Source organism: Crinia signifera, chromosome 19 (genome assembly GCF_055691185.1).
Source record: "Crinia signifera chromosome 19, ASM5569118v1, whole genome shotgun sequence".
Lineage (NCBI taxonomy): Eukaryota > Metazoa > Chordata > Amphibia > Anura > Myobatrachidae > Crinia > Crinia signifera.
In genome coordinates, this window is record NC_139226.1 from 76,164,443 (window position 1) to 76,236,531 (window position 72,089).

The following is a 72,089-nucleotide window of genomic DNA, read 5'->3' on the forward strand; positions in this document are numbered from 1 at the left end:
TATAAATACCCCCATCCCTGCCTGTTTAAAACCACCTTGAAAAAGCTGCTCTGTGCAGTGAAACGCGTTGGCCCAGGCTCCTAACTGCCCACCACAATACGCTGCCCACCACTGCCATCCATTTGCACTGAAAACCGTTTGGAGTTTTTTCACTTATTTACCATCACTGGCCTCGACCTGGAGTGAGGCACTCACCTCTTGAAGGCAAGCCGCCTGTCTAATACCCACCCAGGATATACCAGCGGACACTCAACTGTTTTTACCTATCCAAGTCGGGAGGATCGCTACCCCCCACTACAATCGGAAGAAAAACCACATTTGAGTACCGCCGCAGCCAGCTTTCTGAACATATCCACTTGCTCCTTATTTCAACGGTTACCCACTGGACTGTGGACTCAAACTAAGGTGATATCACTCCAACAGTGGATGCAGCTATTTTCAATTATTCTTACCCATTTCCCCTCCCTTTCTTTTATATTGTGTACTTTGTACCTTATTTTTATATGTTTATTACAGCATGCTATTTTGTATAATTAAAAATTACAATTTTAATTCCTCAGTCTGTCATCAATGAGCGCAGTCTACCACCCCTTTTTTCTGCATATTTTCCATAGGGATTGACACCCCCTTTTTTTGACAGCCGCTAGCAGAAGCCACTCATACAGGCGCCCCTACAGTTACCTAGGTAACTGACCCCCCAATTTTTCTGCTTTCTAGTCGAGTGTGGGGAAGACAGTATGAGTTGCTTCGCTAACTTTGATGACAGAATGAGCAGGAGACAGACTTATGCTTCCCGTTGGGAACAACCGGTGTTCGAAAAAGAAAACACCAATTATGAACTTAGAGATGATTTTATGAATCTAGAGAAATTATTAAAAACGGAATTGAAACACTGGCTGGACAATACCAACTTACAAAAGTATTTGGATAATAACATCATTCCTAGAGGCTTAAGATTGTTTAAGCCCTCTATTTTCCAGCCAGAGTCTGAATTCCAGAAAGAGTGGGAACAAACTTTGGACACCTGTTCAGTTGAACTGATAAAGATTGTGATTCGATATAGAAAAATACAGGCAGAGAGAACAATAGAGGAAATTAACAAATTGAAACTCAAAATGGATACCTCTAGATTAACCAAAGAGTATAAAGAAAGAGATGAAATAACCAACGATAGAATAACAAAATTTGAACAATCAGTTGTAGAAATGAAGAGTAAAAAATTCAGAAGGGATATTGAGGATTATAAATATGGGACAGTAAGATCCTATAGAGATAAAAACAAAAATAAAAGGGGAGATACGGATCCTAACTATATACCCATTCCAAATGTAAGACACTTCTCTGAAAAAAGACAGTATAGGAAAAAATCCTTTTCAAAATCAAATAACCCAGGGAGAAAAAATTCAGGTGATCATTGGCGAAGACAGGGGGCCCACCCTGGTTCGCAAATACTTGACAAACATCGTCAGATCATTTATGATACTAACTATCCCCCTTTACTAAAGGAGAGGATTAATCCCCCAATTACACAGGATTCGAGATCCCTGGGAGCACGTCCCAAGGACTCACTCCATATAAATAATTCACGGTCTGAACATGAGGAGGTTTTTTTAGACCTGAGATACCCAAGACAAGGGGAATCAAAACCCTACAGGGAACAAAACTCAGGAACCCCAAAAAGGGGAAGAAGTCACGACTCAGAGGGCGAAGGGGGGGAAAAAAGCAGAGACAGAAGAAGCTAAAACTTAAATTTACTACTACTAAAAAACAAACAGTCTTCAACATCTCCTCCAAAACCCTTACACCAGCAGAAATTTCCCTGCTGGAAAAAGGGTTAAAATATTCACCCACAGCACCCCCAAATATGTTCGATCTCTTCGTTGAACTTAATAGGTTCATTCGAGGACTTTGCCGCAAAAGGTATTTTGCTAGACAGGTCCTTTATAAGAATAAAGATGAAGCAGCGGCCATTATATTGGACCAAGGTGATGCACCTGCCCTTGCTGCCCTTACAGAGCTATTGGAGGAAATAAACCAAGAAACTTCTGAACCTGTTAAAATTTATGACATTTGTAAAGACAAATTCAAACTTAGGTCTGACTTTTTTCCTTTAAAATCAAAAGGAACAAATGTTGAATCATTTTACAAAACGACCCTGGATGATTTTAAAAATATGTGTCAAAATATCAACCCCAAAATAGAACTAAAGAAATCTAACTTAAAAAGAAACGAACATCGTGCCCTCAAAAAACTTATGAAGGACAACACACTAATAATAAGAGAGGCTGACAAAGGGGGCGGAATCATCATCCAGGATCGTAAAGATTACATTATGGAGGCCAACAGGCAGCTTAAGGATGTGAATTTCTATGCAGTCCTGGATAAGGACCCCACCAAGGAGTTTAGTGCTGTACTCTTTGAGTTACTTAAAAATGCCTTTAGTGAGGGGGTCATCTCCAGAGACGAACTTCGCTTTCTTTTTTGTGAACATCCCCTCACTCCCATTTATTATCACCTCCCTAAAATTCACAAATCCCTCACCACACCCCCAGGCCGTCCTATTATTTCTGGTATCAATTCACTTTCTTCCAACCTCTCCTTTTACGTTGACTCCTTCCTACAGCCTAGGGTCTCTACCCTCAGGTCCCACATTAAGGACACCATTCACTTCTTACAATTAATCCAAAATATTAAATGGAAAAGTTCATACTCATTCCTTACCCTTGATGTTGCGAGTTTGTACTCGAACATCCCTCACCAACTTGGTAAAGAAGTTATAATTAGAAGACTTATGTCCGATGGGGACCTGGGGGAGAGACACCAACGCTTTATCACTGATTCAATTAGTTATATTTTAGAGCACAATTATTTTTTGTTTCAAGACACTTTCTATTTACAGGTGATGGGGACGGCCATGGGGACCAGGTTCGCTCCAAGCTACGCCAACCTCTACATGGGGGAGGTGGAACAACATCTTATATGGGATAGCCCATTTGGGGCGAACCTGGTCCTTTATGGTCGTTATATTGATGATTTATTTATTATTTGGGACGGGCCCCCCACCTTAGCACTTTCTTTTGTTAATCACCTTAATTCCAACCCATATAATTTAACCTTCACTCACCACCTTGATTCTAAGCGGACTTCGTTTCTGGATGTGACCCTCCTAGCGGATGGTGACAAAATCACCACCACTAACTTCACCAAAGAAGTTGGGGCTAATGCGTATCTGCATTACAGCAGTGCCCATTACCCCCCTTGGAAAAAAGGCATCCCCAAGGGGCAGTTTATCAGGCTGTATAGGAATTGCTCCGACATGGATGCCTTTAGCCTCCAAGCAGAGGACATGAAAATGTCCTTTCTACAAAGGGGCTATCCTAAAGCCCTTATTGATCAAGCCTTTTCTGAAGTGTCATCTATGAAGAGAGAGGACCTCCTAAAATATCAAAACAAAAATATAAATAATAAAGATCTAAAAGACAATAACCCTAATGGTATCCAAAATCAAATCATGTTCATTTCCACCTTTAATACCCATTCCACCCAGATCCGCAAAATCGTTGATAAAAATTACAACATCCTTAAACAAGATCCCCTGTTGATAGACCTACTACCCAAAAATCCTCGCTTTGTGTTCAGAAAGAACCGGTCACTCAAAAACATGTTAGCACCTAGCTTTATAAAACCTTTAAGAGATGACCCCACTGACCTACCAGTCTCTACCTGGTTAGGCCATAAACAAATTGGTTTTTTTAAATGTGGGGCAAATAGATGCATTACATGTAACCATATCCCGAAAAAATCTAATTTTGAAATTAAAAATAGAGAGGGTAAAACATATAAAATCGATACTTTTATAAATTGCAATACCAAATATGTAATTTATCTTTTGCAATGTCCTTGCGGATTAGGGTATGTAGGCCGCACTACCCGTTCCCTAAAAATACGCTTTCTCGAGCATAGGAGAAATGTTAAAAAACAAATAATGACACATAGTGTATCGAGACATTTTTCCGAATATCACTCAGGAGACCCTAAGGGACTCAACATAATGGGCCTGGAAACGATATCCACGACATACCGAGGTGGAGACCGATTTAAAAGGCTCAGTAGACAAGAAGTTTTCTGGATGTTTCAGCTCCATACAATCCACCCTGAGGGCCTGAATGAGGCAGTGGAGCTGAATGCAGTATTATAACATCTCCTTCAATACTCAGCTCTTGTGTTGTAGCCCTTATCCTTCTCCCCACTCGTATATTCATTCTTGCTTACCATTATCATTATCATTATCTTATATGTGAAATACCTCATTATTTTGGTTTATGTTCATAAAATCATCTGCTCTCCCTCCATGTCTGATTAAAACATGCTGAAAGAGAAATGCACTTCTTGCTCTGCACGATTATGTCTCATTTTTACTTATTGGTTTTAGTTATTTTTCATTTTTTGTATTTAATGTTATTATTACTATACAATTTATTTATATTTTTATTTCTATAATGCATACAAAAATGTGAATAATATTGCTCTATGCTTTTTTGCTTGTAAAGGAAACTGTTAGCAATAGTAGAATATCTCTACATTTTTCTATGTACCATGTTTCTGTTGTGGTTGGTCTGCATGTATAAACCTTAAACACATTACTCTCTATACACACCAGTATTATCTGGGCCCTTTATACCCAGCTCCGCTTTTCCCTATAGCGGGGAATCATTTACAAGTTGCACTGCTGGGATTAATAAGTCCCCACATATTAGCGCTTTTTTAGGGTATATGCGCTTATTACTGGCACATTCTTTACATCCCTACTGCCATATGAAACCTCCGCTTTGCATATTTAAGCCCTTTAATGTTTTTTCTATAAGATTCACATAGCGCTGTACTAACAGCGCTATGCGTTCCATATGCGTTCCAGCCACAAGCAGGAAGTGACAAACCGGAAGTATTAGAACTCCGGAGCCCTGTAATCTGTTTAGTGTCTATTTTAGATCAGATAACGCTCGTTTTTTACTCTGTGTACTGCCTTTTTGTTTGGATCTGTCTCCTGCTCATTATGAGGTATGTTACAAACTGTTTTTATATCATGTCTAATTGATTGCTGTGCACACAGGTGCACATGATTCACATGAGTGTTTTAGGTATAAATACCCCCATCCCTGCCTGTTTAAAACCACCTTGAAAAAGCTGCTCTGTGCAGTGAAACGCGTTGGCCCAGGCTCCTAACTGCCCACCACAATACGCTGCCCACCACTGCCATCCATTTGCACTGAAAACCGTTTGGAGTTTTTTCACTTATTTACCATCACTGGCCTCGACCTGGAGTGAGGCACTCACCTCTTGAAGGCAAGCCGCCTGTCTAATACCCACCCAGGATATACCAGCGGACACTCAACTGTTTTTACCTATCCAAGTCGGGAGGATCGCTACCCCCCACTACAATCGGAAGAAAAACCACATTTGAGTACCGCCGCAGCCAGCTTTCTGAACATATCCACTTGCTCCTTATTTCAACGGTTACCCACTGGACTGTGGACTCAAACTAAGGTGATATCACTCCAACAGTGGATGCAGCTATTTTCAATTATTCTTACCCATTTCCCCTCCCTTTCTTTTATATTGTGTACTTTGTACCTTATTTTTATATGTTTATTACAGCATGCTATTTTGTATAATTAAAAATTACAATTTTAATTCCTCAGTCTGTCATCAATGAGCGCAGTCTACCACCCCTTTTTTCTGCACGGCTTCACAAGAAAAGTAAAGGACCAACACTTCGAGAACAGCAGCCAGTAATGGTAGCAGAAAGAGAGCAACAGGGGAACCAACCAAAACATTCCAACTGAAGGCACCACAAATGTGGGTACCCTTTGCATGGGATTGGGTTGCACACATGAAGCTGACACACACAGCAAAATAAAAGATTTGGGATGACATAAGAACAGAGATTAATGTGGATGCCACCTCACTTGCTTGGCCGTTTTGCCATGGTAGGGGCCTGGCCATGTGCAGCAGCTCTTCGACCATGGCCACGTTGTGCTGGTGGGTTGGGTGGAGCAGCTGCTGTGGAAACGGGTGATGGTGTTCCCCTTCCGGCAGCAGGGAGTGCTGGTGTTGGTAAAGCACCAGAAACGGCTGATAATAGGGCCCTATTGCTTGTGATTAGCTCCGCCACAAGCTCATTATGGCGGAGGAGGAGGTCATTTTGGTGCACCAGCAGGTCATTTTGGCGAACGGCTTGCTCAGCCATTACCTGCTGGCTCCCAGCTATTGCCTGCTGGCTCCCAGCTATTGCCTACTGGGTGCCAACAATAGCCTGCATGACCTCCTCAGTCCTACTCAGCCGATCTGCTGCTAACTCTCCCTGCTGCTGAATGGTGTTCAGCAGCTGCATCCACCTGTGCACATCCTGTGTGGCCATTGGCTGCTGCTGCACCTGGCTGCCACTGGTGGCAGGTGGCACTGTCTCCTCCTCCTCCTCCTCCTCAAGAAGATCACTCACGTACAATTACAACACATTCCTTGAAACTTATTACAAACTAGTTATGTCATGCTAGAAGTTCAGCCGCAAATACATCCACTGGGGCCTCACTGTCCATGTTGCTCACCCCCCGGACCTCCTCAATAGCAATACAATCTGTGGCCAACTCCTCCAGGGGGGTGAGCTTAAGTCGGGCTGGCATGGGGCCAGCCCCAATGGTGTGGCTGTGTTCCCAACGTGCGGTCATTTTCTTCTTGAGGTTGCGTTTGAAGTCATGCCACCTGCAACCAAAGTTTAAATATTATTACATCTCACACCTGACCTTTGTTTTGCATGCATTGTTATCGGCTACAGATTATTAAGGCTGCTTCATTCAACAGAACTTACATTAGGTCAAAGTTTAAAAAAATCACCTTTAACATACATTCACAGTCACCGTCTAATATATATATTGAATAAATTACGTGACCTGGCATCTACCAATTACATATACCTTCGTATGGATTCAGTATTAAATCCCGGCGATCGGGATCCCGGCGTTTAGAATCCCGACACTGGAATCCCGACTGACGAAATCCCGACAAGGGGCCCGGTGCCTCGCTACGCTCGGCACACTAATTTATTCTCCCTCCGGGGTGTCGTGGACACACACGGAGGGAGAAAGTGTTGGGATTTCAGCGGTCGGGATTTCAGCGGTCGGGATTCCAGCGTCGGGATTCTGAACGCCGGGATCCCGACCGCCGGGATTTACACTGCATCCCCTTCGTATAAACACATTACTGGTATTGTTTAACTCTAATTTTACACACTTGAACTTGCCTTTTCTTAACACACTCTGCTTCTCGAACTTGTGGAGCAACCGCATTAATCTCCGCAGTGATGTCGTCCCAAATCTTCCATCTCATTGTGGATGTCAACCTCGTCTGTGTCAACTCTATCAAATCCTGTGCACGGGGTACCAGTATTTGAAATTCCTCCGGTTGGAATGCCTTGTTCTTAGTGGTTGATTCCTCTGTTGGCCTCCTCCGGCCACGCCCACGGCTACCAGTTGCTGTACTCGAAGTGCTGGCCTGGCTACTTTCTTGTGAAGCCACCTGCTGTGTCCCCAATGATTCTGCTGAGGTCGAAGGTGGCCCTGCAGAAGATGGCCCTGCAGCCTAGTCACCTCCCAATGGCTGATTTGTGCTCAGGTGCACATTGGAGGTGATGGAGTCCAGCCGAGCCAAGAGGAGCTCATGCTCATGAGCTCTGTCTGATTCTGTCCCAGACATGTTTGCAGCAAAATCTAGTTCTTCTTGCACACCTATATATACCCATTTATCTAAGTGGCGTACTTCAGCCCCACCCTGCGTTCTGTGCTGCTATGTATCGTGCGGCAGCGTACTGTATGGCAGCGTACACCGTGGTGTTTGTGCGGCGCCAACGCCATGCCCATACCAGTGGGAAAAATACTTGTCAAAACCAGGCGTCCATTCCGAGTATGATTTTCTATACATAGCCTGATTTTTTTCATCAATGACCAGCTACAACTTTTCACAGCCATACATGCAATATGTCAATTTGGATTTGTACTGTGCACTTGTATTGTAGGTACAAAAAATGTAACTAACCCATTCCAGATTTAAATCCAGTCCACAACACATTCAATACTAATCACTGATTTGCATTCAAATCACATGTGATAGGCCTATAAATACTGGCTTGATGCTAGGAACATTTTCATACAGATCTCTAGTGTGGCCCGGTATAAGGTAAGGTTTAACATGCCACAATGGGCTATTAATGGAAAATGCTATTGCACTATTTTTTTATGTTTGAAGTGTATTGGTTCTACACCAATATGGGTGTGAAAATTTATACCTTGTAGAGATATGTTAAACTGTATATTTTTTTAAACTATTTCAGCTGATGTTTTCAGCCCTGTTTGGTGAGTATATTGCTTTTCCAACTTCTTTCACCATTTCTGTTTTGTATGTGTTGGTGATGTTGTTATGTGTTCAAATATTAGTTGCATACAGTAAGTAATGCGAAGGGCAGCTCAGCGATGCCAAGCTATAGCAAGCGTTGCCGATTGTTGTGGTGCATACACACTGTTCATGTAAAAATGATCAATTAAGTTAATACCAAATAACACTCTTACCAACCACTGACAGTACATGATTGTTTTTAATGCGCCATTGCTAAGATGGCTACCTATGGCAGAGCAGCCCCATTTTCAAATGCGGAGCTCATTGCCCTGGTCTCCGTCATGGAGAGCAGGCTGGGACGTGCGGGGCCCTTCAAAAGCAATATAGATAAGCGCCGGGCGTATGTTGCTGCCCGGCGCAGAATATTCGCCCGCACCCAGGTGCGGAGGACCGTCACCCAGCTGGAGAGGCGGTGGTCCGACATGCGGAGGCGCCAGCCCGACCTTCTCCAGCGTCTAAGGCGCCGGATTGTCAACCTGATTATTATTATTAATGTTTAACCCCCTTTAACATGCTCACAGATGACCAGAGGGAAGTGAATGAGGGCGTCCGCTGGGCCCTCCGCCGGATGAGGGAGCACCTGCTTCTCGTGGCTGCTGATATGCAGGACCTGACCGACCTTCTTATTTTTTTTGTTCATAAATAAACAGTTAGAAGTTGTCTGTGTTTTTTATTTTTATTTTATAGTATATGTGTAAATAATGTAATATATTTATCACTTGCAAAAGGTAGATACTGTATATAGATGTGTGTTTGCATACAAGTGCTATAAAGTAAAGGGTAATGTAAAAATGGTGTTGCAGGTGTGTTGGTGTGTATGTGTGTGTTTTAGCACAGGTAAAGTACCTTTATTGTAGTGTGCACATCCTTGCAAGACACAAATGTAATCTAATTGTAGTCCCAATAACATTAGGCAAAATACATAATACACACACACACACTGTGATTATAACTGTAGGTACAGTAAGTGAGGTTTAGTATGTGTTACTAATAATTTGCACATTGTAGAATATTGCATGTGACGTGCAATTATTATATAATATGCATACATAAAACATAGGTAAAGGGGCAACAATGAATTAATACCACTTAACATGAGGGTTAATCTAAAGTGGTAGTAATGTGTTTAAGTATCAATTAGGAATTAATTGATTACAAATAAAAACAATCCATTTTTTATGAGGTTGGCTAATTGCATAAGTGTGTCATGTGGCAGATGTATGAGTTCCGAATAGAGTAGTGAGGTTTGCGGAAATACACCGCATCGGTGCATACGGGCAGATTCCAATCCGTTCGGACGCTGTAAGACCGTGCAGAATCTTTGTGTTCCCACCGCACACGCACGTTTTGGATGTAGTCCACTCTTCTTAGAGAGTCCGTCCGACCGAATACGCACGACCTGTGGGCGTTTGTTCTTACAATGTCCGCACAGCGTGGCGTTCGGACAGTTCCGAAAGAATTCGGAATGGACCGCACCAACCAGAATAAGACCCTATATGTGGCTGAATTAAGCTACTGTAATTATCAGAGAACTGGCAGTTTGGAGTGGGAGTAGCAGATGTACGTATGTTGTATTAGTATGTGGCATGAATAATGAAAGCACTCAGAAAATATTGCTGTTTGAACCTGACATGACCATAGACATGGCCCTGTCTTTAGCTACTTGGTGTGGAGTAGGGAAGCCAATCCCGGGGCATTTTTTCAATCCCGGGATTCGGGATTGAAAAATGCTCAATCCCGGGATTCCTGGGATCCCGGGATTGGCTTCCCTAAAAAAAAAAAAAATGCCCCGCATGTTTACTTACTTGGGCATGGTGATGTTGCTGGGTGAGGTCGTCGGGAGGGTGGGCATGGAGCCAGGAGGGGTCGCCGGGAGCAGGGTGGGTAGACGGGGTCTCGGACCGGAGCAAGCGGGGTGGGTAGGCGGGGTCTCCGTGAGCCAGCACATTCTTCAGTATCAGGATGCTTCTTATCTGTCTGTGCGGGGCGGGCTGCGCAGCGTGACCTATGACCTCGTCACGCTGCGCAGGACGTTGCTGGCTGAGGTCATCGGGAGGGTGGGCATGGAGCCAGGAGGGGTCGCCGGGAGCAGGGTGGGTAGACGGGGTCTCGGACCGGAGCAAGCCGGGTGGAGGAAAGTGTTTTCCGTGAGCCGGGTGGGTAGGCGGGGTCTCTGCGCAGCGTGACCTATGACCTCGTCACGCTGCGCAGGGCCGCACTGCTGGGTACAGGGGAAGTCGGGCAGCATCTGAGCGATGCTCAGATGCTGCCCGGCATTAGACTGCGCATGCGCAGTCTAATCCCGAAATCCCGGGATTGGATACACCAATCCCGGGATTGAAATCCCGGTGTTTTGGGGGCCAAATCCCGGGATCCCGCCGATCCCGATCCCGGGATTGGCCACCCTAGTGTGGAGTCTGTCACACAAAGAGCAATTTTTACCAAGAAACACCTGAAATTTTTATTGTGGGAAATCAACCCACATTGGTAGACATTGTTGGTCTGTTTAAGATGTCACAATCTGGGCCATGTAGAAAGAGTCTATCATTCTGATACAGCACTCTGGGTAAGATGTATCAAGCATTAAAGAGAGATAAGTACAGTAGTTGCCCTAAGCATCCAATCAGCTTTTATCTAATGGTGTGTACACATGGTGCAATTTACCATTCGATTTTGACTATATAGTCAAAATTTAATTGATAACGCATAGACATCGAATAGAGATCTAACATGTTTTAAGCTTTTGATCTCTAATCTGTGCTCCTGTTCAACTGAAATCGAAAAGCCAAATAGACAGTGCAGCAATGACTATATAGTGCAAATTGAATGTAGATAGTATGAACTGTATGTAAATAGCACTTGAGTTATCAAAAATTGCATAGCAATCGAATCTTAGTCGAATAGCAAAGGAATATCACTGTATGCACATACACCATTACTGCCATTACAAAGACTGCTAGATAAATGACAGATTCAAAGGCCAGTATTCAATGCTGGTGCGAGCGGCCGGCGAGGGGGTTAAACTGCGAGGATCACAGAAAACCAGTGATCCTCGCAGTTTAACTCCCGCGCCGGCCGCTCGCACTATGCAACGTTCCGGGGGAATCCTCGCAGTCACAGAACGGCGAGGATTCCCCTAAACTGCGAGAGCCGCGGCTAGTGCAGCAAACTCGCTGTAATTAGCCTCGGCTCTCGCAGCTTTTGGAGGCACATTTGCAAATTCCCCCTCGCTCAAAAAACGGAGCGAGGGGAAATTTGCGAATGAGGGGTGTCAGTTGAATACTGACAGGGTGAGCGGTGACTGTGAGCAAAAAGTCCTGCTCGCAGTCACCGCTCGCCCACGGCATTGAATATATGCCATTGTGTTGCTTTGGTCAATTTATTCTTTTTATCCAAGGCTAGAGTTTTATTTACTCAGTTCTTACTGCCAAATTAGGGCAAGTTTGGATATATCCAAACTTATTGGCTATCCAAAACATGTGACAGTCGATAGCCAATAAGATCCCACTTTAAGATCTGAGTAAATCTGGGTAAATCTGAACCTGCAGATTTCTACAGATTTCTGAGACTCAACTGCCAAGCGCAATGAGAACATTGCCACTTACCGGAAACTGAAAATGTCCGGTCGGCTTAGTTCCCCAGTGCCCAGCAGTCAGGTGGTGCCTTCCGCCAACCACATCTCCCTGAATAGACCTCCAGCGGCAATAGTGGCCTACCAACTTACCCAGCATGAGTATCCAGCGGCAGAAGCTGCCGTGCTGGAACAGCACCCGAACAGAGTCCCAATGTTAGTTCCTAAGCAACTACTACAAACAAAAGTTAAAAACCATACATTTTTATGCAAAATAAATATATGTATGTATGTGTATATGTATATATATATATATATATATATTAGGATATTCATCGCGCCCTACGGGCACTCTTCACACCATCGCAAGGGGCTAGCCCCCTTATATGCTGAAACATGAACTGGACACACTCACTTACCCTACCGCTTTATCACACAGGCACACTCCTTTCCCCCACCCGTGGGCTGCGCTCGCTCACCCCACCACCTGGGCTCTATTACTGACGCACTCCCTTACCCTGAGGCCTGCATCCTATCACACTGATGTGCTCCCTCACCCCGCCACCTGGGCTCTATTACTGACGCACTGCCTCACCCTGGGGCCTGCATTCTATCACACTGATGCACAACCTCACCCCACATCTTGCACTGTATCACACTGACGCGCTTCTTGACCCTGCGGCTGGTGCTCCCTTACCCTGTGCTGTAATGCTGACATGCTTCCTAACCCTGCATCCAAACACCCTGCAGTGGAGTTCTCAATGTCCATGCTAGTGCTTCACCCTTGTACCCTGCGGCCTAACTGTTATACCCCCCACCCCCTTACCCGAACCAGCCCACATATACAGTATACACACATACAGCACTTAGTCTTACCTATTTGCCACCCTCAGAGTGGGGCAGCCGGGCTGTTGGCTAGCTATCTGAGGGGAGAGGTGGGGGCTGAGCGGCATAAAGTGCGTGTGGGGCCTATTTTGAGGCCCCTAAGATTGGTGGGGCCCGGGTCAGCTGTGTCCCATGTGTCATTGCCACGGGGTTGTGCTTGGTGCCACACTTACCGCACAGGCTGCACCTCCTGCATTGCAAACACCGGGTGGGAAGTGTCCTCAGGGGGAGAGATGTAAATAGAGTGCTTTGGTCCTGAGAGGTTGCACTTCCTTGCCAGTCCCCTGCCTCCCGCAGAACATGGGCGATCACTGGCGGTGTGTGTCCAGTGTCACATGTACCTTGCATGCCTGTGCCTCCTGCAGCACACACTGTGGGTGGGAAGTGTTCTGGGCTGGGGTGGTCACTGGCCGCAGCACAGCAGCCAGTGCCCCACTCCATATAGCTGGATGCCTGGAGCTTGTGCGTGTGGGGGTGTGGCCCTGCCCTAAAGGCACGCCCCTTGTCCACTGTGTAGCTCTCCAGCATATGGGGATTTGGCCACTACCTGGAGGCACGCCCCTGATCGGGGTAAGGGCACGCCTGCGGTGACATTAGAGAAGCTCTGTGCGGCTTCCCAGGGGAGAATGTATATAAAATTCATGAATATTTAGAACCTTTGTCTTGTAGAACTCAGTCCAGCAAAAAGAACCTATAAATTAGGTCATAAAAGTTCACCAAGTCCCAAAATCCAGACTGCTGCTCCTGGGATCCTCAGGAATAATAAATGTCTGTAGCAAATAGAGAAAAAGAGAGGCGCTCCATAGTGCATAAAATACAGTTTTAATAAGATAAAAGCAGACACCAGGAAACCGGAAGCTTGGTGGTTTTAGGTACTTAGTACTCATGCACTAGGATGCAATGGGGATAACCTGTGGGATGCACAGAGAATTGGCTAGACCCAGAGGCAGATTCGCGGAGTCTAAGCTGACAGTGGTTTTCACCAGTGACCCCCCGACCAGGTCGTTGCCCTCTGCCCGGCTTCCTCTGTGATCGACAGGAGTGGTACTCAGGAGACTGGTAGAGCACTTATGGTATTGGGGTACTTAAACCATCGATGGTGGATCGATGGCACTGAATGCTGAATAGCAACACAGGGCGAAACAGGGGGATGACTGAAGCAAGGAGTCCAGAGTGGGATAAACTGGATACTGATGATGCGGCCTGGAAGCCCGACGATGGTATTCGATGGTGTTCAATGGTGCGGCTTGGGAGCCGAAAAGGTAATCGGTATGGGAACCGGCAGGTATCCGGAGACTGTGCTGATAACACTGGACTGTTGTCAGAGAGCTGGATCATACTAGAGGTGGAATAGTGGAATCTTCTGGGAGAAAAGGGATAACCAGGTAGCAGCAGGTAATAGCAGGTAACTGCAGGACACAGGTAACCCAGTCTCTGGAGCAAGCTGGGAGCCTTGGAGAGCTTGATGCTGGAGAACTTGCAGGGGAAACTGACAACTGGCAGTCTAAGAGCCGGAGATACTTGGAGACGACCTGGGAATCGGTAGAAGTGTTGACGGCCTGGGAGCCGGAGATAATTGGAGACAACCTGGGAGTCGGTAGAGGTGTCGACGGCCTGGGAGCTGGAGAGATACTTGTCAACGGTTTGGGAACCATAGGCAAGTGTTGACGGCCTGGGAACTGTAGGCAAGTGTTGATGGCCTGGGAGCCGGAGGAGTGTCGACAGCCTGGGAGCTGATGACGGTTGTAGGCCTGGGAGCCAGAGGACAGTTGACGGCCTGGGAGCTGACACGGAGAGTTGACGGCCTGGGAGCCGATATTGGTAATTGACGGCCTGGGAGCCGACATGGGCAGCAGGAGATTGTCGGCAACCTGGACACTGGAGGAGAAAGTCACACTATGTTGCCCACAATAGAGCGCTTATCTGGATTGCATTCTTAAATGAGCTGCTGCTTCGATGGGGAGGGTCAATCCCCAAATTTTTTTTTTACAAAAACTAGGAAGAACAACAATGAAGCAGTGCTTGTATTCAATAAAAGGTGAATCAATTAGCTCTTAAAATTGCTTACATTTATTTTAAAATGTATTAGGACACAATTATAAAAAATTGCACAAATAACAAAAAAATTTAAAATAAAATGAATATAACAATAAATCAGCTCATATATCAATTGAACTAATATAAAGCATATTGTTGGTACCCGATCTCACGTGTTGGGAAGGTTCCCAAAATGGGTGGGGATTGAACCTGCACTGTCCACAGAATATATGTCCCTGGTCGAATGGAGTCCCAATAGCGGCGATGTTAATCCTGTGTGCCAGTGGAGGGAGTGGCTTGATGTTGTTGCATCACTACTATCTCACGGCAATTTGTATCCAAGTATAACAGGTATTGAGCCGAGGCCATCCGATGTTTAGGGGTCCAGTGGTCAGACTAATAAGCAGGTGGATCGTCCAAAGTTCTCCCAAAATCTGGAACCAATGTTTGCAGCAACTCCTATGCATTTCACTGGTCTCACGCCAGCAACCTTGCCACATATATTTCTGCCTGTTTGTCAAAGGTTTCCATATTTGTACAATTTCCCTAAGGCACAAAAAATTGTGAAAATGGAATATTGTTTTTCCACGATTCTAGATGACAGCTTGAGTATTCTACGTAACTGTTACTGTCTACTTCTTTGAAATACGTGGAAGTTTCTATTGAAGAAATATCTGAATATTTTATGCTGTGTGCTTTTATCTTATTAAAACTGTATTTTATGCACTATGGAGTTCCCTCAACAATGCCTCAGGCTGATCACTGTGGCCCTTGTTAATAGCTTGGTGTATGGCTGTCCCATGTAGGGCCATGTGCTCCTTAAATTGGTGCTGGGTCTTCCCCACATAGGACAAGCCACAAGCGAAGGTGAGGAGATATATTAAATACTGCAGGTACAGTAGATGTACATGTGAGGAAATAATTCATTTTAAAATATTTCCCTGTATGTGGATGCCTGAATTTGTCACCAGTTGTCATGGTTCTGCATGTAATGCATCCAAGACAGCAGTGACATCCATTTTTCTTCACCAAAAAGTGTGTAGGGATGGTTTTATCCCATTCTGTTATATCTAACTTTACAACGGCGTCCTTGATGTTACGGGGTCTGGTGTAGCTGGGCATAAGTTTGGTATTATGCAATGAGGGTAAGTCCTTGTCAGAGGTTACAATCTATTAACCCATGGTAGTACTGATGTTTTAGATTGAGAACACACTTTGGTTCAAGTGTTTTATCTTTAGGTGTATTTAATACCTTTTGTTAGGAACCATGATTAATGGTTCAGTTCTGTTTTGTGTTCTGTTCAGTTTGTGTTTGGCATTTGACTCTCTGGTGGCCTCCAGTGGTAGGTCTGTGCCATTACAGCTCTATATTCTGTGAACTTAATTCATTCACAAGTCTGCAAGGTGAGGAGATCGTTATTACAGCTTGGGAGCTTTCTGGATCAATCTCAGCTGATTAATCAATTGAGCCCTTCATAGGGGATTCTCTCTAGCTCTGCCCTGCCAGTGATAGCTTCTAGTTTCCCATTTGCATTTTCCTGTTCCTGTTGCAGGGAGCTGCAGTCTTTGGGATTCCTGTTGGTCACCTGTCAGGTCATTGTTCCAAACAGTGTCAGCTGCACTCAGTTGTTCTGGTCCTGCCATGTCCTGGTCCTGTGGAAGTCCTGTCCTGCTGCAGTCTTGGTTCAGTCTTTGTCCAGCTTCTGTCCCCTGTGCTATCCACCTGCCCTATTCTTTCTCTGCACCAGTGCCTGTCAGCACCAGGGAGTGCTTCCCTGTGGTGGTTCCCTGTCTTATCAGCTGGTTCCTGGTCTCGTGAGTACCCCTGCTAGGGGCCTGGTTTATTTCATTATTTCTTGTAGCTCTCCTGAGCATATCTTTATTTACCCACCTTCTGCTTGGTGTGCAAGGGTGTCCTTTCAGCAGTAGGCTGTATCCTCATTTGCTTTTTCTTGGGTGCTAACTTCTGGTGCCTTATTCTGTGTTCAGTGTTCCGTGCATATTGTTCGTGGTGTGCTTTTTGGTGTGGTGTAATTTACTCTTGTGTATGTGACGTGGTCGCCAGTGGTTAGCGACTTGGTCGCTGGCGCAGTCGCGTTAGTTAGTTTGGGCAAGTTGCCTTTCTTTTTTTGGCTGTACCCTTGGGGGGGTCGCTGACTCTTTGTCCCCAAATAACACCTGGTTGCACCGGAGCTGTAGCGGGCCTAACTCGCTACTTCAAAGGTGGCGACTACAGGCGAAGCCTAGCATCCGCTGGAGTCAGACCCGAATCCATAACACCTTTTGTTTGGTCTCCTCAAGTACGGGTCTAGGGTAGTCACGCTCTAGAAATGTATTTACCATTTGATTTAAAGCAATTGGGGCTGCAGCTGCTTCAGAGGTAATACGCCATGCTCACAATAATTTCTAGTACGGCAGTCCCTTGTGTAACGCTAATGGTGCACGCTATTATGTCAAAGAATAGTTTTTTGATCCCTCTTTTTTGTAAACAGTGCTGTTGCAATATGACCATTGGTTAATGCAATATCAACATCCAAAACATGGATGTTTTGAGGACTCAATTATAAATGTAATCACACTCAGGGGCGTAACTATAGCACCGCAGCCCCCGCCACCGCGGGGGGGCGCTGTGCATGTGGGGGCGCCGGGGGCTGCGGTGCTATAGTTACCCCCCTCCCAATCCCCCGCAGACTTACGTATATTGCTGGTCCCGGCGGCTCCGTTCTTCTGATGAGGACCACAACAAAATGGCCGCCCCCATATAGCAAACAGTTCTCTGAAACTGTCTGCTGTACGGGGGCGGCCATTTTGTGGTGGTCCTCAGCAGATGAAAGGACGGAGCCGCCGGGACCAGCGCGATAGGTAAGATGGAGGGGCAGGGGGTTAGCATAGGCGGCGGGGCGGCGGGGCAACCGGGGGGGGGGGGTGCTCGACGGGGCGGCGGCGGGGGGTGGGTATGGGCGCCCCCCCCTAATGGCGGGGGGGCGCCCAAAACGTAGCTACGCCACTGATCACACTATTTGATGTGTTATGACCCTCCAGTAACTCTGACAATGACTTTTGTGTACCTGACAAACAAATTAGTAGGTAGTCAATATAACGATAATAGAGACAAACATCATTCATTAATTGTCCCTGATGGTAAAATAATTTTTGTTCTATATTATACATGTATGTATACCAAAATTAGAAGTTTATAAAGAAATCTATTGGAGGACTCTGATATAGTGAGTTATCAGTTAGCAGACGTCTCTCAGCCTCCACAAAAGCATCATGAGGAATGCCCATGTAGAGGCTGGAAACATCCACTGTGCACATATACTGTAGGTAATGGAATTGAGATCCCTAATCAGTTCCAGATCTCTTAAAATAATTAGTAATGTTGTGGTGTCCCTTAAATAAGATGGTCTTGACTGCACACAAGGGCTTAGAAGACTGTCCAAAAAAATCAAAATAGGCTGGTAAAGTGACCCCTTTTCCGACGTCCGGGGGACGACGATGACTTTTTAAGCTTTTATGGACTTTAGAAATAGAGTAATAAGAAGGCACAACAGGAATATCTACAGTAAATGCTTACTTCAGTTCTGGCGTAATGAGCCAATCATTGGTAGCTTGGCAAAGAATGGTCTCCAATTCATTTTTATAGGACCATGATGGATCTCACATTCCGTTTGATATTAATTTATATTTTGTACCACTACCGCTCCCCCTTTGTCCGCTCCCCGTATGATGATATCCCCCCCCCCCAAAAAAAACATGGATTTTAGGGCCTGTTTTCCTTCCAAGGATAGATCGTATTGTATTGGGTGGTTATGTGGATTTTGTTGCAAAGTTTCATCTGTTGGTCCATTAATCGAGTAAAGGTCCTGATAGATGGATTATTAGAACCTGGTTCGAACCTGGAATGTGGAGCTATCTTCTTGAGTTGTAAAGTAAATTCATTAGGTGGAAATGTGTTTAAAGGCTTCTGTGCGACACATCGGCACAAAGGATAGACCCTTTGATAACACCTCTGTTAGCGGTGCTGAAGACAAATTGAACAATAGGTCCTGGGGTTGGGAGTTTTGGTTACTTTTTTCTTGCCTGATGTTTTGCCCCGAACGCCTCACCCACTCGCGTTTGGGTTTTTTGCCATAGCTCTTGTTTGTGTACCTAAAGTAGCACCTTTATCTCTTGAAGATTCAGTATTCATTTAATTCAAAGATGTACTTAAACCTTTAGAGGTCAATCCAGAAGCACAAAATGCCCTCCTCTTGTAGGGTGTAGAACATCCAGCAGACCAGTTGTTCCTACCCAATCATATATTTTCTGTTCATAGTCCATCTGGACCTTTCGTAATTTTTCTCGCTTGAAAGCAATCAAATTTGACTTAGAAGTATCCATTTGGGACTGTAATTTCTCCATCCATCCTGTATCAGCATCCTGCAAGATAGCTGCTAAATCGATTTTTTCAAAATCCTCTATTTTAGACTGATAGACTTTCTGTTCCCGTGTGGCTATGACACAAGTCCATAGAACACTTGTTTAATATTGATAACCAACACCGGCAAAAGTTCACATGATTTCTGCCAATAGTAGGCGTATTTTTCACTAGGAAACCACGCAGGATCATTTTCCTCCATAAAAATCTGATAGGTCAATAGAATGATATGTAAAATCACACTCCTTTTGTTTAAAGCGGAGCAGATTTTTATATAATGCTTTAGGCACCAAAGTAGTTTGACCGTCATCCATACATTGCCATACATTGCTTAGCTTCTATGGTTGAAAAAGTCAAAGACTCTCTCACATCAACCTGCAACAATTCTATTGCCAAATCCATTTATTGGCTTGCTGATGTCATAATTATGAATTTCACAATAATACAATATACAGATGGGTCAGGTCCCATCTTTGCAGGGGATGGCGCTGGCGTCGCCAGCCGCCATCCCCCGCCAGCGCCATGGCGATGGTGAGAAGGGGACGCGCGCGCACGAGAGGCGCGCGCGTCCCCTTCCGACGGCGCTTCCATCCGTTCCCCGGGTCCCCGCCGGCTTGCCGGCGCTAACCCGGGGTCCCCGCCGCCTGCCCGCACCCCCCCTAACCCCCCTAACCCTGTCCGTCTCCCTGAGGCGGAGACGGACAGGGTTTCCGTCGCGCTAGCGACGGAGACTGAGACGCGCGTGCGCGTGAGACGCACGCGCGTCTCAGTCTCCTCGCTGGCGTGGCTGCTGGCGGGTCGCCAGCGCGTACGTTCTGGCGACCCGCCAGCAAGGATGAGAATAATAACATACTGTATAATATATATAGGTAAACTTGCTGCTGAACCCCTCTGGGGTTTATATATAAAAAATGACAAATATGATTACACAAAGATAATAATACTACACTGCATTGATATCTATATAGTCAAGGTCTAAAGGTGCCCATACACGGTACAATTATTGCAGGCTTTCCCAACCACGGTCCTCAAGGCACACCAACAGTCCGTTGTCGACAAAACAAACCAGACTTCCTTTTAAAGTCAGGCCTGTTTTGCCGAGATGAGATGCCTGAAACACAGCATTGAATAAGCGCCCACCGCTATTTACCACATGGGAAATAGCGGCAGGGGATTGAATACCCCCCTCTATCTTTTGCCATTCGTATTTATTACTTCAACTAATTATATTGTTTAAAAGTCCTGTGTTTGCCCAGCAGTAGTTGGATAATGTGGATTTCACCCTCTTATTAGTTGTGCAATATTTTACATCCATATAATACTGATGAAATTCCTACTCTCTGTACACCTTAAAGCTATGACACTTTGGGCCTGATTATAGGGAAACTGTGCATGCGTTGAACCAGTTTTGTGCATGTGCAGGGCAGAATACCATGATGCCCATTATACATATGTCACACACCGTGATGCTCCATTAAATATGCCGTGTGATGCCCATTATACATATGCCGAACACCGTGATGTTTCATTATACATATGTCGGACACCGTGATGTTCCATTATACATATGCCGGACACAGTGATGTTCCATTATACATATGCCGGACACCGTGATGTTCCATTATATATGCCACACACCATGATGCTCATTAGACATATGCCCCACACCGTAATGCCCCAGTACTCCTGCTTATACATATGATGCCTCCAGTAGTGTGCTTCACACAATGCCCAAAATAGTGCCCCAATTCCATTTACAAATAATGCCACCAAAAGTGCCACTTCCATTATCTCCACTGCTGCTGTGGGGAGCTGATGCTGCTGATGAAGATGGAAGAGCACAGCACAAAGCATGCACCTGCTTTCCTCTTGGCGGACATCTCAAATGTGCTCCCGCCCTCAGCCAATCAGAGCTTGTAGACTGGCAGCCGCAGTTAGCAATTGAGTGCCTGATTGTTCGCTCCGATTGGCTCATGAGCCGGTGCCATAATTGAAATGTCAGATGAGAGGGGAGCATGAGTGCGTTCTGCGCTGCGCTCTCCTCCTCTCCCTGTCTCTCAGCTCATCATCAGTAGTTCAGCTGCTAGCAGCCAGTGGTGGGTGAGCGGTGCTGCCAGATGGTGTGCACACAGTGCAAATGCACTGTGGGCAAGGCACCACTGGCACACTGATAGTTATGTTCCTGTGTGGGACACAGATCAGGCTGCTTCTGCCTCCACCCATACACATTATTTTGTTTTTCACTACTGTTTAATGACGGGGCATGTGTTGGTGTTGGTGCACTGCCCTCCCCCTAAAACAACCACTATCTGCCAAGATAATGATCTTTCTTTTACTTACCATGTACTTGGTCTTCTTTCTTCTCCTTCTGTCTTTCTTCTCTTTTCTTCTCCTTCTGTCTTCTAGGGCTCCCCTCTGTATGCTCCTCACTGAGGGCCTTATTCTATTTCACTCTTTCTGACAAAATCCTTCTTAGGTGGACAAAACCATGTGCACTGCAGGTGGGGTGGATGTAATTTGTGCAGAGAGAATTCGATTTGGGTGGGGTTTTTCTTCAAAGGGAGATCTATATTGCAGTGTAGAAATAAATCAGCCAGTATTTTCTCTGCACAGAAACAAAATAACTCACCCAAATCTAATTCTCTCTGCACATTTTACATCTTCCCCCCTGCAGTGCACATGGTTCTGTCCATCTAAGAAGGATTTTGTCAGAAAGAGTGTACTAGAATAAGGACCTGAATGAAGATGTCATGCCCGTCATTCAATTAGAAAGGAGCAGGCAGGCGCATCTCCTCCTCACACCCCCCTCCCTACCTGGCAGAGGGGAGCGCTTTTCTGGCCTCCCCCTCTCCTGTCCCCGTGCTTACTGCGTCCTGTAAGCTCCTGCCCATGTTTTCCACCTGCTGCGCTGCTCCTGTCCACAGTAATCAGACATAATATCTTATCACTGTCGCCAGGAGCGGGGCGGATGGCGGAATTACAGTCGGTGCAATAACTTCCCTCCCAGTCTGCCCGGCAGTACACTAACTTCCCCTTCTGTCAGCATGCCCCACTTATAGCCAGGCAGCTCTTAATGGCTGGGTGTTTGAGCGGGGATTGAGAGGAGCCGGAAGGGGGATGACGGGAGTGACGGAGGAAGTTCCCATGGGCGGAGACAGACAGCTCCAAGGGCCTGTGTGTGCACAGTATAACTGAGCCGCAGCGCTGAGTAGACAGGGGAGCAGGGGCGGAGTTAGGAGTCAAGCTGCCCCTAGGCACAACATTTTTGTCCGCCCCCCACCACCCCATATTAGGCGTGTGGCGTGCAGCACACACTACCCTCTACTCCCACTCACACAGGAGACACTCTATCACAGCTCAGAGCCCGCTCCCGCCACCCCGCGCACCCTCTTCCGCCACCCCACGCACCCTCTACCCCCAGCGTGCGGCTCTTACCGGCCGGCATGAAAAAGTAATAAAGAAGCAGTGTAAACCTGGCCAGAGCCCCAGCCTGCAGTAGTACAGCCAGCGGCAGTAGCGGGCCCCGGGCTGCCGTCATGTGTAGCGTGGAGAACGTGTACTCCTGTAGCACTGGAAGTGCACAGCTTGTGTACTTCCGGTGCTGCAGGGGTCAGTGTGCTGCACTGCAGACACGGGTCCAATGGGAAATCCGGCTCTGCAGGGGAGCCAAAAAAAATAATAATCAGTGCTCGAAGAAAGTGCCGGTATTCCATACCGGCGTATACCGGCCCACGTCGAGTACTGATACAGACCAAACAGAAACTCACACGCTCTGACAGGCAAGCTCAGATAGATGATACACAGTCCAACTCACCATGACATCGCGTGCAGGTGCAGGTAGAGGCCGCAGAGTAAGGACCAGCCCCGGCTCTGTGCAGATACCTCCGCCATAGTCCCGAACTACTAAATGCTCCCTCCCTGCTAACGACACACTCACTGAGCCCATACAGCTGACTGTGATCCGGGCCCGGCAGGATAGAGCCAAAACGCAGCATCAATGTGTTTCTGTCTCCCAGCAGGAGAACATCTTTCTGTAGACCGCGCCGCTTCTCTGTAACTTGTTTGGTCTTCAGAACAATGACGTTCAGTGCTACGCTAGGGAGACCAGCATGAATGCAAGACTAGGACACTTTAGATAAAGTAATGTCCGTGTTTTTCCTTGCAAACTACCCGCACACGCACACTCATTTCATGAGGTAGCACAGTGGGGAAATAATCGGTACAGTCGGTACAATCAATATTTTCCGGTACAGACTGTTAAAAAACTGTACTGTACCGGCAAATTCCGTACACCCCCATTTCCTGGGTGGGTCGAGGCCAAGGACTGCATCACATTTGCAGTTTCCTTGGCCTCAATACACTGCCTGCGACTGGAAGCATGGCTAAGGTCATGCACCTCCTCCTAATTTTACATTGCTATGGATTGTACAGATGTAGCGCTTCTCAGAGAGAATGCGTGCAGAAAGGCACTGCATCTGACAGGGACACACGAGCGGTGGGAAGCAGCGATGAACGCCATCAGAACGGGGCGTGCATGAGTCTGCTGTGGCACGCCCTAATCTTTAGATTGCAAGACTCATTGAAATAAACAAAGGTATGTCAAGATACAACACCCCCTTCTGGGGGATAACGAGCAGTGACGATTGGCGATAGAATCACCAGAAGCAGCTTAGAGCTGCTCCATCTCTATATGCTAAGCTGCTGTCCCATGCTGGGACAAATAAAAGTAAATTGTAAAAAAAAAAAAAAAGAGCTTTCCCTTTAATACATAAAGGGTGGGCAGTATAACATGATTACTATCTACAATTTCCAATACTCCTTCTACTTATCATCAAATCTTTGTTACATTGGAAAAAATGTTACTGGGTAAATCCATTTATTTTATCAGTTTTAGCAGTTCAGGAAAATATTGCTCATGAGAATTAAATCCCACATATTTCAAACATCATGGACCTAATTTATTTTAATAGCTATTCACTCATTTTAATGTACACCCACTTTGCCCTTTCAATGTTAAAATGCTATTTAAAGTATTCCCATCCTGTAAAAAAGAATGCTAAAGTAAGGGGAAAAAAAACCTTTAGGATGTATTGGAAAATGTACACAGACATGCACTATACAGTATGTAATTGCACTGGTATTCCTTTTATTAACATGGAAAGTTACCCCTACACACCCGCGCACACAGGGGGAGAGGGGGGGTCTGATTATCTAGAAACTGCCTGCCCCTCGATCGGTCGCTGCAGCTGACTGATTTTTATTTTAAACACAGCCCCGTGCAGACTGTTTGGCTGCCGGCAGCTGCCTCTCGTTGCACTGAGTGAGAGGGTACTGCTAGGCTGGCTGGAGGTAGGGGGTGCTGTTTACAGAGGCAGCCTACAGTTCCTACCAGGCAGTGCTCTGTGGCTCTGCGAGTAGGGATGGCTATCGTTGCCATTGCCATCGATGATTGCAATCGATGGCAATTCTGCAACAGGCCATCGATAGTGCTAAACTATGCAATGGATTACTATCGATTTTTTTACTTATCGATGGTCATCCATTGTGTTTGATTGATTGGCCTGTGGGCCAATGAAAACAGCTCCGTGGAACAGCACATCGTTTTGCTGTTCCAGCGATGGAGGGAAACCATCTCGTTATCCCCCATCGATGGCAAAAGTATTCAACATCGGCCATGAACCATCAATGATTCCTAATCATCGATGGTCGATGGCCATCAATATCTGTGAGACAGCAGACTGGGAGGGGGGCAGCTGGCGTGAATGTATTATCTGACCAGATTGTTATGCTGGGGGATCAGGGGCTGTCCGGATGTTTGTTGGGGATGTTGAGGGCTTATGCTACGTGTACATGATGTGTATATGTATTTATTTCTTTATGTATGTATGTGTGTATGAAAATCCTGCATTTGGGCATCTCCCCCTTAGCTCTGATTGAACTGAGACTATTACCCATGATACTGCTGTTCCAGCACCCTATCTGCTTTCAGAGACCAGTCTTTGACTAGTAAGCTGACAGAGCCCCCTCCACTTCATGTCTTAATCGGTGTAACAGTGAATATGGCTGTACCTTCACTTATCAATAAAGCACACTACTGGTTAAACCACTGGATATGTGCTTGGGTCAAAAACACTTTCACTGGTGTGTAAATTATTCTGCCAAACCCCCATTGCACACACATAGGGACTGATTCAAGTTTGTAAGCAAAGCAAAATAACAAGCAACTGGGCAAAACCATGTGCACTGCAGGTGGGGGTAACACAGGCTTGCCTACCCTCCCGGAATGGCTGGGAGCCTCCCGAAAATCAGGTCCGGGAAGGTGGGCAAGTTTCCCAGTTTTTGTTTACAGCCCCTGCTCCCCCATGCACGCTGTATTAATTAGCGCAAATCGCGGAGCCGTGGGGGGGTGGGGCTTAAATGAGGCGATCGTGGCATTTTGTGGCATTTAAGCCCCACCCACTCGTCGCGGCCCGTGAATCACTGAGTTTTTTCGACATGGGGGGGCGGGGAAAAGTGATGTCAGCCTTGCCCCTGCCCCCCTGATGGGTTGTCTCTCCGAGCTTCTCCCGGAGAGGTGAAAGTAAAAGTAGGCAAGTATGGGGAAACATTTAGATAGAATAAGATTTGGGTGGGGTGTGTTCAAACTGAATTATAAATTGGGTACTTGTGTAGTTTCACGGCGCCACGCTATTTAAAATCAACTCCATGCCAACATGGATAGTGGAGGTATGAACTATCCATGTTGGCATGGAGTTAAGTTACTTTATTTTACATAGTTTGTGGCGAGCGTAGAACCTGCTGGCTGGCGCCGTGAAACTACACAAGTATCATAAATTGTAGTGTTAAAATAAAGCTGTCTAACATTTGTGGGCTACATGCAAAAGCCGCCAGGATTTACCCTGCACGAAAAAAAATTAAATGTATTGGAATACTTTACGTGTATTCTGCGTCCCCTCGCGGGGCGCGCTGCGCTCGCCACCCTTCGGGCACGGTGGCTCGCTACACTCGCCACACAATATAAAATCAATGAAAAAGTTGAAAAAGTTGGAGGACGCGTTCCTCCGCCGATCGCCACGCTTCCGGGGTGGTGTGGATAGTGGGGTGGGGGGGTGGGGGGGTTGCGTTAAACCTATTTTGGGGACATACAATCATATTATTGTTTACCTAATGTCATGCCATTGCACACCCTATAAAATCACATGCGATCGCATGCGTTTTTGCGGCAGATGCGATGCGATGGCCCGGGGCAGAGAGAGCAGTGAATAAATTAGATATTAAAATCGCATCGCATCGCACATCGCAAGGCCCTAAAATGGCCCATGCGATGCGATGCTATTTTCCTACGCAGAATAGCCCATTAAGCAAATTGCTTAGTGGGCGCCGTTCTAGGAAGTACCGCTTTTTTTTTTTTTGCTTTTTTATAAACATAAAGTAAAGGCCCATATTTCCAACATCAAGCCAGTTTCCCTTTTTGCATACTTAAAGGTCCAACATGAAGTCTATGGGCAGTATTCAATGCGGGAACAAGCGGCCGGCAAGGGGATTAAACGGCGGGGATTGCAGAAAAACAGTGATCCTCCCTGTTTAACCCCACGCACCGGACACTCACTCTATTCAATGTTCCAGGGGAATACTCGCTGTCATAGGACAGCGAGGATTCCCCCAAACAGCGAGGTTTGTGGCTAATGCAGGGAACCCACTGAATTTACCCGTGAGTCTCGCTGCATCCGCGTTCACCGATTCCCCCCGGGGGGGGGGGGGGTCAGTTCAATACTGACCGAGTGGGTGGTTAGCCCTGCTCGCTATCTATCAATACCTCCGGCATTGAATACACCCTTACTGTATGTGATCTTCTTCAGAGTGCCTCTGGCCCCAGAACATAGTAAACAGCCAATAGACTTTAACTTGCTGAAATTGCTAAATTTGTGTTGCAATCATTGGGCTTTCATCGGGTGACTTTGGATCAGTGCCTCTACTTCTGCAGCATTGCAAGTTTTTCAATGCAAGACATCAAAGTGATGGGCTGCTGAAATAGAACTATTATAAACACTAAAGTAATCTAGCAAGTTCCTGCATTGATTCTACCTTTAAAAAGTAACTCAAGGCACCAGTTGTTTACCACTGTTGACAGTGAGAGCGGTTGGTGGGAATATACCTTTTATTTTTACCTTGAGAACCTGCTTATTATTTGTATGCTGTAGGCAATTTACAGGGTGTGTGTGTGTGGGGGGGGGGGGGGGGGGGATTGCTCCAGCTTAGTTATCTGAGCAGAAAAATAACTTTTTTGGGATTATAGGTAAATGCTTAGACCAGTGGTTCCCGAACTATTTTGAATCACAGTAAAACCTAGAGTAACAGAATTTTCGGTACTTGTTTAGTTTCACAGCGGCACTTCCCTACGGTGAAAATCGTATGCACATCACATGCTACTCACATGCGATATCCCATACGATTTGCCAATCGATATTCTGTTATAAATCATATTCTATTATAAAACATATGTTGCTCTGTTCTTGGAGCACATCCTTCCACGCTGTGGAATGCAGGCCAAAGTATGTAACAACCTCTGTTTTCCACTCGGAGAGCACACATCTATACCCGGCAGTGGGCATGCCTATTTTCATTAAATGTGCACCACCATTCTAACCAGAAAAGGAAGTAGCGTTCCATTGATACAAATGGAACGCAAACAACTATCTGGTGACACGCATGCCTTTGTGCATGATAGTGTTATAACCCTTTTCCACTAGCCTAAATACTGTATCCCGGGTTTTTGGACGGGAGTGCACAAAACCCTGGATTTTAGGCAGGTGGAAACACTACCTGTAGAAATAACCCAGGTTGTGAGACCCGGCATTTCTACCCAGGTAGGGACCAGGGTTGAACACATGTTCAACCTGGGTCACTGTTTAGTGTAAACGGGTAACCAGGGTTGGTGCGACCCGGGTACCGTTCACTACAGTGCAAAAGCCGGCGCTAGGAGATGCTCTCATCTCCCAGCGCCTTCCCGACCCCACCTCCCGGTGACGTCACCCGCCCGGCATCCAGGTTGTAGCCGGGTACAAAATCCTGGGTGCGACCCGGCTTGCAGATGGAAAAGGGCTATTAGTAACAAAACTAACATCATAGAAGATGGTCTGCTGGGTTTAATAATCCTCACTCTAGAAATGCCCCGCGGCTAATGCCATGCTCTGCGCATGCGCAGACCAGGGGCGGATTTTGGGATGGCGGCGCCCCTAGGCACAAAAATAACGCCACCCCCCCACCCCGTCTATTATTTTTATTGTTTACTTAAAAGCCCTCATTTGATAATAGCCAATATAATGGATTTATAAAAAGAGCCACTAACTGTGACATGTTCTTTTATTATGAATACATATTTACTAAGTAGGACAGGCTACAGGGGCAGTATCTGCATGTCCTATCCATTTACACTATATTTAAGATGGAATAAAGTACAGTACAGAGGATATTTTGCAGTTATTGGTACATTTTGGGCTGACAGTACTATCACAGGCATCCAAGTGCCGCCCTCCAAACATGTGCCGCCCATAGGACCGTGCCTCACGTGCCTAATGGGAAATTCGGCTCTGGCGCAGACGGACTCCCGGGTCTCAGATTCGGAAGTCCAGTGCCATAGCCGCATCGCAAGGGACAGCTCTTATCGCTAAAGCTGTCCCTTGCATTAATAAGCATATAGAGCATATACAGGGAAGCGGATGTTAGAACCTCCCACCCCAAATCTGTAGATGTATGGCCAGCTTAAACCTCTTACCTTAATAGAACTCTTTTTTTTTTCCCTCGGTTATTCTAATTATACCAATGCTATTTAGTAATAACACTAACAATGTATTCATTCAGTATATATGTCTAATATTTTTTCCAGATATTTGCTTTAAAATTAAATAAAAACATAATTATGGTATGTTTCTTATTTTTCTCCAAGGTCACAAACTGTGCTTAGAAATGCCCATATCATATATGAAATATAGCTCCCCTCTTAGGAAAATGGACCCTCTTGTCTGCCTTTCTGTATTTGTGTAATTTGTCTGCTTTTCTTACTTGTGATGGTCAAGGCATAACTTTGTATGACTGCACACATTCCTGATGACTTGCTATACTACATATGTGTTTTCTTAATCGCTAGCATATGTGAAATTCTATATAAAAATTCACTTCTTGGCCTTGACTAAGTTTTAGCGTGGGTTTTAGTTTTTACCTTGCACTGTGTGTGCCCTTAATAGAAAAGTTCATTTATTTAATACGTACATACTGTATATACATATACTGTATTTGTTGCCACCAATAATTTCACTCTAATTGATACTGTACATACAGTATGAGATATACTGTGCATTTTGCTAGATCAGATTTGATGTGTATTTTATTGCAATGACGAGGTATTGATATGGTTACCCCAGTAGGGTCACTTTTTTTGTAATTCATTAATGCTATTAAAAAATGTAATTGAGATAATCACTAGAAAATTGGGCTTGAAAAGGATTTAGACCAATGCTGGTTCTGTGACACTACAAGGGTTTTAATATCCTTAGTGCATGTTTAGTTACGCTAATGCATGTATGTTAAATGAGGTCCAATTAAGCAGATAAGTGTATTGGCTAGAGCTGGATTAAGACTCTGGTGGTCCTGGGGTTTTACAAACAAGGGGGCCCTAAGGTGTGTGTGTATATATATGTATATATATATATATATATATATATATATATATAGCAGTACGCTGTTTATCGTTTCCAAGGGAACCGTGCTCTCGCGAGAGCGGAACCCGGAAGTCACGAGCGACAGACACTGTGGAGCCGGGTGCCGGCGCACGGCTGTGCATCCACCCGCGCCATCGACAACAGCTCCCTAGAGGCGGCAGAACTTCTCCTACAAGGATCCGGTAAGAGTACAAAGCGGGACGCCGCTCACTGTCCTCCACCCCGGTCATTTTTCCTGGCACACAGTTTTGGACAACATTCTTATTTGTTCCTATCCTGCAGTAACACCGCTAATACGAGACTTTGACACAGTACCACAGGACAATTGCACCCTGCAATACTATGCACTTGGACATTGTATCCACTTTATCCCCCATCCCCTTGCCCATACAGACCGCTGTGGTCACCCACATAGGTACATAGTTTCCTATTAAGGGACCTATGGTTAAAGAGTCCTACCTAGGTCACTCTTACACCTAAACAATAGGCCTAGTGGAGTGATACCCCGCTGGCCTATTCCTGCATCACCAGGACTCCACACATTCTCCCACTGCGACTTCATTTTTATTTAATAAATTCATTAATTTTTACCCACTTACCATCTTACTCTCTTCTTTTGCTTACATCTCCACACTATATTTGTATATTCATCATAAGCGCATCACAGGTGAGCGCAGTCTATCCATTTCTTTCTCATAGTACCTCACAGGGTGTCCAGGACACACCTGATAGACTGCAGCCCCTTTAAGACCATACACATACCTCTCCATACCTATAGGACCTACGCTAATGATAAACTTGAGCGCATATTAAATAATATTCACTACAATCAGTCATTGAGCTGCACACTGTCACTCAGCACAGTGGGGAGCCGGGACTGGAACAGAGCTACAGCGCTGCAGATCGGATCCATAAGAGAGATCCAATGTGTGGCAGCGCGGGGGCCTTTCATAAAGGGGAGACCAGGGCTACTGACTCCCAGTCCTCCCCCTTAATCCAGCTCTGGTGCTGACCACGTAACAATTCCCACATCCTATTTAATTCCCGATATTGATTCAAGGAGAGATTTTCTGTAATACTGAAGTACTACAGAAAATGTTAGTTATAATAAATAGACTGTAAAAATAAAACAATGTTGTAACTCCAGTTTGACTCTACAAATTCCAAAAGACAAGCAGTTTATCATAAGTCGGGCTCATTATCATGTAGCCCCCAAAATGTACTTTCTATAAAGCATATCAACATCTACAAAACATATTAGTTGAATTAATGACACCTACAATAGTTACTCCAAAAAATAACAGCAGTAAACTGATATTGTAAGGGACATCAAATGTGCTCAAAAGTTTCCTAAAAAAAAAACCATTGCCCTCATTGCTCCCTTAATTTTCCGACCTAATTTGAATACGCCCTTCTAATGTCATTATTACATAATACATTGTCAATATTAATTTAAATATGTGCACCACATTGACATAAAGACTAACTAAATAATTAGCATTTTTTTATATATTTAATAGCTCTAAACAACTATAGATTTCAATGTGTCACTTTGGCCCTTATTCTGGTCGGTGCGTACTTTCCCGCACTCTTTCGGATGGCGTTTTTTAGCCGTCTGCGCATGCGTGGGCTATGCGCATGTGCTACGCAAGGTCTCCGTACTTGTTCTCACCAATACCGTACAGAAATGTGCACCGCATTCACCCGGGAAATATGGGCGTATTATGGGCGTCATTCGGAACTACACAGGGGCGTAGTTTCAAAGTGGGCTAAACTGGGCGTAAACATGGGCGTGCACGAGGGAGTGCACTAATTCTGGTACGCGTACATTCGGACAGCACACCGAATGCACGCGAACAAAAAGGCAGGAAATATGCGGTCTTCATAAGCAAGTATTGCTTTGCAGACACCACTCGGTCATGCGCTAGGCATTCGGAACGCCCAATCACTACGGGCGCACCTCAATCAATTTCAGCTGAACACAATACAATTCACTCCTTTGCTCATTTCTCATTAATTACACTCTTCTCATTGCTTCAATTGGAAACCTTGTAGCTTAAATGGACTAACACACAAATATATGCTCAAAGCACGGCAGCATTTTAGACACACATTTACACTGCAAGCAATGGACAGAACTTACTATCACTAATAGAAATATACATGTCACTTGTACATTTACCAATAAAACAACACATTTGGGGATCAAAATATAAATTTATTACAATAACGTCAAACACAAAAAGGAAAAAACATGTTTTAGGACACATGCAACAAATTAAAGGTACCATACCAGGAATGTTGGAAAAAAAAAAAATCTAACAAGGTATTAATTACATACATAGCCACAGCAGAATCATTAGGAACACATCAGGTGGCTTCACAACAAAAGTATAGCACCAACACTTCAAGTACAGCAGACAGTAATGGCAGCCAAAAGAGGCCAACAGAGGAACCAAACACAGCATTCGAACCGAGGGCAAATCTGGGTACCCTGTGCACGGGATTGGTTTGCACACAGGAGGATGACACACACACACAGCAAAATGAAAGATTTGGGAAGACATTAGGGTGGAGATTAATGTGGACACAAGTTCATGTGCGGGGCTTTTTCGCCTTGGAAGGGCCCTTGCCACGTGCAGCAGCAGCTCCTCGCCCACGGCCACATTGGGATGGTGGGGCAGGTGGGGCAGATGATGGCGAAGGGGATTATGCTCTTCCCCTTCTGCCAGCAGGGAGTGTTGGTGGTGGGAAAGCACCAGAGACGGCTGCTAATAGGGCCTGATTGGTGGTAGCTAGGTCTTTGAGGAGGTCATTCATCCGGCAGGATTGATCTGCCAGCACCCGCAGGCTAGCAGCTATGGACTGCTGGGTGCTGACAAGACCCATCATGACCTCCTCCATCCTACGCATCCGCTCTGATGCTATCTCTCCCTGCTGGTGAATCTGCCCAAGCAGCTCCTCCCACCTGTCCACATCCTGTGTGGCCGGTGGCTGCTGCTGCACATGTCTGGCAGTGGTGGCAGGTGGCACAGACTCCTCCACCTCCTGAAGACTTGCCTGACCAAACGGCGGGGATGCTGGTGAAAGAGAAAATTACAATTACAACACATTCCAACAAAATTAGTAACAACTACTTATGCCATGCCAAATAATTACCTTCAACAAAAGCAGCAAAGACTTCCGCTGGGGCCTCGCTATCCATGTTGCTCACCCCCGCATCTCCTCTATGGCTATGCAGCCAACTGCCATCTCTTCCAGGGGGGTGAGCTTCAATTTTGCTGGCATGGGGCCAGCCCCAGAGGTTTGGCTGTGTTCCCGCCGTTTGGTCAGCTTCTTCTTCAGGTTGGTTTTGAAGTCGTGCCACCTGCATGCAAAGTTCTCATATTAATACATGTCACCCCTGACGTTTGATGTAGCATGCATTGGAATCTGCTACCGATGTCAACGTGTGCTTCATTCTACATAACTTACATTATCTAAAACTATCAACACAACACTTAGAACAAACATTCCCACTCAGCCTCCAATAAATATAGAAGAGACATGCCAATCATGTCAGTTGCTCCTAGCAACATCACCGACCATTCACCAACTCCATCTAACATATAATACAAACATTACTGGTCTTCTTCTGCACAAATGTAGCACACTTTAACTTGCCTCTTCTTCACATGCTCCCTCTCACGAACTTGTGGAGCTACCACATTAATCTCCGCGGTTATGTCCTCCCAAATCTTCCATTTCCTGGTGTGTGTCAGCTTCTCCTGTGGACACTCTATCCAATCCCTTGCACGGGGTACCAGAATGGCAAGCTCCTGCGGTTCGAATGCCATGTTCCTGGTGTCTGGATCCTCTGTTGGGCTCTTTTGACCACGGCCACGCCCACGGCCACCTGTCGCTGTACCTGAAGTGCTGGCCATGCTACTATCTTGGGAAGACACCTGCTGTGTTCCCAATGATTCTGCTGAGGCAGAAGATGGGCCAGCTGCCTGCTCTCCTCCAAATGCCTGTTGGTGGAGGGGCACATAGGAAGTGCTGGAGTCCAGCCGTTCCATGAGGCTATGCATCTCTTGCTCTCCCTCAGAATGAGAGCCAGCCATGTTTGCAACACCATTTTGTGGTTCTAGCTCACCTTTATTTGTGTCAGTGGCGTACTTCAGCCCCACCCTGTTTTTTTTTTTTTTTTGCGGCAGCGTTCCGTACGGCAGCGTATGCCGTGCTGTTTGTGCGGCGCATAGGCCACGCCCATAGTAGCGGCAATTCCATTTAACAAAACCTGGTGTACCTTCAAAGTCTAATTTAGGTGAAATGTTGTAAGATTTACTATAATGGGCACCTCCAACGTTATGAAATCATAAATGCTATCTGTGAATGTTCATTAGTACTGTGCTATTGTTGTGAATGTCCAAAAAATGTAAGTAGCCCAATCCATTTTGAAATCCACCCCACAAGTCATGCAATAGTCATCACTGATGTCATGCACAACACATGTGATAGGCCTATAAATAGTGGTTTGCTGCTAGATTCATTTGTCTTCAGATCTGTATTGTGGCCGGGTCTAAGGTAAGCTCTCCCATGGTCATTGTAGAGATGATATACATTAACAATGTAAGGGTAATAATGTAAGCACCATTGGTTCACATATTACCGAATTTTTGTTCAGCAAAGGCTTGTTAGCATTAATGAATCATGTTACCTGGCCACCATTTAACACACAGGTGTTAAACCTGTGGGCCACCATATATTGTTGAACAACATGTCCCATCAATAGTTGAAATGTGTCATACTTCAATGTGAAATACTGTTACAGTTCACAATGGAGGTTATTCATGTTACAACATTCCCTTTCACACCATCAGAATGCACACACTTTGCTGTCCCATGCATTTTCACCCAACATATTCTTTCAATTTGTCATACATGTGTCAGACTACATGATTTCATGATCAATTGTTCTTACATATAATACTTAATTAGTGTTTAGGTGTTAAATGTATTCGAGATATTTGTGTTTACAAAGTTGTGTGGTGGAGTTGTGTGGATGAGGTACTAACTAGGTACCGGTTACCCCCACATGTCATTCTAGATATACTCTCTTTAATTGAGAGTGATCTAGAACCTCTTCATGGGCTCACGACGGCAAATCCACCTCACACTCAGCTGCTGGCGGTATTGCATTTCTGCGCCTCAGGATCATTCCAACAAGTAGTGGCAGTACTTGCTGGAATATCTCAGCCGGCTTTCAGCAGAATCCTGAGGCGTGTGACGTCAGCCATGTTTAGGCACAAGGGGCACTTCATGGCCATGTCTTTTGCCCAAGAGACCCTTCACAGAAGCCAGCAGGCATTCCATCAAATTGCTGGCTTCCCTAATGTGATAGGGGCTGTGGATGGCACCCATGTACCATTTGTGCCTCCATCACGAAGTGAGAAGATCTATAGGAACCGAAAATTGTTCCACTCACTCAACGTGATGGTGGTATGTGGCCCATCCATGGAAATTCTCGCCTTCAACTCGAAGTTTCCCGGAAGTGCCCATGGCTCTCATGTTATCCAACAAACCGGGATTTGGCAGAGACTCCAAGAGCTTGAAGGCCGTGATGCGTGGGTTCTGGGTGACTCCGGTTACCCATGTACGCCCTGGCTACTTACGCCGTACAGCTCCCCAGCACCAGGCCCACAGGAAGCATGTGGTGGAGCGCTCAATTGGCCTATTAAAGGGTCGATTTAGAGTGCTCCACCGCACTGGAGGTGACTTACAGTATGCGCCTGAAATGGTGTCGAGGATTGTGGGCTTGTGTGCATTCTTTCACAACATAGCTGTGCAGCATGAGATACCCTTTGATGAGTGGGAGGTTCCATCTGAGCCGCAAGATCCTCCCCTGCGCCCATCCAGCTCCCCGGAAATCCGTCGTGGACACCAGCTGCGGGACTCTGTTGCCCAAAGATTCTTCAGGTACATTTTTGAATGTTGCACAGACCAACCCAATTTCTGATCAATTACACCCATCAAGGTGGAAAATGATGTTAATTTTGTGTCCTCCAAATTTAAAATTAGCCAGCATGGCCTCTTATTCCCAATATCAATAGCACTACGTATTATGTTTGAGGTGTATTGGTTTAAGACCAATATTGCAGGTCACACTTATACCTTGTACATAGATTTGAAAATGTTTTTTTATGTTTCCAATATTGTAGCTGAGCTTATCATCCATGTCTGGTGAGTAGATTGATTTTCATACTTTTTTCACCATGTATGTGTGGTATGTGGTGGTGATTATTTTATTTGTAGATGTAATATTTATTATCACATATATAAATATATATATATATATATATATATATATATGTATATGTATATATATATATATATATATATATATATATATATATATATATATATATATATATATATATATATATATATATATATATATATATATATATGACAAGGGGGTCCCGGCAGACTAGTCCAAACAATTGGATAACAACAGACACACTTTGGGGTTATAGGGCCATGCTGCAAACTTTGAATCTGGAGGCTCATGTAGGTGATGAGTGTTTATTTATGGAGGGTCTTTGTATAGAAGCACCAATAAAACATAAATGGAGTATGGCCAGGCCTGATTTATAATGGAGTCACAAGTGGGCAGTTCCCCTGGGCCCCCCTCTAGCCAGTGATCCCGTGTTGTTGCCATGTATTTTGGAAAGCTATTATGTAGGATGGATTGACCTTAGAAAATGTTTGGTGTATGGAAGCGGATTAGTGCTGCACTTTCACCTATCTGGCAATGTGACTCAGGAATCATGAAGTAAGGGGTAGAGGGACTAGCCTAGCCTTTTAATGTGGTATCTATCTATCTATCTATCTATCTACCATGCAGTTTAGCTATTAAGCAGTGACATGCAGGTATATATGTATGGCAAAATGTGGCATGTTCTAGTGGATGTAGCTTTCTAGTAGATTGGTGAGTGTTAAGGCAGGAGAAGTGTGAGTGAGGCTCAAGTGTTGTTGTGATTTTGATAGATACATTGGCAATTTTATCAGTCACATATTCTGTATTGTAAGCCACTGTGTGTGTGTGTGTGTGTGTGTGTGGCACCATCATATTTTTTTTTTCCATTAGAAACAGTATTGCCTATGTAATTGTTTGTATGTATGATTTATCATGCTGCTAGATTGTAAGCTACTAGATTGTAAGCTCCTCCGAGTAGGGCCCTCTTCCCTCCTGTTGTCAAAGCCCTCTTCTCTTCACATTTCACTCACAGCTCTCCTATACTCAAACACACAGTGACCATCTTAGTCTGCATACTCATCTCCATCATTGGCATCAAGCCTCTAGTTGTATGTTGATTGAGTCCTTACTACTTATATCCAAGCTGTAATGTGTATTGAACTGTGGCGCTCTTTATTTGTACTGTTTATTCAATTTATTTTTGTTATTTATTCAATGTTATGCCAAGCTTTGTCTCCCTGTATTGTTCCTTTGTACGGTGCTGCGAAACACTTGTGGCGACTTATAAATAAAATTATAATAATAATAATAATAATAATGCTGTAGGTACTTAGGATTGACTGTACAAGGTCTACCTGAATAGCATAATTAATGTTGAACCCCCTTTAACATGCCCACAGATGACCAGAGGGAAGAAGGCGAGCTTGTGAGAGGGGCCCTCCTAAGGCTACGGCAGCACCTACTAATAATGGCTGCAGATGTGCAGACCTCTGCGACCTCCTGCTCGGAATAATGTTTTTTTTTTTTTTTGTTATTTCTATGTAAATAAATTTTTCCCTGAAAGTTAGAAGTGGTCTGTGTGTTATTGTATTATTTTACAGTATAAGTATAAATATAAGTATATAAGTATAAATAGTGCTGTTTATTTATGTAAGGTGCAAAAGGTATATACAGTATATGGATGGGTTTATTGCATACAAGTGGTTGGTAATGTAAAGATGTACATAGTGTGTTGATGTGTATGTGTGTGTTTGCATGTGAAGATAATTGATGATGTAATATGCATACATAGCACATGGGCTTAAAGGGGCGAGAAAGAATGTGGTGAACTTAGCATGATGTAAGGGTTAATCTAAAGTGGTAGTAAAGTGTTTAATTATCAATTAGATAAATAATAGATGACCATTAAAAACAATCCCTTTTTAATGAGGTTGCCTAATTGCATAAGTGGGTCATGTTACAGATTTCGGTATTCAGATAATAGTGTTGAATTGTGCGTAAATACACCGCATCGGTGCGTATGGGCAGGTTCCCGTCCGTTCTGACGCGGTTAGACCGTGCATACGCTGTAAGACCGTGCAAAATATGTGTGTGTCCACCGCACACGCAAAGATTTGGATGTCGTCCGTAAACACGCCCTCTTCTTAAAGAGTGAGTCCGTCCGAATGCGGAGGACCGGTGGGCATTTTTTCGTACGATGTCCGCACAGCGTGGCGTGCGGACCTCTCCGAAATAAAGCGGAAATATACGCACCGACCAGAATAAGGCCCTTTATAACAAAAAGGTGTTCATTATGAATTGAAATCCCTGAATTCAGTATACTGCATTACTTACAATAGTATTCTTATTATAACACGTATTATCTACTAAAAAATAGCACAAATCTAAAAGTTTTTTAACAAATTATAATAAATGTTATTTTCAACAAAATTGTCCATGAACTTATTTTGTCCTGCCGATTTTGCAAGCACTCCACGGAGACCTCTCTTTATTCATGTAATGTAACACACACTTTTGAGAAGATAATGATTTACTTGCAATGTGACCATTTACCATAACTAGTTTGTGGTACCAATCAGTACACTGTCTCTATCCCTCTCTAATTTTTCCAAGAAATACAGTAAAAGTTAAGTTTCTCAGTAGTGGGCTGGCATTGTCGTGACCCACCTTGGGAATAGATTGACATTTTTGCTACCTTAATCACTTAATTTTGTGTTGTTTGCACTCTGTGTGGTCTCGTGTCAGACAGTGGTACTTCTGATTGATTGCATTCCCATTACTGCATGTCTAGCATCAGTTCAATGTGGTTGTTACAGTTTAGATTGCAAGGAGGTGCCAGAGAAATAGATTAATCATGTAAAAACCACAAAATAAATTTGTGCCCTAAGACTACAGGAATCTCCTTATGAAACATCTCTGATATACTAGATACACCCTGAGTCTCATCTCTCTATGTTAAGGAAGGAGCTTATAATTTCCTATGGGAATTTGATAATGCTGATTTCCATACACAGATATGAGCTTGTGCAGGTTAGCACCAGTAGTCTATACATCTAACTTATGACAGGCAGATGTTACATACAGTACTTTTAACTCCCATGTTTTACTTTTAACCATTTGTTTAACTTGCAAAATATCTATTATTTAAAAAAAAAAATAATTAAATCTCTAAAACATCAGATACATTTCTTATGTATGAAAAAAACACATATAACACATGATCTATGTATGAATAATTATTTATTTACAGTTTCTTATATAGCGCAGCAGATTCCGTTGCGCTTTACAATAGTAGACAGTGATAAAACAAACTGGGTAACAACAGACAGACTTGGAGGTAGGAGGACCCTGCTGCAAGCTTACAATCTATAGGGATATACTGTAGGAGGGAAACACAAGGACAGGCACCGATGAAAGTCCTGTAATAGTGAATGGGAGCTCGTGATCCGTGCAGAAGACAGACGCAGATCTTGTGCAGAGTGAAGTGGTCGAGATGGGAGATATTTTGTGATAAGTAAAGAGATATATGCTGGTGCAGTATGGTTAATAGCTTTATATGGGAGTAGAAGTGTTTTATACGGTAAGATACAGGCAACCAATGGAGGGACTGGCAGAGCGGATCAGCAGACGATGAGCGTCTTGCAAGGAAGATCAGCCTAGCAGCAGCATTTAAAATGGATTGCAGTGGTGAGAGTCTGTTCTTGGAAAGACCAGTTAGGAGACTATTGCAATAATCAACACGGGATATAATGAGTGCATGGATAAGAGATTTAGTAGTGTCTTGTGTGAGATACGGTCGTATTTTGAATATGTTTTTTAGATGCATGTAACATGATTTGGAGCCAGATTGAATGTGGGGAAGAATGGATAGTTCAGAGTCGAGGATGACCCCTAGGCAACGAGCATGTGGGGTAGGGTAGATTGTCGATAATGAAGATAAACTTATCAGCTTCAGCAGTACATTACAAGAGGCTATCACGTCCTAGTAAATATTATTATCATCATTGTGTATTTGCAACATACAGTAACCTGTCTACCCAAAAATGTTTGCAAATTATACTGTATTTGGCTTACAATCTAATGCCATTCCTTCCCAATACCATCTTTCCAGCATCACCCAAACTTGTATAGACCTACATGCATGTGACCACTTATAGGAATGGCAGGGCCTATTTAAAGCTATGAAGCAATGTTCTGGACAGGAGATGGGTAAACAAAAGTTCTTTCATGAATGCCTGCATGGAAGTGAAAAAGCCATCTTTTGAGCAACAAAAACAGCAGGAGTATTCAATCAGCAGTGTGAATGTGTGCTTAAACGTCAAGCAGTAACAAAAAACAAATGTTATCTGACTTGATGTTAAAAGTTATATTTCTACCATAGTTTCGAGGTTTAGACATCATAAAAATTACCTGACCTTTGTGTGATAGTAAGATGCTATTTGGGGCAATTGGGACATATGGTTTAAGGAATAAAAGAGGTACAGAGTCAATCACACATCCCAATGATGTCATTTTATAGCTTAAATAATAGAGATTCATGTGAATTACCATATTTCATATGGCTACTACACAGGGAAAATGATGGTCAGATATTTTTACTTAGGTTAAATTGACATGGTTAGCCCAAGCATCCAAACTGTGTTATTATCTTACCAACCAGTCATCAAGGACATATGTAAGTGTGGCCTAGACCACTGGTACATATGAGCGAAGAAATTCAGGAAATTGGACGAGCTAACATCCCGTTATGTCCGCACCCTGCATGTGTGTCACGACCGCATTAGCATATGTACGCCCAGCATTTTTATGGGAATGCCCATGAAACAAAGGGTGTACACTTATGCTAATGCCTCAGCCCAGCACCCCATGCCCCTCTCCACCCCCTGCTCGCAAGGCTGGGATTGTGCACTCGGTGACCAGTTTTCTCATCAAGTTCACATGCACCCAGCATATACACATGCACAGAAACATCAATCCCTGTAAGAATTTGCATCCAAACGAATGAACCAGAATAAGGGCCTCTGTGTCAGGCTTTGGCAGATCAATTCTCGCGCAATGCATTCCTGGGACCGCTGGAGACCCAGAGAAGATGCCGGAGGCCTGCTGTGGACGCCCGTGGATTGTGTGGACGCCGAGGGACCACCGGACACCATCAGGGGACAGGTAAATATGCCTAAAAAAAATATTCTAAAAACCGAAAAAAAATTCCCCTATCCGGAATGCTCGTGGTCCCGAGCATTTCGGATAGGGGATACTCAACCTGTATTATTCTAACTAAGCATTGAACACCTTTTGTAAATAAAGTGTTCTGTTATTAGTCTATTTTTTATAAATTTTCTATAACTTAGTCTTTGAAAAACTTTTAGATCAATAAGGTTATGCTAACATTCTTATTTATTTCTAGATGCAGAGAGAGATTAACTAACTGAGTGCTAGTTTATGGTGCAAAACTGCACAATTGTCATATTGTTTAGGGACTTTGGGCCCTTTTATTTCCACACATGATAGCAAGCAAGAAGAGTGTATGATAGAACAGGCAGCATAATACAATATTAACAGGAGTATGCGGTTGGACCAATTAATTGGCAATTAGCCTCAGATAAAACCCTGCAGATAATTGAATAAGCCCATAATTTTAATTATTGTATTAGATTATGGACTTGCTACGTCAGGAATCTCAGTCCAGTGGCTAGTGTAGGACCAGTAAGGGTTCTGACCTAGGGGGTTATTCTGGTTGGTTTGCAAAAGCAAATTCCTTCTTTAATTGACAAAACAATGTGCACTGCAGGTGGGGCTGATGTAACATGTGCAAAGAGAGTTACATTTGGCTGAGGTGCGTTCAAACAGAAATGTAAAGCAGCCAGAATTTACTCTGCACAGAAATAAAATAACTTACCCAAATGTAACTCTCTCTGCACATGTTACATCAGCCCCACCTGCAGTTCATGTGTTTATTTCAATTAAAGAAGGCATTTGCTTTTGCAAACCAACCAGAATAACCCCCCTAGTCCAAGCCAAATAAGGATCCTTATAGGGTTCCTAACAATATGTGTGTATTGTCTTTGACTACTCTGACGGGAGGGTCAAGAGACTCACTGATCTCTTCCACTTCCCAGTGAAGTGGACATTCTGGGGTCTTGATGATGCTATTCACAATGCCACAAACTAAGGTATTATAAAACTGGTGTGATGGCAATAATGGCAACATACCCCTTGCCCATGCCACCTCGATGTCACTTCCCTTCCAGGATCCCTCAGAGTAAACATTGAAGACATCAGTAAGTATTCCTCCACATCCCGTATTTTGATAATATTGTCAGATACTGCATTATATTGATATATGCATAAAAATGAGACAAAGTAGATCTCTTTAACACATACAATAAGGGTATACTGGATATTAATGTGAGATACTGTAGTCACTGTATAAAACAGTATAAAATGTAAAAATCAACAGAACAACTAATACAATTACAAATGATCTCTTAACACAATAATACAATGTAAAAAAAAAACCTTGATAAACTGATTATTAAATAGTTATACTGTATGTTTATAGTATTGTTTTACTCTAACCACACCTTATGATGTTCTGTTCATAAGGTTTCACCCCTTTGCCCCTGTAGATAAGAAACACATTCTACTTCTTGTAAAAAGATGATGGCTGTTGTCTATCTGGCTTGAATTATATGGCAAGCATTCTGAAAAACATTTTTCTCATTAACGATTTCATAGTCTGCACTGGCGCCTGCAAAGGGTAACATTTTATTGTTTCTTTTTTTTATTTTAAATCTGCAGCAGACGCCACAAAAATGTTAAAGCTGTGTACTCTTTTGTATGCACGCATTGATACTGGCAGGCTGCATCCTCGCTTCCTAGCACATGGAAAACCTAAATGGACAGGCACAGTGTGGGAACCTGGTATCTAGAAAGTAAAGTACAGTTATTTATCATGTTAAGCACACTTTGGTAATGTTCTGCACAATCTCCAAACATTGTTAGTCATTAGAATATTTTTATTGTTTATAGCTAGTATTCAGAATTATGTTTAATCTTCCATTGTTCAGTACAGAAATATTATAAAGTAAAACACACAAACTGGTAATGATACAGTTACTTATACATTGTGTGAAAATCTGGGTTGACAGAGATTACAGTTAGGATGGATTTGGATTTTTAGGTTGAACGTGGACCCCCAAATGAGTGTAACGCTCCCCCTTGCATGTCTGGCTTAACTCGTCAAGATTCTGGCACTCGATTATAATTTCCCTCTGTGCCGACATGGATTGTGAAGTAAGAACAAGGGTACTTCCTAGCATGGCGCCCATCGTATGCCATCACATACCACTAATTAAGGTATGCGATGGGATGCGATGGGACCCGATTTTCAGGTCTTAAGACACGCACTGTACAATTTTAATATCGCGTCGCAACGCATGCCATTACAATGGCATGTGATGCAGTGTGATCAGACCCGATTTTAAATTGTACAGCCATCCTGATGGGTTATTACAATGTTAAATGCCCCACATTGTTAACGCCACCCCGACTATCAACGCCAATCCGAAGCGTGGCCAGCGCAGCGGCGGTACGCGTCCTCCGACCTTTTAATACCCCCTCTATCCACGTTGGTGTGGAGTTGATTTCATATAGTGTGGCGAGCGCAGCGAGCCACCGAGCCCGAAGCGTGGCGAGTGCAAGCGGAAAAAATGTGAAGTAATGTGCTGCACTCGCCACGCTTCGGGCTCGGTGGCTCTATGCGCTCACCACACTATATAGAATCAACTCCACGCCAACGTGGATAGTGGGGGTATGAAAAGTTCGGAGTATGTGTACCGCCATCCCTCACGGGCTCGCTGTGCTCGCTACGCTTCGGGTTGGCGTTGATAGTGGGGGTGGCGTTAACAATAGGGGTGCATTTAACATCAGGTGCCTGTACAATTAAAAATCAGGTCTGATCGATGGCATAAGATGAAAATCGGGGGCGCCGTGCTAGGAAACAAGTACCAGAACAAGTTTTAAGAAAAAATCATGGGAAACGTGTGTCAACCTATTTTTTTGTGTGTTCACCATTGGCATGTCGACCTTTTGCTTGTATTGACCTTTTGTCAATGTTGACTTATTGCATTTCGATAATTTTCATGTGTTGACTTATTACCTGTCAACCAATAGTTGTCAATCTAGACAGTGCCGACTTATCAATTGGAACCAGTTTGGATGATATTCAGAGCTTTCATTTTAATTTTGTTCTTTATTTTTTATATAGCACACACAGGTTTTACAAAGGGCCTGATTCAGGTATGTACACTGATGCCATAGCAGCTCTGAATGTGTACACAGCAACTGTGCAGAAATATTGAAATACTGCGGTCCCTGACTGTTAATCACTTTGCAAATAAATCTTTTCGATTGCCGGTGTTGCAAGTCTTTTGTATCATATGCGCTGTGCGACTTAGATGCTTGCACAGTTGGCCGATTTAAACTCCCAATTTAGTAAATCTGGTATGCGTTCAAATAGAATGGGGTCATTTACAGCGAATGGGGTCGTTTACAGCGTGCTCTCGGAGCAATATCTCAGACTGTAAGCCTTAGTATGCCATCCAACTTACAATACATCAACGTGAACAAAAATAGGGAAAATCCACATTATTTAGCGGTCACAATATTTTACATTCAGGTGGAAGTCCAAAACCTGAGATTCAATCCAGAATGATTCTCCTTGTCCTTATAAAGAAAGATGGATTATCTCCTTAGTAACTAAACGAAGGAAAAAATATATAAAAGGGGATTTTTGTAAAAACTTACCGTTCGAACCCCTTTCTCTGAGTCCATCCTGGTGACACAGCTAACCTTGGGATGTAGTAGGGTCTGCAGGAGCAAAGGCACCTATGCTGACTTCTTTTAGGAAAGCCGGCTCCTCCCCACTGCATCCCAGAATGCTTCAGTTCAAACTTCAAAAGGCCACTAGGATACACAACTCAGTACAATGCCTGAACATCTTATATGCACAATCCATATAACCATTAACATGACAGAACAGGGGGGAAAACTTTTTTTAGGTATATAAGTGAAAGGAGAAAAACAAAAAGTGGAATAATTAGACTGAAGACAGAGAGTGGAAGTTTTCTTGAGGGGGACAATGTAATAGCAGATAATATTAATAATTATTTCTGCTCAGTATTCACTGCTGAAAGAGAGGGGAAGGGGCCACAGTTAAGTTGCAAGTATAGTCAGAACACTGAGGGAGAGACAAGTACATTTACAGAGGAGAAAGTCCTCACAGAACTCTCAAAACTGAAAGTGGATAAATCAATGGGGCCAGATGGTATACATCCAAGGATACTAAAAGAGCTTAAAGGGGAGCTGGTAAAACCAATAACAGAATTATTCAACCAGTCACTAGCTACTGGAGTAATCCCAGAGGACTGGAAAACAGCGAATGTAGTCCCACTGCACAAAAGTGGAAGCAAGGAAGAGGTAAGCAACTATCGACCAGTGAGCCTTACATCAGTAGTAGGGAAATTGATGGAAACACTCTTAAAACAAAGAGTTGTAGAATATCTCAAAACCAGCAATTTACAGGATCCAAAACAGCATGGGTTTACTGGGGGAAGATCATGTCAAACAAATCTTATTGACTTTTTTGACTGGGTGACTAAAGTAATAGATCAAGGTGGGGCTGAAGATGTAGCTTATCTAGACTTTAGTAAAGCTTTTGACACTGTCCCACATCGCAGACTGTTAAATAAACTTGAAAGCTTGGGATTGGATTCTAAGATAGTTGAATGGATAAGAGCGTGGTTGCAGGACAGAAAACAGAGAGTTGTAGTAAACGGAGTACAGTCAAAGGAGGGAAAGGTTACAAGTGGAGTACCCCAGGGATCTGTACTTGGACCGGTGCTTTTTAATATCTTTATTGGTGATATTGCTAATGGAATTGAGGGTAAAATGTGCCTTTTTGCAGATGACACAAAGGTATGCAACAGGGTAGACACACCAGGAGGGGTAAAACAAATGATTGAGGATCTAGGCAGATTAGAGAAATGGTCAAGAGAATGGCAACTACAGTTTAATGCCAAAAAATGCAAAATCATGCACTTGGGTCTCAGAAATCCAAAGACTCAATATAGTATAAATGGCACTATAATGGAAACTACTGAGGAAGAGAGGGATCTAGGTGTCACTATTTCAGGGGACTTAAAAGCAGGTAGGCAATGTAACAAAGCAATGAAGAAGGCAAGTCAGATGCTTGGTTGCATAGGGAGAGGTATCAGCAGTAGAAAGAAAGAAGTAATAATGCCACTGTATAGGTCATTGGTACGACCTCACCTAGAGTATTGTGTTCAGTTCTGGAGGCCATGTCTCCAGAAGGATATAAATACATTAGAGACTGTACAAAGAAGAGCAACTAAAATGGTGCATGGCCTACATCACAAAACGTACCAGGAAAGACTAAAAGATCTTAATATGTATACTTTAGAGCAGAGAAGGGAAAGGGGGGACATGATAGAAACTTTCAAATATATCAAGGGCTTTAACAAGGTACAGGTGGGAGACATTCTTCACAGGAAGAGGAGCAACAGAACACGAGGACATGCACTGAAACTAGAGGGAGGAAGATTCAGGGGAAATGTGAGGAAGAATTTTTTCACAGAAAGAGTAGTAGATAAGTGGAATAGCCTCCCAACAGAGGTGGTAGACGCAAATACAGTAGTACAATTTAAACATGCTTGGGATAAGCATATTGATATCCTTACAAAAAAATAAGGATCAAATATGGTTTGAGGTAACATGTTTAAAAAAAGGGGCAGACTAGATGGGCCAAGTGGTTCTTATCTGCCGTCAAATTCTATGTTTCTATGTTTATACTTACTGAGCGTAAAGGAGGGATCGCTGTGTCGTCAGGATGGACTCAAGAGAAAGCGGTTTGAACGGTAAGTTCTTTCTCTTTCGTCCATCCTGGCAACACAGCTAACCTTGGCGCGTTCACGAGCCGGTCCTTTCGGAGGGTATGCTCAGGCTTACAGTTCTCATCACTGCTTGCCCAAATGAGGCATCCTCTGACGCAAACTCATGAAATCTGTAAAATTTGGTAAAGTTATGAACAGAGGACCAAGTGGCAGCCCTGTACAACTGCTCCACTGTAGCCCCATGACGCACAGCCCAAGAAGAAGCAACTAACCTGGTGGTATGTGCATTGATCCACGAAGGAACAGGTTGACCTACCTTGGTGTAAGCATAAACAATGACCGACCTTAACCATCTGGCAATGGTCTGCTTAGAAGCAGGCCACCCAATCTTATGCACATCATACAACACCAAAAGCAAATCAGATTTGCGAATACCCTTTACTCTTTCCAGGTTATTCGGCAAGGCTCGGACAACTTTCAACTTCTTCAATTTGTCCCTATTTTTTGTCCCTTCAGGAGGGGAAAACACCGGGGAGCACAATCTCCTGGTTCAAATTAAAAGAAGATGCTACTTTTGGTAGAAACCTAGGAACTGTTCGCAGCACAGCCCTGTCTTCATGAAAAATTAAAATGGAGATTTGCAAGACAAAGCTCCCAACTCTAAAACACGCCTAGCCGAAGCAATGGTCAACAAAAAAGTAAGTTTCCATGAAACAAATTTAAGATCAGCCAATCTCAACGGTTGAAAATGAGGATTTAGTAAAACTGTAAAAACTAAAGACAAATTCCAAGGTGCCACTGGCTGCCTATAAGGAGGTTTTAAATCTCGTTACACCCTGTAAAAAGGTCTGAACATTGGGTAACAAAGCCACACGTTTTTGAAAGAAAATTGACAACGCAGAAAGCTGAACCTTTAAGAATTGTAGGCTCAGCCCCGCCGAAAATCCATCCTGAAGAAACTCCAAGAGTCTAGATATCTTGAACCTAGAGGTATGCACCCTCTGACGTTCATACCACCTGATGTAAATCTTCCACACCCGGTGGTAATTTGCAGTTGACTCTGGCTTACGAGCCCTACGCATGGTCTGAATAACTTCATCTGAAAAACCTTTATTTTTCAATAAGGAGATTTCAAAAGCCAAGCTGTCAGATGAGCTAGGCCCAGGTGAAGAAACGGTCCTTGCCTTAACAAATCCAGACGAAGAGGTAGACGCCAAGAGTCCCTCGACCACCTCAGTATGTCTGAGTACCAGGACCTCCTGGGCCAATCCGGTGCAATCAGAAAAGCTTGTACCCTCTTAGACCTTATTCTCTTCAGCACCCGTGGAATCACTGGGAATGGTGGGAACACATACACCAGCTGAAAGTGCCAAGGAACTGTCATGGCATCCACTGCCCAAGCAACTGCGTCCCTGGTCCAAGAACAAAACCTGTGAACCTGATAGTTGTTCCTGGGCACCATCCAATCCACCTCTGGCATTCCCCAATGGTCCACTAGACTCTGAAACACTTCTGGATGGAGTGTCCACTCGCCTTCCATCAGATCAGCCCTGCTGAGGAAATCCATTTCTACATTCCGGATCCCCAGAATAGATACAGCCGGCAGGGCAGGGATGTTCATTTCTGCCCACCTGAGAATCTGCGAGACTTCCTGCATAGCTATCTTGCTGAGAGTCCCGCCCTGATGATTTCATTAAGCCACAGCTGTGGCATTGTCTGACTGTACACATACAGGCAACCCTCTCAGAAGATCCTCCGCCTCTAAAAGAGTGTTCCAAACCGCTCTGAGTTCCAAAATGTTGATCGGCACGCTGGATTCCTCCTTGGACCAATGGCCCTGCAACCTCAGGTGAAGAGCCACTGCCCCCCGCCCCTGAGACTGGCATCGGTGGTAATCCCCAGGCAATCCAAAGCGCGGAGGAAGCATCCCAGCTGTAAAGTCTCCAGATCCGTCCACCACACAAGAGATTCCTTTGTTTCTTGAGACAGCAACAACTTTTCCTGTTTCATGGTTTTCGGGTTCCCTGACTAACATACTAGAACAGGGGTGGCCAACCGGTCAGAGGCAAAGAGCCGAAAAATATCGGTGGTCAAGCCAAAGAGCCAACATCATGCGCGCGTGCCAAAAAGGGGTGTGATCGGGGGAGTGGCCAGGGACGTGGTCATATGACACAAGGGGAGTGGCCACATGACAAAACTTTATGCCCCTAGTGCCAGATATGCCCCCCACAGTGCCAAACATCATATGCCCCCCACAGTGCCAAACATCATATGCCCCCCACAGTGCCAAACATCATATGCCCCCACAATGCCAAACATCATATTCCCCCCAGTGCCAATCATATGCCCCCCAGAATGCCAAACATCATATGCCCCCCACAGTGCCAGTCATATGCCCCCCACAGTGCCAAACATCATATGCCCCCACAATAACAAACATCATATGCCCCCCACAATGCCAAACATCATATGCCCCCACAATGCCAAACATCATATGCCCCCCACAGTGCCAAACATCATATGCCCCCCACAGTGCCAAACATCATATGCCCCCCACAGTGCCAAACATCATATGCCCCCCACAGTGCCAAACATCATATGCCCCCCACAGTGCCAAACATTATATGCCCCCACAGTGCCAAACATTATATGCCCCCCACAGTGCCAAACATTATATGCCCCCACAGTGCCAAACATTATATGCCCCCACAGTGCCAAACATTATATGCCCCCCACAGTGCCAAACATCATATGCCCCCCACAGTGCCAAACATTATATGCCCCCCACAGTGCCAAACATCATATGCCCCCACAGTTAGGAAGCTGGGCCCTCCAGCACAGGTGTTGCCCACAGTGCAACACCTATGCTGGAGGGCCCAGCTTCCTAACTAAAAGCCCCACCTAGAGGGCCAGGAGGGCCCAACAAACAAATGAGCCACGGGCCAAGAAGGCCCGACTAATGCGCCCACAGGCCAGAAGGGCCTGAATGTGCCCACGGGCCTAGTGCCTGACACCCGGTGGTCTAGGGTGGATGGGGGGTAGGAGACCAAAGGCCCCTACCTGGTGTTGGGAGAGGCCGCTGGGGGGAGCTTCGTTAGCTCTTTTGCTTCCCACCCCCGCTGGCCTCTCCGGGAGCCATCTTCTTTGTTCTTCCAGAAGGCGCCGGAGATCTTCTGTCTTGATCCCGGCGTCTTCTGGCCTCTTCAGCGGCGCCGGAACTGTTCTCCCCGCCGCCGTCTTCTGCGACGTCCTCCGGCGGCTTCTCGCCTCTTCAGGAGCGCTCCTGCGCTCCGCCGGCATGGAGACATCTCGCCCTCCCGCTGGCGTCTGATGTCAGACGCCGGGGGCGGGGTGGAAACGGCGCGGCGAGCGCTGATTGCCTCGCCGCGGCCGTTTCCTATTGGCTGCCGATGCAGCGTTTTGAATTGGCAGCCGAATTGGCGCCAAATTCAAAACCCCGATGGGAGCCACAAATTTCAGCGTGGCGAGCCGCATGCGGCTCGCGAGCCGCGGGTTGGCCACCGCTGTACTAGAATATTCCACTGGAAAATCCTCAAATGGAACCTTGCAAATGTAGCATCTTGAAAGACTCCACCATCTTGCCTAGAAGCTGTACTCCCTGCCAAACCGTAGGGCTCGGTGAACGCAGGATCTGTAACACTAGTAGCCGGATAGCCTTTGCTTTGCATTCTGGAAGAAATACCCTGTGTAGATGGGTATCCAGAATCACCCCAATAAACTGAAGTCTCTGTGTTGGAGACTAGGGTAGGTTTAACACCCAACCTTGATCTTGCAGAAACTGAGTCGCAATCTTTAGGTGTTCGAGGAGCTTCTCCTCTGACTCCGCCTTGAACATGAGGTCATCCAGGTAGGGTATAATTACAATGCCTTTCAATATGAGGGCTGCCTTCAAATTTAGAATGGACCGGAAAGACCCGTCTGGTTTGGGTACTAGGAACAGGGTTGAATAAAAACCTCTTTTCCTCTCCTCCTGAGGCACCGGGACCACCACACCCTTGTCTATGAGAGACCTTGCTGCTGCTAGCAGTGCAGAGCGCATCCTCGCCTCTCGAGCCAAGAGAGTAGGTATAAATCTCCTTGGAGGACGACCCCTTAGATTTATCCTGTAGCCCTGGGAGACAATAGAATAGACCCAAGGATCCATGGTGAAACTTTTCCACCTGTCCTGAAACTGCAGGAGGTGACCCCCCCCCCCCCACACACTGAGGCCAGAATGGGGAGTCTCCACCCCGTCATGCAGAGGATTTATCCTCTCCTTTAGACACAGTTTTCTTAGAGAAGGCTCCAGAACGTGATCTGGGTCCCTTACCGGCATTGAACCTTCCTCTACCTGCCTGTCCTCTGTTGGAAGCTGCACCCTGAAAGGAGGAACAAAAGGATGGTTTAAAGAACCCAAATTTTGAAATGGTAGGCTTTGACATAGTGGGGAGAAAGGTACTCCTACCCCCTGTGGCTTGCTTTATAATATCCTCAAGCTCAGAACCAAACAGGAGTTCACCTTTAAAGGCTAAAGCCTCAAATGATTTCTTTCACTCACTATCGCTTCCCAAGACTTAAGCCAAAGAGCACGTCTCGCTGAAACAGACGTAGCAGACACCTTAGATGCCTTTCTCCCCAGCCTCGCAAATATATTCCGCTGCGCATCTAAGTTTTTCTGCCAAAAGAAAAGCCTCAGTATCAGGCTGAAGCTGATTTACCAAGGCCTCAGCCCACTTAATCATTGCCTTGGAAACCCAAGCTGACGCAATTATGGGACGCAGGGTGAATCCCACACCTTCAAAGATCGCTTTAAGGCATCCTTCCACTTTTTTAGCAACCGGATCCTTAAAAGCTGCCCTCCCCTGTACTGGAAGTGCAGTGGCTTTTGACAATCTAGCCATGGGAGCATCTACCAAGGGAACCTTTTTCCATAACTTTACATGGCACTCAGGCATGGGATACAAATTTGCATATTTTTGGGACATAGTCAATTTTTTGTCCGGGTTCTTCCAAGCCGTTTCCAACAAGGCTATCATGCCCTCCTCCAAGGGTAAGGTTACAGATTCCCTGCAAACCTTTTTAAACACACAATGTGCGGGCACTTTGTCCTCTTCAGCCAGATTTAATGTCTGCCTGGCAGCACAAATCAAATCCTCAATGCCCCGCACAGAAATATCCTCCTCATTCTGTTCCCAGGGCACCTCTTCTTCACATACACCCTCCTTATCAGTATCCACATTTAACAGGGGAGAAGAGGATAATGGGTGTCTATGTGCAACACTATCAGGGTTTTTTGAAAACTGTTCCATAAACACATTAAGCTTATGTATCCTGCATAAACTGCACCAGAGTAGGGTCCCCCTGGGATGGAGTAATAGAGCCCAGTGAAGTCTAGGAGGAAGAAAAACGTCCAGGAGACTTTTCTCAAACTCTCACTCTGCCTGTTTAAAGCCTTAACCAAGGCATCCATTGACCTCCCCAACGCACCTGCCCATGCAGGCTCAGATTGCTCAGGCCTCATTGCTCATTGCACAAACTCACATGAGGGGCACAAATCCCCTTGGTCCATCTATTTACATGTTAATTTAACCCCACAGAATTTGCAGATAAGTAACATGACAGGCGCTATCTCCCCTAAGGCAACAGCAGTACACCCTTTAGTCATGACTAAAGCACAGTGCACAATGTCAGGCAAATGTACAGAATTGTGTAACAGTGTACTTATCCTGTCTGCAAACGCTGCCAGAGATCCTCTGTGATCAGCGGGGGAAAGCGCTGTCCAAGGAGAAGGTATTCTTCTGTGTTGTATCTGAGAAACCCTGCTTCAGCTCCGCAGCTTGGAGTGAAAAGGCGCTAACACACAGAGCAGGAAGAGACCAAGTCTCTGTCTCAGCAGGGAAGATCAGCCTTTTGGCGCCTTACACCCTTCAGCAGCTCCCACTGGTGTCTTCTCCTTCCTCCCAGTGCCTCCCCTTCTTCTAGGGATCACTTAGAAGCGTCCTGCACCGCTGGATTCCTGTGACAGACTTCACCTCCCCTAGGGGATTTCAGTCTGTAAGCCCTGCAAGATGGCAGCCGCCATAGCGGGGAGCCCATCCCCCACGATCCCCCTCTAAAAGGGAGCCGGTTCTGGACCTTCCAGAGCCCAGAAAAAAACTCTTTAAAAAGATATTTAAGCGCTGTGTAGAGGGAACAGACAGTCTCCCTCTGCACACAGAGAGCTGACTGGACGCGCTTCTGTCAGCCTCTGCTGTGTTCTCAGTGTTTGGAAACTTCTGTTAAGAAGTAACATACTGGCAAATGCCTGTCTAACTAGTGCATAAATAAAAAAACAAACACCTAGCTATACTTATTCCATCAGAAAAATGGCTGCTTTTCAGCAGCCTGTCAGCAAAGCACCTACTCCGGTGGGCACCTAAAACCAACTGAAGCATTCTGGGATGCAGTGGGGAGGAGCCTGCTTTCCTAAAAGAAGTCAGCATAGGTGCCTTTGCTCCTGCGGACCCTACTACATCCCAAGGTTAGCTGTGTCGCCAGGATGGACGAAAGAGAAAGAATGTATTCATTTTGGATTTTTCAGAATAAACGTGATGGGATATTATATATAATGTCCTTCATTTGTTATACATAAATATCTAAACAATATTCATACTTTGATAAAGCTTCCAAATAGGAGCAAAATGTGTCAGTAAAAAAATCGGACTCCTATTGTTGGACTGACTAGCGATTCACTGTCTGCTTGTGGATCTGCTTACAAGGATATCAACTGCCCATGCTCGGGAGAGCTGGAGATCTGTGACAGCTGACAGCCGCATACAGCTTTGGTCATTATAGACAGGCAAGCCGTAGGTCTGTAACAACAGATGAGCCACCTTGATCACTACATGGATGGAAAAAAGCAACACGCCAGCGATCCCTCACTTGTACAGGGAAGTAATAGCACAGACCATATGAGGGTCTGTTAAAATCAATATTACAGCTCCCTGAATATGATGTATGAAGAGCTGGATATGATGTATGATGACCTGAATATAACATATGGCAAGCTGGATATGACGTATGGCAAGATGGATATGATGTATGGGGAACTCAATATGATGGAAGATGAGATTGATATGATGTATGACTGGCTGGATATTACGTATGACGGGCTACATATAATGTATTACGAGCTGGATATAATGTATGATGAGCTGATTATGATGTATGAGGAGCTGGATATGATGTATGAGGAGCTGGCTATGAATATGTCAGGTTTCTGTGAGTATAACATATACTGTACTGAGAAGCAATTGACTTTGTTATCCAATCACAGCTCTCCTAAGCTTTGCATGTTGGGAAGTAGTTGGAGGAGTTCAGTCTGACAGATTTGCTAGGAAGTTAAGAACACAGGATCAATAATCCCTGCATGTTGGTAGTAGGGGTGATAGAAACTCTTTATGCTGTGGGCACTCTTACATGTGTGTTCTTTTTTATATCCAGTGATAAGGGGCAGCAATGTCCTATCACTTATTAAATATATGAATTGAAAGTTAAATTTTATTTTTCATGTAAGAGTTCCCCCAGCAAAAGTAGAGTACTTTTCTCTTACCCCTACAGCAACTGAGCACCCCAGCTGTGTGTCTAGAAACATTCTCTAAAATACATCATCACAATTATGGGTCACAATATACTCCACAATCTTTCATTACCTAGCTTGTGCACATTTATCCCTCACCTCTCCTTGTGTATGTCCCTGCAGGTTTGTCAGTTGGCCCATGCAGGTTGGGGGAGCATTTTTACAGTACCTGCCATGTGTTGCAGGTAAGGGGACGGGCTGTTTTCTGATGTGCGTCCACTAGGTGTAATTCCCACTGCGGGTCCTTCAGTTGCAGTCAGTACATTGGATAGGGGACAGGACTGAGGGGCAGATTATTAAACTTGGAGAAGAGATATACTGGAGATAAAGCTGAGAAAAGGTAAAAGGAGATAAAGCACCAGCCAATCAACTCCCAACTGTCTTTTTCAAACACAGCTGATTGTCTGTGATTTATCTCCTTTTACCTCTTCTCTGCTTTATCTCCAGTTTATCTCTTCTCCAAGCTTAATAAATCTGCCCCTGAGGGTGGAGCCTGGATGGGCAGAGACCCTGCACCTCTCAGCATATTTTTAACACAAATGCTACTATTGGTTCATTACCATTCAATGGTGGCAAACATTGTAATGGCACTATCAAATTGTAAAAATACTCTCATTAGTAAACCATCACACTCTGTTTCCACCAGAAGCCGCTGTCCAGCCTGATGTATGGGTGGACTTACGTTCTTCACCAGAAGTCATCAGTGGAATGAAGAATTGTTGAACAGGAAGTTGCTGGTGGAACACACTGCTATAGCGTCAAGAAAATAGTGCAAACTGTTTAACACTAGGTGGTTCAAATCAATATCTTATAACAGACTTTGGGCCTAATTCAGGTTGGGTCTGAAAGCAGCTTACCAAGCACTGAAATGCCCTATTGTCTAGCCGGATGCGCATCTGGTTGAATGGTCGCCGACCATTGAATGATTTCTCTGCCCTTTGGAATAAAAATTAGTCTAAACTAACTTTTATTTCCAAAGGGCAGAGAAATCATTCAATGGTCGGTGACCATTCAACCAGACGTGCGCAGACGTGCAACATCGGTCCTCTGTGCAAATGCACGGAGGACCGAAAGAATAAGAATAACCCCCAAAGACCACCCAAAATACTATGCTCCCTCTTCGGCAGCCACTGACCTTGTGCAAACAAAGGGTGCGTGCACCCACTGTGAACATTCTGGGCGAACCCGCGCAGCGAGGGGGGGGCATCTGTGGGACATTCACAGGGTGGGGTTTGGTGGATTTGCAAGGCTGCGAATTCACAGCCTTGCGAATCAACCAGAATAACCCCCTTTATCAAAGCTTGGAGAGAAATTAAATTGTGAGAGATAAAGTACTAACCATTCAGCTTTCAATGTTAAGGCTATGTTTTAAAAATTACAGGAGCCAATTAATACTCTGAGTGACATTTAATAGGATGAGATATTTCAACTTTTGCGATTTTCAGTCAAAAAACTTCCTAATCTGCATCCAGATGTTTTCCCATTAAAAAGTATACAATTCGCAAATTTAATAGGATGTGATTTTTGGAAAAACATTACCAAAAATTGCAAAACAAATAGACCCAGTTCAACATGTCGAGTTTGACAGAACCATGCACAGACCAGTGCGATCTGTGCATAGTTCTGTCCAAACAAATGAATAAAAGTAAAAATAATAATAAAAATGTGTTTTGGGTCCCCCCTCCTGAGCATAAAGAAACATTCCTGGTTTTAGAAATACAAGGGTCAAAAAACATTGCGGATCCCCAGTATTTCTAAAAACAGCACCAGACCCAAGGGCCTGGTTCCTGGTTACCCAAGGGTACTGGTTCCCAAAATACGGGGGAGAAATGACTAGGGGTCCCCTGTATTTTGATAACCAGCACCGGACCCAAACAGCCAACAGAGTAATGCCACATCCGGGGGAAATTTTTATGTAAACTCCCCCTGGGCAAAGCATTCATCCACATGGCTGGTCAGCCCGAGCAGGGACCCTGGAGGATTGGGGACCCCTCAATAAAGGGGCCCCCGCTCCAAAGTTACCCCTGCCCAAGCTGGAGCCCAGGGCTGTCCCCTGTGCTCCTGGGGTGGTGGGCACCGAGTTGATAAATTGTTAATAATAGATTAAACTATTATATAGTGTTGTGGAACTATAAGTCCCAGCAATGCAGGGACTTGGAGAACCACAATCCAGGACAATTACCATATAATTTCCTATATGAGAAATGTCTCAAGAGCAATTTGTTTCCAAAGGGAAAAGCTTTTCTAAAATAAAATACCTTGAACATTCAATATAAATGCATAGTCTGTACATTTAAACATGAAATTTTAAAACTGTGCAATAAATATAAAACAGTATTATCTATATATTTACAGTACATGGCTCTCAGGGTTAAGCCTGTTAATGTCGCGTTTGCCATTTTATACATGGGGGCCCAGTCTCCAGCCATATTATAGTCTACCTCAAAATTATTTACTCTCTTTTTTCCAGGTATAATTTGCTTGTGCAGCTTTGTTTAATAACTGTTTTTGAAAAGAGCATTATATAGATAAAACATTGTATAGATAAAAACATGAAAATTACTGCATCCTGTAATTAATCCCCTAAAAACATTGCCCAGTTAGAACACTGTGTCTTGGGGAAAATGTGTCAGTGACCATTTTCCCAGTGATTGTGCAGGGAATGGCCCCTGGGCCAATTTCCTGGTAATATGTCCAGCACTGCCAGTAAACACTGTAGAAAATGGGTGCTGGGTATCAGGTCCAGATTTAGGGGTCAGACCGCCCCTAGGTACAACATTGTTGGCCCCCCCTTATTTTATTTTACTCCTGGGACTTTAATTATGGTGGGTAATTACCCTGCCCAGGGTGCTGGTGTAAAGGGAGGGGGGGGTGTATTACCCATCCAGGGGTGCAGGTGTAGAGAGAACCTCTCTTATAATCAGCCTTCAGGAGGGAATTTCTTTTGGGTCACGCTGCGCTGCTTCCACACTTCCTCCCAGCAGCAGGGCGGTGCGTGTTCCCGCTATGCTGTGTAGTTCTGTAGTAAGTGTGAAGTACTGCCTTTGGTTCCGCCCCCAAACTTGCCCAGGGCCCTATGTTAGAAGGTCCTTCCGATGAAGAGAGAGTAGCCTTCTTCTTCCAGTGGCAGCCCTCTTCCTCCGCATCCTTCCACTGCCCGTGCAGGCTCCGTAGACTGCAGCAGTGGTGCCCATGCTTTATGTCACAATGGGTCAGGAGGATGAGACATGGCCCTGCCTACCACCCATAATAGGTGCCGTCCCTAGGCCCGTGCTTCACAGGCCTAGTGAGAGATCCGGCCCAGTGTGCAGTGTTGGCACCCCTGGGCCCAAGCATCTGTGTGAATGCCCACCCTGCACATATTATAGATACACCACTTAGATATTAGTGATGTTTATATAATAAAGATATGTAGAAAATAATACAGGTTCATGGCCTGTGAGTGGTGGGTATTAATGGCATAGTTTTAATCTGAAAAGGTGGACTAAAGCGGTGGCTTCAACATGGACATTGTAGTGCGGGGGGTGGGATCACTAAGCACTTATAAACATATATGTTATCAAGTACAGTATATAATATATGTGCCGGACGGGCTTCAACATGGACATTGTAGTGCGGGGGGTGGGATCACTAAGCACTTATAAACATATATGTTATCAAGTACAGTATATAATATATGTGCCGGACGAGAAAGACCAAAAAAAAAAATAGTTGGGGATCCAAAGAAAGAGAGAGTAGACATCTGAGAGCTAAAGGTCAGAAGCCAGAGTCAATCCTCCAAGAGTCAGGTAGTTGTCCAAAAACAAGGAGTCGAAGGGCATAATTCAGGATCAGTTGTAATTTTGCGAAAATTTTGCAAAACTAAAACTGCCGCCACTAGGCAGGGGGGGGGGGGGGGGGGGAGAGCTCTGCACAGGGCAAGGCCGATAAACTCTTCAGTTCCTCCCCACAATGCAAATGTAAATTGTTGCATTTGCATCACTTTTATGTGAGCACTTTGCTACATAGGGCCAGATGTACTAAGCTTCAAAAGTGATAAAATCAAAAGTGATAAACCACCAGCCAATCATCTCTTAACTGCCATACTCCAGTCTGTGTTTGAAAAAAGATAGGTACTGTAGGAGCTGATTGGTTGGTGGTTTTTCACTGTCCATTTTATCACTTTTCAAGGCTAAGTACATCTCGCCCATAGGGCCTTATTTTGGTTCACTCTTTCTGACAAAATCCTTCTTAGATGGACAAAACCATGTGCACTGCAGGGGGGCAGATGTAAAATGTGCAGAGAGAATTAGATTTGGGTGAGTTATTTTGTTTCTGTGCAGGGTAAATACTGGCTGCTTTATTTTTACACTGCAATATAGATCTCACTTTGAAGTAAAACCCCAACCAAATCTAATTATATCTGCACAAGTTACATCTGCCCCACCTGCAGTGCACATGGTTTTGCCCATCTAAGAAGGATTTTGTCAGAAAGAGTGAACTAAAATAAGGCCCATAGTGAGGTGCTTGCACATCACAATTACCCCCTAGCTATGCAAAGTTAGTCTTGTGGTGGGAATTTCTGGGTCGCAGTGGCTGCTTCTGATGTCCCACAGCCTTTGCACCCTCCCAATTGTTCTGGACTTGCCTGCACTGTCTGGACCACACCCCTGCAACTAGGGCTGGCACTACCCCCTCAGCATAGCCTGCAAAGCAGGGAGGCCGTGGGCTGTACAGGCGCTCTTCCCTCTGCACCTGTCAGTGTATGTCAAGCAGTGGCACCAAGTCACTGACAGCAGAGGGGAGAGACTGATGAGATCCGCAGCAGTAGGGATGGGACTTGGGAGTACTTACATCAGAGGGTTAGCACATTCCTCACTGAGGTGCTGAGTCCCTCCCTCCTCATCTCAGCACAGGGCCAGGACAGCATGTGCCGAGCTGTGATTGGAGGTGCTCGGCACATGCTGAATAGAAGTGCCCCTGATTGGAGGAGCTCCTCTCTGATCACAGGAACACGGAGATCATCTCACAGCATGGACCTGTCTGTCTGACTGTGAGTATCCACTATGCACCCTGCCTCCACTGTCTCTGTAGCTCCGGGGTGGCCTGCCTCTCCCTGCAGCTTCACTATCTTTCTCACACCCTCCCTGTCCAGCATCTGTCTCCTACTCTGCCCAGCATCTGTCCCCCTCTCCCTGCCCATTATCTGCCCCCCTACCCATTATCTGTCCCCCTACCCACTATCCCCCCTGCCCATTATCTGCCCCTCCCCCTTCCCATTATCTGCCACCCTACCCATTATCCTCCCCCTGCCCATTATCTGCCCCCCTACCCATTATCCTTCCCCCTCCCCCTCCCCCTGACCATTATCTCCCGTACCGGGGTATGATGCGACTGCCGCTGCCGAGTCCGGGGGGGGGGGGGGGGGGTAGTGTGGGGCACCGCTCACATGGCTCCAAGTGGGGGGGAGCTGCTCCCATGCTGCCCTCCAGTGGCCGGCACCCCAGGCAAATGCCTAAAGCTGCCTAGTGGTGGCGCCGGCCCTGAAATATGTTATTTCTAATCCAACTATGCCCTACAGAGTTGTTTGGGGAGGAGAAAATTACTAGCCAGGTGAGTACACATGGTGCGATTTTGGCTATTTAAGATTTTGGCTACACTGTATAGATTATATACTTTCTAGTCAAAATTGTGCTGCCTGCACAATCTATTCCTTTCTGGGAAACCAACCCCATAGAGGCGCGCATCCCTGGATTGTATGGGTGTCCCCATGAAAATGCTGAGCATGTTCCTGGGTGTGCAGGTGGGCCGATGCATGCTCGGGGTGGGCAGCTGACGTCACACGATCTCCGACTGTAATAAAAGTCAGTCTGACTGAATTTTATTGCCGAAGGGGAGAGAATTTGTTTTCTCTCCCCTTCAGCTGTATGCAAGGAAATGTGTGTTCTCGTACACATCACCTCAAATGCTAGAGAGGGGATGCAGGCAGTGGGGGAGGGGGGCTGGGGGGCATTCGGCATAGTGGTGATGACCTGTTCACTAGACTGTACACAGTCTAGCGTTCAGGTCTGAATTAGGCCCTGTGAAAAATGGAAAGTACAGTTTGCAGCAGCAAATTTTAAGCTGTGCTTTACGCAATTTTTAATTATTCATTATTACTTAATAGTCAATACTATAATAAATTGAGACTATAATAAAGTAATACAGTATGATTTCTAATACTGCAGAATCAAGCCTAAAAGTCTGCATGTATTTATTTGCTAAATTGACAATCCATTTTCATTCACCATAAAATTTAGATTTACGGAACTTTATACTCCTGTCATAGAAATAATTGCATTACCTCACCAGGCCTCTCCCCAAGTATCCATAAACCAATATGTTCCCAGGAAGAATTTATGAGTTACATACAGTAAGAGAATGAGTAGCATTTCAAAAGACAACATACTTCAAATAACGTAACAGCTTTCAAACATGCTTTTCATTCTTCCTCTATTGTGTGATCGGAAAAAAAGATCTTTTCAGCCATTACTATAGCTTTTTTATAGCTTAAAATAAGATACCCTTCTGCTAGATTCATTGGACATTCTAAGGAACATGAAATACCATTTTCATAAGCAATAGCAGAAGTAATCTTTGTTTTTCAAATGTGATATCCTTTCTAATACTCTCTTGCTTGCTTGCTACTTGCTTCCATGACATCTGATGTGGGAGGGGGTGTATCCTCATGGTTGTGTGTGTTGTTTCATGACCCGAACACCCATTTTCATCACTTTGGGGGTCCAGGAGATGCGGACTGCTCCTGGAGTTTGCTCTGGCTGCAATGCAACTTGCCAGTTCCCATACAATAACAGGAACCTGGTGCTGCATGCAGTGTCAGTCTGGGACATGAAGGGCCCACTAGCGGAATGAAGCGGTAGCGCACCCATTCTTAGGGGGGAATCCGGTTGCTATGCTGGCAGCTGAAATACTGATGCTGAAATCCTACTAATACCGGTGCCGGGTTCCTGACATCACTCACAATGCCCACAACGGTTGCACCATCCTAATCAAAAGTATGCCAGAGAGGGTTAGGGATAGATTGAAGGGGGTAAGGGGGATAGGGGAATAGGGTAGCATACTTGCCTAAATGGTGTTGGGTTCCTGACCATCATGATGCTGCTGTCAGTCTCCTGACCAAAATCATCCCATGTGCCAGGAGTTCAATACCATTCCCTTTGGGGTGTTGCCAGTCACCACAGAGACTTGGCTAACCACATTAAGAGTGCATGGAAAATATATTTACAGATGGAGTCGCTCTATGAGTGTCCACCGGTGTGCCATCCGCTGGTATCTGGCAAATTGAGATCCGGCGGAAAAGGGTGCACAAGCGTCTCGCATGTCCATTGCTGAGAATGGGGCATGCGAGCGTCTCTGATGTGGGCACACACCATTAGCCAGTAGCAATCATTGCGATGGGAGCCACTCAGATGAGAGCAACTCGATCTGTAGTAAGTACTGCTAGTGCATGCATATTCCTGTACATATGTTATAACATATGTATAATGTATAATTAGTGCACCGGGAAGCTGTTTCATAGAGGAGGTTGGAACTCAAGCAGTCGGGCCTACCTGGGTTTTTCCCTGAACCCCTGTAATGTTACTGAGCAGGTAACACTCGGATGCAACAAAATTCCTAATTCAGAAAACAGAAGAAAACTATAGGAAAAAGTGCTACTGTGGCATAATATATATAATGAGTACTACAGTGTTATAATATGAATAAGGGGCTCTACTGGGATGCATCACGTGTAAAAGGAGAGCTAATTTGAAAAGTAGCATGTATAAGGAGCACTACTATGAGGTGTAACATGTAAAGGAAACTCAACTGTGTGTCATAACAGGTATAAGAAGCACAAATGTGAAGTGCAATGTGTGTAAGGGGTTTTACTGTGTTGCATAATATGTATAATGCGTACTTCTACTCTGTGAAATCAGGTGTATAAGGAGTACTACTGTGTGGTGAAACATGTATAAGGACATGTATTATGAAACGTGGTTACTGTTTTGTCTTTATGTACTACGTTTATAATGTTGATTATTTTCATACTGTGCCATGTATTCCAGACATTGAGTTTGTCAGAAGCCGTACTGAGGTCTAGAAGGTCTGGGAAGCAAATAAGTAGGACATCAGCTTTGCGGACTAGTGTGAGGTGTGACACCTATATTACAAGTTTATACTAGTAATGATGCAATCCACATACAGTTCTATCAACAGCAGGGTGCCTGCAGGGCCGGTGCCACCACTAGGCAGTGCTAGGCATTTGCCTAGGGCGTTGGCCACTGGGGGGCGGTAGTTGGGAGCAGGGTCCCCCAGAAGGTAGTTGGGAGCAGCCTCCCTTCCCCCCTGGATCAGTGCACCGGCTAGGCGGCACATGTTAATGCTGGACAGGGCTGAGCACTTTGCTCACCCTCAGACACTGCCCAGCTGTACGCGGAAGATGTCTGCGCCGGGACTGAACACACAGCACAGTGAGCCCTGCTCCCTCCTGTCTGGTAAACGAGACCTCCTCACTCCTGCCTGCTGAGCCAGCTCGCCCCGCCCGCTCAGCTAGCCAGCTCGCACGCACACTGCGCCCCCCTAAAGCAGCACAGCGGCCATATTAAACCTCCACCCACCCGTGGAGCGGGTGAGCGCTAGGGGGCCCCGCTGCCTGGGGCGCTCTGGTCCCTGGCACCGGCACTGGGTGCCTGGTGAGCCTACTAGTCTCCCACACACCGCCCCGCCTGAACTGCATCATCAGGGAGCGTAATGGACAAGTTCCTGGCTCCGGGAGTGCAGCAGAAGCCGCAGCAGCAGCGATCTGAAAAACGCCAGGCAGAATCCATCATGGCGCCGGAGCAGGACTCTGCGCCACCCTCCCCAGTGTCCAGGTCGACAGGTGCGAGGTCGACATTGTTTTTTTCCCTGTTTTTTGAACCGACATGTGCCGACAGGCAGTATTTCATGCCCTACCATCCACTATGGTGTGGTGGGAGAATAAAATAGTGTGCCGAGCGCAGCGAGGCACCGTGCCCGAAGCATTGCGAGCGAAGCGAGCGATGCGAGGGGCTGCGGTTCACTTGCAATTGTGTCCATGTCGACTGTGTCGACATTCGGGTCAAAAAAACAGTGAAAAAAACCATTTAGACCTCGCACCTGTCGACCAAAAGGCATGTAGACTGTTTCACCTGTACATTCTATATGTCGGGATTTTGACCCTGTCGGGATTTTAAATGTCGGGATTTTGACCCTGTCGGGATTTTAAATATTGGGATTTTGTCCATGTCGGGATTTTGTCCATGTCGGGATTTTGACCCATTCTGGATTTTGACCCTATCGGGATTTCATACCGAATCCTTAAATTCAGCTCATCACCTTCCCAAATCAAAAATGGGAACTGTTTATTAACTCGTTAGAACCTGAATCTCTCATAAAAGCAAACATCCCGCCCCTCAATATTCGGTAAAGACCAGCCCATGTTGTGGGCTGGGTTTGACCTCCCTGATAATTTCTGCCTCTGGGGATGATGGGATCTTGTTTTAGGAGAGAATCAAGGTTTATAATCAACCTCGTACATCTCATGCCGGGCTGGCCGTGGAAGACTATACGTAAGGATATAAATGAGTATAACACCTTGGGAAAGGACCGCTAACTTAACTGCTTCAATTATCTCTCATTCCCTGATCATTGATCCCTATCCTCTAGCCGTGCGTCATACCTGAGAAATAAACTCTACCAGATATATCCTCCCCTCTACCCTCCCTTCATGTGTCCCTTGTCTTGTCAAACCCCATTCTTAATTCAATATTGCTATAAAAACTAGGAATTGTATACGACTGTTATATAGATTCATTGTTATTTGGAATACTTCTCGTGATCAGTTACTCTTACTGCATGTTTATGTAGTACATTAATTTAAATTCCAGTCACAATCATACAAGGTGGAATATTTCACTGTATAATCTATGAATGGTTACATTTATGTGAAATTGATGATGTTGTATTATTAGATACAATATCATATTGTGTAAACCCAATAAAAAAAATTAAATAAAAAAATGGTCCTAATAGGGGGCCCACAGCAACCATACCATTCTGTATTCACACACCCATAGATTACAGACAACGTATGCCAGTACAGCGAAGGCTCCAATAGTCCAGTCTCTGTTACTAAGGGGAGGACTATTGGAAATATCTACGCTTTAAGATATTACATTTGGTAATTAGGGAATGATAGATAGAACTTTATGTAGGGAGACTTTTCAATTTATTGATGCAATTGAACAAGGAAACCTCTAGTGGACATGCTTGAAAATTTGTTTAGTGGTTCATATTAGCAGAACCGTACAATCTAAATGACTGTAGGGGAAATGTTTTGAATTTTCGAGAGCGTAAAAATGTAGACGTTTCACATACGATAATAACCTATTAGCTTCTAGCTATAATTTATATAGACCAGTCTGTAAAATTACAGGATCTTATCTGTCAAGGGCAATTTCTCTACTGTATCTCTATCAAAGGTTTTATACATCCCCTGCTAACAGTGAGCAGACCAAACATAACTGTAATAGCAATGACAAATGTAGACAGATTAAAAAGAAATGGTGAAGTGAAACATCCCTGTCTTGTGTCCAGGGCCACCAACAGGGGGGTGCTATGGGGACAACTGTCCCAGGCCCCGCCACTCTGACAGAGAGTAGGGCCTGGGCAGCTCTATCTGTGCATGCTGCCTGCTGCCAATCAAACAGGCAGTGCAGCGGGCAGCAGGAAGGTTGGAAGCCCCCACCTTGCGACACACAGGCACCACAAAATGACATCATTACGTTACACCATGCCAGGAGGACGAAGAGCCCAGCTGGCCCGGCAGAAGACAAGTGCAGGGAGAGCAACGTGTCACCGCCTGTCCGTCCACCTAATGTAATAGTTTGAATTCATAACTACCTATAAGTATTACATGCCATAAAAATAGTGTTAAATGCTTATTCTGTGCTTTGTGATTATTCTAGTAGTGATTGCGAAAACCCCCAAAATAGTGGGTCCCTGGGACCCCTCACTTACAAAAATCAGGGTCCTACCTGATATTTTCTGGGTCCCAATAAAAATAAAGCTTCCTCTCCCCTTCCCCCAGCATGGCACATAAAGAAGCCTCCTCTCCCCCACATGGCATATAACCTGAGCTGAAGGCTGGCCCGAGCATATTTTTGTTTTGGTAAGCAAACATAGATTTGGGCACCCCTCACTGTGGTAAGTAGGTATTGCTATTGTGGGTTGGCAGGGTAAGTATCAATTGGTCCACTTGCATAAAGCGAGATACACATATACTACAAAATACATTATCCGGGAACATGGACAGTGTGGGCCGAAGGCGCGTGGCAAAAATTTAGGGCACAGCTTTGTGGGGAAGGGGGACGGCCACATATTAGTACCAATTCACATTACACCCCACAATAGTGCCACTTGTACAGACTGTGCCAACTAGAGCCACTTGGATTCACTGCATCAGGATTACGCACACCATAATTCCCAATACACATTGTGCCACACACCATAATGCCCAATACATATTATACCACATACCATAATGCCTATTATATATTATGTTACGTACTGTATATGCCGCTCACCTACCTATGGCAGCCTCCCCTCCCTCCCACCTCATGCAAGGCACATACATCAGCTGCTACATCTCCCCTTCCCCCCAGCAGGGCACATATGCCAGCCACCTCCTCTCCCCTTCCCCCCAGCATGGCACATACCTTATGCCAGCTGCTACCTCTCCTCTACCCCCCCCAGCATGGAACATATGCCAGTCTCCTCCTCCCCCCCCCCCACATAACCGTGTTTACAGTGATTGAGTGGTCATACCTAGAGTGAGAGAATACTATATCAGCCTCTGCTATGAGCTGCAGCCCCATTCCTCATCCTACTTCAGCGTGTGTCTGCACTGCAGACGCATACCACCACCTCCTCCGCATGGTACCCGCAGCTGTCAGCGTGTCGGCATCCCACCCCATCACCGCTCCCAGCCAGTGCTGTGATTTCCAGGGCCACTGGAGCAGCAGGAAGCGGGGAGTACGGACAGCACCAGTTCCAGTTCTGGGCCCCGCAATGGAGTCCAGTTCTGGGCCCCGCAATGGAGTCCAGTTCTGGGCCCCTCAAGGGAGTCCAGTTCTGGGCCCCTCAATGGAGTCCAGTTCTGGGCCCCGCAATGGAGTCCAGTTCTGGGCCCCGCAACGGAGTCCAGTTCTGGGCCCCACACAGAGTCCAGTTCTGGGCCCCGCACAATAGAAAGGACATCATAGAATTGGAAAAAATCCAAAGAAGAGCAACAAAGCTTATTAGGGGAATGGAGAATTTAAACTATGAGGAGAGATTAAGCAAATTGGGAATATTCACACTAGAGGAGAGACATTAAGGGGGAACATGCCCAACATGTACAAATATATCAGGGGCCAATATAAGGAACTGTCAAACTCCCTTTTTTCTGCTAGTAAGGTAACTAGGACAAGAGGGCACGAGTTTAGATTAGAAGAAAAAATATTTTGTTCATCTACAAGAAAAAGTTTCTTTATGGTCAGAGCAGTCAAACTTTGGAACTCTCTTCCAGGTGAAGTGGTGTCTGCAGACACAATAAATATGTTTAAAATAAGGTTGGATAAGCATTTATTGGTTAAAAACATCCGTAGGTACAACTAAGAAACTGTTTGGCGCCCTCACTCAGCTGGGTTATTTAAGAAAGAGGGCTTGGTTCAGCCATCGCCCTCTGATTGGCTGAGGGTTCCTTTTTAAGGTGTCTGGGCTTTCTCCCCGATGCCGGTGATAGATTCCTGTTCCTGCTGCAGGACAGCTGCAGGAGTTTGCAGGCGTACTTTTTCTGCGGAGGCTTGGCAGGCTCACTGATGGCCCGAGACAACCATTCCTTTCCTGGTGCCGTGAGTTGCCCTGGGCTACCGCCGTGTAGCTTATTTACTAGTTTTGTGTCCTAGTGGAGGCGGGCTTTGTTCCTCCCTTTCTTTGGTTGGGGTGTTCCCCATGTAGTTGTGAGGTTCACAACTTCTTCGCGTTGTGTTGGTCACACAGGATAATTACGACCAGGGTCGCTGGATTGGTTGCGACGGAGTCACAGTATTTTCTTTATGGTATTCTGTTCCAGTGTAAATAGGGACATATACTTTTAGTGTTCACATTATACCGTTATCCTGTTGGGGTTCTCATATTAGCTAGATTTCCTCTTGGACCCACTATGGCAGTCGCCACAGGCTTGTCATTACCTAACACCTGGCTGCACCAGAGCTTGGGCGGGCTTAACTCGCCCTTTCAGCCGTGGCGGCTACAGGCGAAGCCTAGCATCCAGCAGTCTGTGGTCACCAGTTGGAGAGGGCCAATAGAGTCAGCATAGGGTATAGCTGCTCCGCTCAGCCTGGGCGGCAATCAGGATCTTGAGTTACTCCCTGGATCGTAACAGTATCACTGGCCCATAATAGTTGGAGTGTCTATTTTAACATCTCCCAACATGAATCCTGCATAGCAAGTCCAGGGTTTAACCCAGATGATGCAGGACCTCTCCCTTCGGTTATCAGTACAAGAAGGTATCACGTGTTCATCCTAGAACGCCGCCCCGGAGCCGAAAGTGAACCTCCCTGATTTTTTTAACTTTAAAGAATCTTGTAAGTTATATTTTCATTTAAGACCCCGGTCCTCTGGTACCCAAACCCAACAGGTGGGAATCATTATATCATTACTTCAGGGAGACCCCCAAACATGGCCATTTGGCTTAAACACTGGGGATGAGGCTTTGTCTTCTGTGGATAACTTTTTTAAGGCCCTCGGGCTATTGTACGATGACCCAGATCGAGAGGCTTCTGCGGAGAGTCATCTGAGAGCCCTTAAACAAGGGAGAAATCCTGCTAAGGTATATTGTACCGAATTTTGCAGGTGGTCCAATGATTGCGGTTGGAATGACCCGGCTTAACGGAGCCAGTTTAGACTGGGGCTGTCAGAATCTATCAAGATAGTCTGTTACAATAAGTAGTTCCCACTACTCTGCATAAGCTCATGGAACTGGTTATTAAGATAGACAGACGGTTAAGGGAGCGTAGAGCTGAGAAGGTTGCTGCGGCAGTGCCTCACCCAGGTGTATACTCTGATGCTGAAGAGTTGGACGAACCCATGGAGGTGGGCCTGTCAAGGGTCCCCGCCAGGGGGGTTCGCAGAAGGAACCTTGGCATCTGTTTTTTGTGTAATAAAAGGGGACATTTTGTACAGAATTGTCCACAGTGTCAGGGAAACTTTCAGACCTAGTGAATGGTGAGGAGGTTCGCTTAGGTCTTCAGTTTGTCTCCTCCCAAAACTCTATGTTGGTCCCGGCAAAAATGTCCTATGGTGACTTCGTTGGTTCTTTAAGGGCTTTTATAGACACTGGAGCCGCAGGGAATTTTCTTGATATTTCTTTAGCTAAGACCCTTGGTATTCCTCAAGTCATGATGATAGGGCCATTTCCATTCGCGGTTTGGATGGAAACTCACTGCCTAACGGTCAGGTGTTAAGCTGTACCCCACCTATTCAGTTAACTCTTGGGGCCTTACACCAGGAACAGATAGTCTTTTTTCTCACACATTGCCCATTGGTTCCCCTGGTATTAGGCCATCCATGGATTGTCAAGCATGGTCCGGTTATTAACTGGCAAACAGGGGAGATTACACGTTGGGGTTCAGATTGTTTTTCTCAATGTCTTGAGAAAACGCCCAGTCCGCATTGCCACAGTTCAGTGTGAGGGTCTACCAGAGGTTTATAGGGACTATATGCGGATGTATTTTCCAAGGGTAAGGCTGACACCCTTCCACATCATCGACCATATGATTGAACTATTATGTTAATCCCTGGTTCCCCATGGCCTAAAGATAGATTATATGCTCTCAGTGGGCCTGACCAAGGCCATGGAAGATTACGTGTCCGAAAGCCTTACTAAGGGGTTTATCCGGTCATCTAGGTCCCCTTTCAGTGCAGGGTTTTTCTTTGGGGTGCCGGACAGGATTCTGACAGTCATTACTCCGACGTCGGAACCCGACTGCTCCCTCGTGGGGGTCCATGACCCCCATAGAGGGAGAATAAAATAGGTGGCGAGCGCAGCTCGCCACCATGCCCGCAGCATGACAAGCACAGCGAGCCCGCAAGGGGCTTCATTGTGCTCCCCCCGCTATGCAGTCGGGATTCCGACACCGGAATAATGACTGTCGGAATCCCAACTGTGGGTGTGTTATACCACACCCTTTCTTTGTTGGTAAAAAGGATGGGTCCCTGAGACCCTGCATTGACATTTCGGTACTTTTCGATCAATTTAGGAGTGCTACCATTTTTTCCAAGATTGATCTTAGCGTACAATCTCATCCGCATAAAATCTCGTGATGAGTTAGCACACTGTACGAGGATTATGAATATTTAGTTATGCCGTTCGGCTTATCCAACTACCCCAGCAGTCTTCCAAGACTTTATTAACAATGTACTCCGAGACTTCCTGGGGAGATTTGTTGTGGTATATCTCGACGATATATTAATCTTTTCGTCTTCCATTACCCAACACTATACTCAGGTCCGTCAGGTGTGAGCAGAGGTTACGTGAGAATAAGCTGTACGCAAAATTAGAGAAATGTGAGTTCCATGTTTCAGAGATAGCCTTTTTTAGGTTATATTATTTCTCCCAAAGGTTTTTCCATGGAGCCCAAAAAATTGAAAGCCATTTTAGAGTGGGCACGACCTAGCAATCCTAAGGGGGTGCAAAGATTTCTAGGCTTCACTAACTATTATAGGTGATTTATTCCCGCTTTTGCCGAGCTGGTGGCACCCATTGTTGTGCTCACTAAGAAAGGATCCCGCTGCATGGTCTCCGCAAGCTGAGCGGTCTTTTCAGCTTCTCAAACAAATCTTTGTGGCAGCCCCGGTCTTGCGACACCCCAATCCTGAGTTATCTTTTCTGGTGGAGGTGGATGTAAAACCCCACCCAAATCTAATTATCTCTGCACAAGTAACACCTGCCTCACCTGCAGTGCACATGGTTTTGTCCATCTAAGAAATATTTTGTCAGAATGAGTGAACTAGAATAAGGGCCACAGTTCCTGCTGGAGCCTGCAGAAAAATAGCCCTGGGTACACCCATGTGCCTTCATGTCCAGAAAGGCAGAGGCTAATTATGACTGGCAACCGGGAGTTACTGGCAGTCCAATGCACGCTATAGGAATGGAGACACTGGCTCGAGGGAGCTAAACATATGATCTCCTTAGTTACAGACCATAATAATTTACAATACATCGATTCTGCTTAGCGGCTGAACTCCCATGAAGCTCGGTGGGCATTGTGCCCACTTAAATTTTTTGATCACATATAGGCCAGGAGCAAAAAATGTCAAGGCCGATGCCTTGTCACGATCTTTTGTGGCCTCACAGGAGATTCAGTCTCCAGTAGTTCCCATCACTCCTGCCAGGTGCATTCATGCGAGTATTCTGCAAGACTGGCAGGCCCAGCTTACGCAGGTGCAGGGGCAAGCTCCGGAAGGGAGACCTGTCGACCGTCTTTTTGTCCCCTCTTCTTTGAGAAAGGATATCCTTTCCGAGTTTCCCAATAGTAAACTTGCGGGTCATCCGGGTATTTGGAAAACACAAAAACTTCTTTCTCGCTCTGTGTGGTGGCCGCATATGTTGAAAGATTTTAAAGAGTTTGTTTTAACCTGTCCTGAGTGTGCTCAGCATAAGGTGCCCTGGCCCTTGCCGTTGGGTAAATTGTTACCCTTGGGGACTCCTTTGAGGCTATGGTCTCATGTTTCCATGGACTATTTGGTTGAGTTACCCTTGTCTTCAGGTCACCAGGTGGTGTGGGTGGTTATGGATCGCTTCAGCAAGATGGCACATTTTGTGGCACTTCCCTCTTTACCTTCAGCTCGGGGTCTGGTCAATTTATTTATCTGCCATGTGTTCAGACTGCATGGTCTTCCCACTGACATTGTGTCAGATCGCGGACCACAATTTGTCGCTCAATTCTGGCTTTTGTTCTGTAAGGCAATGGGGATAAAGCTCAGTCTCACCTCGGGATATCATCCTCAGTCTAACGGACAGACTGAGAGACTCAACCAATCACTCAAGCAGTATTTGCTCTGTTATGCCTCTAAACTTCAGGACAATTGGGTTGAGCATCTCCCCCTAGCAGAATTTGCATACAATGATGCTTGTTATTCTGCATCCAAGGTCTCCCCTTTTTA